General features: G+C 42.4%; 1 protein-coding gene across 1 annotated transcript; it reads left to right on the forward strand.

Annotated features, from left to right (window-relative positions):
- The first annotated feature begins 13,788 nt into the window (after nucleotides 1-13,788).
- On the forward strand, nucleotides 13,789-49,544 carry ASPM (assembly factor for spindle microtubules). The gene is made up of 30 exons (XM_075287404.1): nucleotides 13,789-14,034; nucleotides 16,240-16,383; nucleotides 17,322-19,074; nucleotides 21,295-21,372; nucleotides 21,502-21,609; nucleotides 21,831-21,977; nucleotides 23,352-23,597; nucleotides 23,737-23,804; nucleotides 24,220-24,361; nucleotides 24,589-24,719; nucleotides 26,364-26,539; nucleotides 27,023-27,168; nucleotides 30,124-30,209; nucleotides 30,935-31,153; nucleotides 31,253-31,457; nucleotides 33,269-33,414; nucleotides 33,531-33,659; nucleotides 33,769-33,963; nucleotides 35,863-40,356; nucleotides 40,778-40,927; nucleotides 41,485-41,651; nucleotides 41,806-41,965; nucleotides 43,899-44,108; nucleotides 44,205-44,354; nucleotides 44,502-44,693; nucleotides 44,882-45,074; nucleotides 45,177-45,331; nucleotides 46,893-47,069; nucleotides 47,304-47,479; nucleotides 49,361-49,544. Exons 1-30 carry the CDS (start codon nucleotides 13,792-13,794, stop codon nucleotides 49,461-49,463), a joined length of 10,689 nt encoding a protein of 3,562 aa, XP_075143505.1. The 5' UTR covers nucleotides 13,789-13,791; the 3' UTR covers nucleotides 49,464-49,544.
- Nucleotides 49,545-72,089: the final 22,545 nt, after the last annotated feature.

Here is a 72,089-nt window from a genome sequence, read left to right on the forward strand (position 1 = left end):
AACACTCCCTCCTCCGGACTAGGTCCATTCATTGGGCCTAATCCAGAGCAGAGTGTGCGGCTGGATGTCGGTGCAGTGCACCAGCTTTCAGTCACGGCTACCCGGATTTTGGATCGGAATCTTAGGCAGCCTCCGATCCAAAAAAACCCCGTGTGAACTTACCCCAATACTTTTGGTGTATGTTTTTTAACCCATTCTGAAACCTTCATCCCCAGCCCTAACAAGCTTTTATGATAAGAACTTTAAATAAAACTATGCATAGGGTATCAGCCAGTGGGTACTTGGATCAGGCAGGAACATTGCTTTGATGAAAAATCAACCATAATGTAGTAAATAAATCCAGCATAAAAAATGCAGGATTCTCCTAACCATTTCATTTTCCTGCATGCACTAGACCACTTTTGGTCAGCTCTTTTCATATGGGGTTCTCATGTCTCACTACAGGACAAAGCGTCATAAAGATCTATAGTTAGACAATGGAAACGTTAGTCCAGAATAGAGACTACTCTCAGGTTTAGCTAATAGGATAGAGTGACATGGGCTTTAGACACTAAACATTACCATTACATTATACTGGAAGTGTGTGATAGACTTGTATTAGACAATCATAGGACCATAGAGTCAGATCTCCCTGCTGTCAGGCCATATGCAGCTTTGTACAAGGTTGGTCCATTGAATCCAGTATATTTACGTCCATGCACTTGCCTATATTTGATACTATCCAATTAAATGTATACAGCCCATAGCATACCATGTACCACCTATATCCATGCAGATATATCTTTTCTAAACCATCCTCTATGCTTTCATATCCAACCCATTATCAATACAACTACAAATATCCATTAACCCTCTATGGCAGGGGTAGGGAACGTACGGCTCTCCAGCTGTTGCAAAACTACAATTCCCAGCATGCATATTTACTCTGCTGTTCTTGGAACTCCCATGGAAGTGAATGGAGCATGATGGGAGTTGTAGTTTCACAGCAGCTGGAGAGCCGAAGGTTCCCTATCCCTGCTCTATGGCATGGTTATCCATTATAATAAAAGAATGTACAGTCAAAAAAAAATACTCCTATCCTCATCTAAGATCAAAGGACCAAGAACAGGTCTTCCGGGAACTCTGCTATATGTTGTACATGACACTACGTAGCCGCCCTGTTAACACCGTGTCCGCTAGGTGTTCATATTGTATATCAGTGCTGACCACTCCACTCGCTAATGTTTACACTATGATATTAGGCAGGGGTTTTCTGTTTGAGGGACTTTATGGTAAAGAATATCACAAAGTTTCTTATATGTTGTATTTGTTATGTGTATAGTGACTATATATAGACTTCTTATGGAAAGAATTAAGAAGCGTTATCTACAATATACAGGGAAATTACCTATTTTGATGAAAAACGCAACATTTCATTTATGGTGCAATTTTGGATTTGGTTTGTAAAATAGTATTTTTATATATAGAGGTTGTTGTTGCTATTATATCTGTTTTATTTTATGACCCTTTCTAGATTGTGGGACTGACGTGCGAGTATGCATGATGGGCACCAGTGTGTCTGCAGTAAATATGTCCAAAATAAATCAGTTTTTGGGGTTTATGCCTATTTGTAGGGTCTTTACTGTAGCAGACCAAAGTTATGGTATAAATGGGAGGGAGTTTCTGGGACTTTGGTTACAGTTCCCTTTTTCAATGCACTTCATACTCTAATAGGTTTGTCGGGAAAGTTGTTTGGGGCCCTTTTACATTGACTGAGAATCGGCCCAATTATTAGGAATGGTCCTTAAGATAACTGGCCGTGTAAAGGTGTTAGCTGTCACCGACAAATAGGCAAACGCTTGTGATCACACAGGGTTTCATGGTCTGGAACCAGAGGCGGAGGCAGCCTCAGGTTCCGGACCGAAAAATGGGACCTATTCGCGAGGCGGGAGTGTCTTAAGGCCGAGCATCTCGCTTATTTTTCCGGGAGCCGGAACAAACCAGCTCCCGGAAAAAAGAACTGACCGGCTCCCATTGATTTCAGAAGCGGGTGATTGAACAGTTGCAGAGACTAGCCATATGTAAGATGCTGATCCACCGTGTGTTGAAAAGTGGCATTGCATGCATGTTGCAGAAGTTGACATGTTAGTTGCAGCTTTTTCACCACCACATTTTGTCCACATGAAGCCACAGTTAAAGTGACACTGTCATAATAAAAGTTGCAGTTGTCGGAGGGAGATGTAGTATCGGCGTTGGTCGTTGTATGGTTATATCAATAACCAAACTGCCCTGTCTCAGCGATGTGGTGACAAATTAACATAAAAGAGGGCCATTCACCACCTTCAACAGCCCCAGCTATTATTTAATAGGCACCGCTTCACTGATTTTGGCACAGCTAGCAATAGACACCACCATTCCCAAGCAACTAGTGCTGTTAGTTCTGGTGCCTGATATGCTATTTAGGCTCTGTACTGTCATGTGGGCGGTGTCAGGCAGGAGAAAGCGAGTGGGTGTGATCCAGTGATCCTGCCTGCTTCTGATTGGAGCTCTGAATCTTGCTTGAGACTTCCCACCTGACAGTACATAGCCTATTTATTAAAAACTAACTCCACCAATTGCTTAAAGGGGTACTCCCACGTCGCATACTTACCCGTCTTCGTTCCTCTAAAATCTTCTGTCTTCCGGCTTTGTCTCGTCATTGGTGGGCGGGGTCACATATGCAAAGCCAAGCGGCGAGATGCCGCCGGCCCTGCGTGCGCGCTCATACACCAGTCTAGCCTTCACAGTGCAAAGCGGGTCTGTATTAGCATTGTGAAGGGTAGACTGGTGAATGAGCTTGCACGCAGGGCCGGCGGCATCTCGCCGCTTGGCTTTGCATATGTGACCCCGGAGCGGAATAACAGCATCGCTTCTGCCGCTGCTGTCTTCATGCAGGGCAGAAGCATAGCAATGTGCCTGTGCCGGCGTCCAACAGTCCCCAGCATCCACCTATTACAGCGGATGCCGGGGAGTTAGATGCCAGCACAGGTGAAGCCAGCAACATCGCTATGTGAGCGATGCTGTTATTCCGCTCCTCCGCCCCCCCCGCACCCCGGAATAGCAGCATCGCTTCTGCCGCTGCTGTCTTCATGCAGGGCAGAAGCATAGCGATGTTGCTGGCTTCACCTGTCCCCCAAAGGGTAAACTACCCCCCCCCCCCTCCCACCAGGCTCGCTCCAGTGCACTTAGCCCCTCCTCCCTCCCCCCTGAGAGCAGGCAGACACATCACTTGACTCAGGTCAGGGCTGTGGCCACAAAAAAATGAATAAAGTGAGATAGGGGCCAAACAAAGCAGTTTTGCTGAAGCAGTGTATTTAGGAAAAGTCTTACATTCACATTTACAAGCATTATAGATAGGATCCTTGTGACGGGACAACCCCTTTAAGAATGGTGGGAGCTATGGAATAAATTCAAACTTTGCCGGAATCAATGGAGTGGCACCTAATAAAAGATGAAAACCGCTGGATTATGTGGAGGTGGTGAAACGTCATCTCTAAGTACATGCAAGCTAAAGCAATTAGTTGTTTTGGGAGCAAGCATACATCTTCACTGACACATGCATGTGGTTTAGAAAGGCTTTTGCCTACAGTATTGTATATGGGAAACGGGCATCACCATAGCCATGTATAACAACACAATAAGGTTCTGTAAATGCTGTAGGGGTGCGTACCTTATATATACAGCTGAAGTCATAATTAACTACATCCATTAAAACTAAGTTTTTCACAATTCTTTACATTTAATCCTAGTCTACACTCGCATACACATGGTTAGTATTTGGTAGCTTTGCCTTTAAATTGTCAAACATTTTGGGCAGATTTCCACAAACTTCTCATAGGTGGCTGAAAATTTGTCCCGTTCTACCTGGCAGAAATTGAGTAAGGCTTATAGGCCTACTCGCACACGCAGTGCCCATAAATTTTCTAGGGGGCTTTGTGAGAGCTACTCCATTGTCTACACTTGGCCATCCTTAAGCCATTTTGGCAAAACTTTGGAAGCATGCTTGGGATCATTGTCTATTTGGAAGACCTATATGTGTCCAAGCTTTAAGGGCTAGTTCACACGTGGGCAAAGGGGAGGTTTTTGACAGCGGAATTCGCTTCAAAAACCTCTCCTTTAACATGGTGGTCTATGTAGACCACTAGCTTTTTTTTTCCTCCTAGCGTTTTCCGCCTGAAGAAGCGACATGACCTTTCTTCAGGCGGAAAACGCCTGAAGAATTGCATAGAAGTGAATGGGAGGCGAAAACCGCGCGGTAAAAAACCGCGCAGTTTTTTGTACACAAAACCGCGCGGTTTTTTGCAAAAAACCGCGCGGTTTTCGCCTGCAGTTTCTATAGCACATATAGGAAAAAAAAAACCCTAGCGAAAACCGCTAGCGAAAACCGCGTCAAAAACCTCGTCAAAAACTCCTCGAGGTTTTTTACCTCGCACAAATAAGCTAGGCGGTTTTCACGTGTGAACTGACCCTTACTCCCCTGGTGAGGTCTTCAGATGTTGCCTCTATAACTCCACATTTTCCTTCCTCATCATGCCATCTATTCCTGTGACTTGCACCAACCTGGTGTATGGAAGTTGCTCCCAATGATCCTCCAAATTTTTTTCTGTCTTGACCAATTTCAAGTGGGCCTTAAACTGCCACAGGTACACCTCCAACGAACTGAAGTGACGTCAGTTAGCCTATCGGACGTTTGTAAAGCCATGACCTCATTTTTTTGGACATAGTATTTAAAGGCAAAGTCAACTTGATGTATGTAAAGTTATAAAAGTGACCCAGATTTCCTAAAGTACAAACTGAGGCAGGCAGTATGAAAATACGACAGATCTATCACGGTGGCCGATTCTGGATAATAATCTGGTTTATCTGTCTAGTCTGTTTATACCATCATTTAGTTAGCTGATTTTGAGCCAGAATTTGACTATACTGGTTTGGCACATTCAGCTATGACCACGTTTTATGAGGAGCCATAACCACAATTCTAGCAAGTTAAACTTTGGCCCAAACTGGGTGTGCCAAGATGCTCCGCATTATAGTAGCATCTAATCTTAACCACAACGACGTAGTCTCTGGTATTCTTGAAATATACTTTGTCATTGGAATCGCGTAACCTAAGAGACAGATGGGCACTGGGACGAAACGTCAGGAATGGTGAAATATTGTGTTCTCGTGAATGTAACTTATGACTTCAGTTGTTTACAACCACAATGGAGCATGCCATGCTTTTCATGTCAAGCAGACAGAAAAAAACCCGCCATATGTCAGATTGAAAGGATATGGAAGTGTAGTGCGGGCTATAAATGTCTGTAAGTTGCTTATTATGGCTCCATATATGTCCAAGCTTGTACAGAGCTATAATAGGCCACATAAACATTAGAGGGGTGAATGTGTCTGTCCGTCATGGGGCACCAATTTGTAACTCGTGTTTTGTGACTACGGTATCTGCAAATATGACCGTACCCATACCTTATAGAGTATATGACCTTATTACTATTCACAACATCCTCGACACCTCACAAGTGACCAGATTTATAGAAACCATGTCAATTTTGCTGGAACCTAAACCTCAGTTTCATGAAAACTGGTGCAATGGAAAATGAGTTGACGGTGAAAACTCCTTCTAGTTTTTTAGTTTTCTAAGCTGCCTTAGAAAAATATCAATCGTAATCTGACTAGTTGCCATGGGCAACACCTTTTTTTGCATTCGTTTTTATATATCTCCTCCACATACAGCCAGATTCACAATTGCCTTAAACAATTTTTAAATTTTAACCTGAGCAGAATTAGAATTTCTTTGGCTCCGTTCACATCAGTATTTGAAGATCTGTTCTGATTTCTAGTCTGATTCCATTAAAAATGGAAAAAATATAGTGCAGCGTGACAAAACCCAATACAAGTAAGTGGTGTGTCCATCAATAGATCTGGCACATCATCAATTTAGCCATTCTAGGCTTATGACGTAGTTGGAAAACTAAATTGACTACTGCAGATGTGAACAGAGCCTTAGCAGAGATTTCAAAATGTATGTGCAGACAATGCCACCCTTCACCATGAAGAAAACAGGAACGAGGATTGGGCTTGTGACCACCGGTACCAGAGATAGAAGAGGTGCCGGTGTCTTTACCTTTAGCTGTACCAGTCTTAAGTTTAAGAGGTCACTTTTATACAAAGTTTTTGTATTCTTATTGTTGTAAAGTATTTGTAAATGTGAGGTCTTCCTTCTGAATGCAAATAAAGTCTTATCAATGCACTTTGTTCCTGTTCTTACTTTTCGTTTCTGATGTCTGAAATATCCTTACAAGCAGCACTCGGCCACTTCTCCATTGAATTCACTGGGGCGGTGGCTGCTGTATAATGACTTGTCACTAATGTGAACTCCTTTTTCTGTTTGGTAACTAGATGGCCCAAAAAATGGCTGGCCCAGTTCACATTATGGTCACATCATAATGCAATATCTTGTTCATTTTGAGAAAGGTATTTATATGTTTAAGCAATGTAAATGTATTGGTGATAACGTGACATATAAGCCGGTACCACACATTATGATTATGCAGCGTTTTGGCCGCAGCGGAAACTTTGTGGCAAAAAACACTGTGTATTACAGTACCTGCAAAATGCATGGGCTAATCCCATCCACACCTTATAGAAAAATATTTGCAATGGAAATTCTGCGATTTATAAATCACTGGAATTGTCCATATAGGTACAATCAGGACAAAAAGTCGCAGAGCAAAACTCTATGAAATTGTGGGGAAAAAAACGCAATGAATTTCTGCCATGGTCTTATCCACAGCGTATTTTGGCTCGCTACATGGGGCCTTAGCCTCAAGGCTAATTCCACACCGACATAGGGTTGCACCTCCAAGACTCAATGATAGGAGTGACTCCCAGCATTATATTTATCCATGCTGCTACACACAATGGGACAGTATGGAGCAGAGGCAGGTACTCCTAGCAATATAGATAACCATAATCCTGGGAGTCCGTCTCCTATCTCCTAGCATACCATACAGGCCAGTAAACCCAGCTCATGTCAGAGATCCTATATGAAACCAGCCTTAAAAACCAACACACTTGATCAAGATCTAGCAGTCAACAGTAAATCATTGCCCAATAGATTATAATGTCTTTCCACAGGATGATAGTGCTGGGTAACATTCTCACAGTGATGGATGCATCAATAGTACACAGCTACCCTGTTTCCCCGAAAATAAGACAGTGTCTTATATTAAATTCTCTTCCGAAATATATGACCTGTCTTATTTTCAGGGGGTGTCTTATGGAGCAGGAGACAATTGGCAGTCATGCCGGCGCTTCCTTAACGGAGTGCCGGCATGACTGCCGGTTGTAGGTGGTGCAAGAGGTGGTGCAAGAGGTGGTGGTGGTGGGGGAGGTATGCTAGTTACCTTCCCCATCTTCATAGCAGCGCTGGTGCTGCTGTTGGTCACGGTGGTGGAAGTGGTTGGCGGGGCTCAGCAGAGATTAGCGAGGCTTCCGGCAGTTGTGCCGGAGAGCCTCACTTAGTGGGCATTGCAGCCGGCTGAACGCTGTGCTCCGTGTGCACAGGAAAGCTGGCTGCCTCCTCTGCTGTGATTCCGGCTGCTGTGGGATGAGCTGGGAGAGTGGACTCCCCGCAGCATACGATGCTTTCCCAGCTCATCTTACAGCAGCAGGAACAGTGGAATCACAGCAGAGGCAGCAGCCGGCATACCTGTGCACACGGAACATCGTGCACAGTGTTCTGCCGGCTGCAGTGTTTTTGGGGATGTCTTATTTTCGGGGGGTGCCTTATATTAGGCAATTTAACAAAACCTCCCCCCATGCCTTACTTTTGGGGGATGTCTTATTTTCGGGGAAACAGGGTATTTCTCAGGCATGAGGGAGAACTCGGGTACAGGCGATGCTTAAAGGGCTTCTACCATTAAAACCTCTTTTTTTTTTGTGTGGATAAGATGTTGGAATAGCCTTTAGAAAGGCTATTCATCTCATCCTTTAGATGTGAGCTCTGCCCCGCTGTTCCTTAGAAATACTGATTTTTACCGGTATGCAAATTAGTTCTCTCACAGCGATGGGGGCGGGCCCCAGCGCTGCAAATGCGATGGGGGCGTCCCCACTGCTGCTCGAGAACAGGCTCCAGCGACGCCTCTATCTTCGGCTGGATCCTCCCCTTCTTTCGGTGTCACCTCCGACGCCTGCACGGTTGGTTCTGCCAGTGAGACACTAGTAGAGCCGACTGTGCATACGTGCAATTGCGGCCTTGGAACTATGGCCGGCATGCGCAGTCAGCTACACTAGTGTCTCCTCCCCACTCATACAGCACAGCGCAATAGGTGCTGCTGTGGAGAAGGACGGTCCTGACTGTCAGAAACGCCCTTCTGACTGTAAAGCGCTACGGTACCGGGACCGATAGCGCTTTACCCGGGGCACAGATCGGGAAAGCCGATAGTGCACTGAATTCAGCGCACTGTCAGCTTTCCAGCAGTATATGGAACCGCCTGTGCCCAATCTGATGAAAGGTCCTCTTTAAGTAGGTCCTTGACAGCTTTACTAGTGCCACATTACTCCAGAATGGCTTCCTGCTACTTTTACGTAATTTATAAAGATTGGTATTGGGCCAATACAGTAACAGGATAGGATGTGTGAAGTCTCCAAATTAAAACTGTCAGAACAGAATAAGGAGTGCAGTGTATAAACTAGTGAAGTAGTACAGGAACAGGAGCACCAGTGTATAGAATAGCAATTTCCACCATCACAATGCCTCTGCTGCTCTCTATAGGCCAAACACAAGAACAACCGTTCATTTGTAATCTAGCAGGGATTATAAACTTGAAAACTCACAGAAAGTAAACTACTATTGCATTGCATTTTGAATTAAGTGGTGGGATATTATAGACCTTCACTGAACAAGGCTTGCAAAAGTGCAGTAGCTAGGGAAACAGGGCTCAGGTCAGAGTCTGTCCAATTCAAGCACGCAGCAGTAGGGAACCAAAACCTTATCAGAGGAAGAACAGTAAAGTATCCGAGCTGGCCACAACATAGCATTGAAGTGTTGTATTGGTACTCCATCTCGGTGTGCTCAGTTGAGGGCAGTGATGAGTATAACCCTCATAACAATAACAATCATGGTGAAGACATGATTAGCATTTTTAGACCCAGCTATCTGTCAGGAAAATCCAGCATGAGCATTTGATGGCAGATGGCCCCTTTGCTGTGCAGTAAATATGGAATACTAGCCTCTGCCCGCGACTTCGTCTGCGTGTTGCTGGCATCAATGATCCGCCTATATTCAGCAAATTGCGGCCATCAATGGTTTGCCTGTTCTGGCAGCACCGAAGCTGTCCTGCTGCTCAATTTGTTCCTCGCACTGTGCCTGTGATTGTTCTGGCATCTCAGCAGCTCGCTGGGATGCCATATAATGAGCATGTTGATGATCCGCCTGCATCAACGTTTTGGCAGCTGTCAAGCTAGCCTGACACTGAAACTGTTCTCCGTGCTGTGCCCCTGATTGTTCCGGCATCTCGTCGGGAAGCCATATTATGAGCGTGTTGTTGGCGTCGATGATCCGCATGCTCCGGCATTTCGGCAGCTCTCAGACTGGCCTGCCGCTGAACTTGTTCATCACGCTGTGCCAGTGATTGTTCCGGTATCTCAGCAGTTCGCTGGGACACCATATAATGAATGTGTTGTTGGCATCGATGATCCTCAATTCCACTTGAGGAGAAGTCTGTTGACTTCTGGCTACCTTCATAGCTCTTGATGTTTTAGAATTTTAAGAAAAAATTAGATTCTCTTTTTCCAGGCATGTTTACAATTAGCAAACTGCCAATTTGGATTAAAGGTGTTTGCCCATGTCAGTGTGTCACCACTGCCTGGAGCAGATCAGATACTATGGAAATGTGTGTACAGAATCCACTGAGGGTTAGCTGAGTGTTTACATAGAGAGATAACAGACCTGGCTTTATCAGCCTGCTGCCAAGAGCAGTGTAATATAGTATATGAACATAAATTCATAACAGTCGTGAAGCCATGTCAAATACTGGGATAAAAAGTAGCTAAGTAGGTTATGAATCATCTGTGTGCCAAATTTCATTCAAATCCGTTTAGCTGTTTTTGCGTGATTGAGTAACAAACAAAATATTAGTAGGATGTTTTTGTGCTTTTGGCAGACACGCAGACCCCAGAGTATAATAATTGGAGACCCAGGGCCAGGGGAGGAAACAAAAAAAAAAAAAAGCCTATTACTTCTCCCTGGCTCCGGAGCACTTGCTGCAGATCATGTCAGCCATCTAGCCATCTTCAATGTAGTACGGCGGGACTCCAGACGTCATGTGAGCAGGGGGCTTGTGTCGGGAAACATAAGGACGCAAGCCCTATGCCCATGTGACGTCATCCAAGTCGGCCTGAACCCTTTGGGAGCTGGGAGCGGTAAGTAACAGTGTTTATGTTTTGCATTCTGGGTCAATTTCTTAGTTTATACCATATAAATTAAACAGAAATTAAACTAAGAAATTATGCAGGAACTGAGTTGCGGCCCAATTAAACCACTGCCTAGAAGACATATAAAAGTACTTAAATATTCTACATAAATACATTACTGTACATTAAATACATTAGGTATCCCTGTATCCAAAAACGCCCGGGACTCCAAACTTTCAAAAATATTTTTCCAATATTTTGAAAATTATTTTTTGAATATTTATTTATATTTATATTTTGAAGAAAAAAAAATGAAAAGAGCTGAACCGCTGTTTTTCGATGTTTCATCTCATAAAAATTTGAATAAAAGTAATCAAAGCAATAGACATTCCCTAAAATGGTAGAACCAAAAGGTACATCTGGCCCTGCTAAAAAATTTTTCTCCATCTTTCAGTATATCGTATAGAATAATAGAGGGCATCACTATAAAGTGCCGTTTGTCCCATAACATACCTCCCAACCGTCCCAATTTCCGCGGGACATTCACGATTTCGGTGACGTGTCCCGCGGTCCCGGTTGGAGGGAGGTATGTCCCGATTTCAACTCAGATCTGCGTCTGGAGTTGAATACATACACGACTATAGCAAGGAGCTGTCTCAGCTGGTTGTGTAGACACGATGTGATGACGTCACATCGCACCTACAATTCTGTTAACGAGACTGCGGAGAGAGCGGTGGAGGAGCGAGGAAAAGGTGAGTTTAAGTGGTTTTTGTGTGTAGACATTGAGGTAGAACATGAAACTGGTGGCAGATGGAGGGGACGGCATGAAACTGGGGGCAGAGATGTGGGAACATGATTCTGTGGACAGAGATGTGGGGACATGAATCTGGGGGCAGAGATGGGGGGACATGAATCTGGGGGCAGAGATGGGGGGACATGAATCTGGGGGCAGAGATGGGGGGACATGATTCTGGGGGCAGAGATGGGGGGACATGATTCTGGGGGCAGAGATGGGGGGACATGATTCTGGGGGCAGAGATGGGGGGGCATGAATCTGGGGGCAGAGATGGGGGGGCTTGAATCTGGGGGGGCATGAATCTGGGGCCAGAGATGGGGGGGCTTGAATCTGGGGGGACATGAATCTGGGGGCAGAGATGGGGGGACATGAATCTGGGGGCAGAGATGGGGGACATGAAACTGGGGCAGAGATGGGGGGGCATGAATCTGGGGGCAGAGATGGAGGGGACATGAATCTGGGGGCAGAGATGGGGGACATGAAAATGTGGGCAGAGATGGGGGGACATGAATCTGGGACAGAGATGGAGGGGACACGAAACTGGGGGCAGATGAAGGGTGTATATGAAACTGGGGGAGAGTTGGGTGGCATGAATCTGGGGGCACAGATGGAGGGGACATGAATCTGGGGGCAGAGATGGAGGGGGACATGAATCTGGGGGCAGAGATGGGGGGACATGAATCTGGGGGCAGAGATGGGGGACATGAATCTGGGGGCAGAGATGGGGACATGAATCTGGGGGTAGAGATGGGGGGACATGAATCTGAGGGCAGAGATGGGGGAGCATTAATCTGGGGGCAGAGATGGGGGGCATTAATCTGGGGGCAGAGATGGGGGGCATGAATCTGGGGGCAGAGATGGAAGGGACATGAATCTGGGGGCAGAGATGGGGGGACATGAATCTGGGGGCAGAGATGGGGGGACATGAATCTGGTGGCAGAGATGGAGGGCACATGAATCTGGGGGTAGAGATGGGGGACATGAAACTGTGGGCAGAGATCGGGGACATGAATCTGGGACAGAGATGGAGGGGATATGAAACTGGGGGCAGAGATGAAGGGGGGGACACGAAACCGGGGCAGATGAAGGGTGTATATGAAACTGGGGGAGAGGTAGAGAGGGACATATAATTTATGGGTGACTGTAGGAGGATTATACTGTGTGGGGGCACATGAAAAATGAATGAGAATGGGTGGAGTCAACATAAAAGTGGGTGGAGCTAAATTTGCCACGGTGCCCTACGCGTGCTGCACACTTTGTCCCTCTTTCAGTTCTTCAAAAGTTGGGAGGTATGCCCATAATCATGTTATGGAGTTTGAAAAATGAAAATCCAAAAATACCTGCAGCTGTAAGGGGTTAAAGGGGTATTCCCACGTCGGATACTCACCACTCTTTGCTGCTGTAAATTCTCCTTTCTTCCGGCTTTGTTGCGTCATTGGTGGGTGGGGTTACATATGCAAAGCCAGCGGTGAGAAGTCGTCGCTTCTATGCTGCTGGCTCTGCGTGTGCGCTCCTCCTGATGCAGTTAGGCATCGGATGTACAGACTTCACAATGCAATACAGACCCGACATCCGCCTCTCTATTACAGCACAGGTGCCTGCAACATCGCTACGCTCCTGCCCTGCATGAAGCCAGCAATGGCAGGAGCGATGTTGCTATTCCGCTCCTCCGCTCTGGAATAGCAGGCACCTGTGCCGGCATCCGCCTCTATTACAGCGGATGCCGGGTCTGTATTGGCAGCCCCTTCCCCCAAAGGGTAACACCCCCCCACACACACTTCCAGGCTCGCTCCTGTGCACTTAGCCCCTCCCCCCTGAGAGCAGCAGATACATCACTTGACTTTTGAGCAGATAAGTCAGGGCTGTGTCAACAGAGAAATGAATAAAGTAAGATAGTGGACAAACAAAGCAGTTTTGCTGAAGCAGTGTATTTAGGAAAAGTCTTACATCCACATTAACAAGCAGTATAGATAGGATCCTTGTGATGGGACAACCCCTTTAAATTCTTTCAGAGCTTTTGTGTTTGCAGCACATGTACAGATTAATACAAACCCTATTCAAGTGAATGAGAGCTACAGCAATTTCTGCTAGAAATCTGCCCTTACAGAGATGACTATTAGGTCGGCTGCCGGAATAGAAGCTTTTCTATGCCGGGCTACATCATGGCCTGCAGCGCCGCCCATAGACAGCGGAATGTCCCACAGCAGCAGCCCGTCCTTCCGCCCACTTTGATGCTGTTGTTATGGTTTTGTTTTCCCTGTTGCCATCACGTGACCTCAGCCCATGGCGGATGCTGCGTTTTAAATAAATCTTTGCGCTCTTATTGGTCTTTTCCTTCGGCCCCGCCTTATCTACAATGGTAAGCGCGCTGAATGGCTGGACTATGCCGTCACTCCGGGTTACCATTGGACAAATAACGAAAGTAGGCGGAGATAATGTTACTGTTGGACCTATCAGCGGTCTCCGCAGTTTGAAATCAGCGTGGACAGAGTTGTAGTCAGAAAAGTATATGGCAGGTGTGATAGCGGAAAGCAGCGGAGGAGAGCGGCAGTGACGGGGCAGACATGCTGAGTATATCGCCCCCGGCGGCGGCGGGACAGAAGCCTCCCCAGGAGGAGGTGCCGGTGCTCACCCTGACACACTTCTGTCGCCCGCCGTTCGTCAGCTTTGGTTGTGTTCGGCCCGGTTCCGCCCGCAGTGCGGTCCTATTACTGCAGAATCCCTCCGCGGACACCGCTCAAGTGACCGTCCTGAAGCTGCCCCGGGACCGAGGATTCAGCGTGACGGAGACTGAGCTGCTGGTGCCGGTATGTGGGGAGGCTGTGTAGGAAACCCTGCAGCAGGTCCTGTGGAACTACAACTCCCAGCATGGTATAAGAGGAAGCGATAATCTCCTGGCGATGGCCTGGACTTCCCCTGGCTGCTGTATACTGGCTGTAGCACTATGGCGGCTCTGTGCACATCTAATATGAGTTGGGGTCTTGCTTTCTGTTCTGGTGGGCTCACTGCAGCTCTGTGGACCTGCTGATGTCACTAACAACAAGTGTGCTGATAAGCCTCTGTTCACACCACCGCTTGTGGTTTCTGTGTATAACCTACATGCACAGGACAGATGCGCTGTATATACTCGTGCGCTGTATATACTCGTGCGCTGTATATACTCGTGTAGTCTCTGGGATGCCCCGATGTGTAAATGAGGTTCACACCCCTATCCAGTAGTCTTGTTCTATACCCTGGTAGTGGAAGATTCACATCATCCAGCCTGATATCAGTGTGTCCTGTAGAAGTCCAGCGCATGCGCAGTACTCTTCTGTAGTCCAGGATGTGTCTGTGTACCGCACATGCACCATCTGCAAGTTTCACCCTAAACTGAAGCTACTTCTCTTATGGGTGTAGGGCACATGCACAGTATGCCTGGCTGCGCCCTGGGCTACAGAAGTATATTGCATATTGCGTATGCGTGGCATTTCTGCAGTTCACACTGACATCAGGCTGGATGATGCAAATCTTCCACTGTCATGGTGCTGAACAAGACGACTAGATGGGTGTGCTCAGTGATGATGTGCTTGTAGATTGGAGACAACGCCCCTTGTACGCCATGAACCTCATTTACGTGTTGGTTTAAACAGCTTTTTACCTACATCCCATTTCTAAGGTACAGTTGAACTTGTATCCATAGCCCGTACAGTACTATGGCAGTGGTTCACTGTGGGTTCCTCCGTTTTCTAGATCTCCGCTTGCTGTCATTCTTTTTGCTTACTCCCAGTGAATAAAAAAAATCAAACCATAGTCATGAGATGGACAGTCCATGGGTGAAAATACAGTATTCAGAGCTTTGTTTTGATCAAGCCGTGTGTGTCCACCATCACATGACCATGGACTGTATATCACAGGATTGTGGGAAAAAAAAAAAAAAAATTATCCACTGGAAGTAAACCATGAATGACAGCAAGCAGAAATCTATTAAACCATGATGAACTGATACAGAAAGTATATTGGAAAATTGTAGAACTTTTCATTGCCACGACTGGGCAACCCCTTTAAAGAGGACCATTCGTGTTCCCTACATTTTTTTTTTTTGGACATTCACTCCTGTCCCTGGTGCTCTGGTGTCTCCCAGCACAGTCTGGTCCTGATGCTCTGCTGTCTTGTTTTGCCTCAAGTCCTCGCCTCGCTGTGACATCGTGTCCTTTTCCTTAGGCCGCTGATTGGCCTCATTGATATAAGGAAATGACACAAGATGTCACAAGTAGTGACGCTCCATGTTCTTCACGGAGACCACTGATTGTCCTCGGCAGTCATGTGCGGTGAAGACTTCCACCAGAAGAAAATAGCGCAGCAACAATACTGGACCGAGTTGGGAGACACCAGTCAGGTGAGTATGGGTTTTGTTTTTTTCACCTCCCCCTGCCTAATATTACAAAAAATAAATAATAATTCTTGGCCTAAGAGCTGGCATCCATCCACTCCACAGTGACAGGTCTGTGCTGGTGATGCTGGGTTCAAACCAGCATTCGGTCTCCATACTTAGGTTTCCGTTTTCTGCGCACGTGTCCTGCTGTGAGCGCCGGTGAGCATTTTATGCTCTCTGTGGCGAAGCCGTTTTTTTAAAACTGGACTCAAAGTCCTGCATGTCCGACTTTGTGTTCGGTTAAAAAAAAAACTGTTTTGCTGAGGAGAGGCAGAAGGCGCTGACGCCCGGACACTTTCCAAACCCCTTCAAATGAATGGGTTTGAAAAATACCTCCAGGTTTCCGTCTCCTGCCCAGTTTTGGGCAGGAAACGGAAACTTGTATAAACGGAGATCGGGCGCAGATGTGAACGAGCCCTAACCAAATTGTAGGGTGTGAGTGTACTCTGTTACCTCTGCCATAGTTATGTGTTCTCTCAGATTTTCTATAATGCTGCCATGTTGGTGTAGTGAGCCAGTCCCCTCCAGCCCCCTTGAAGGCCATTTATAGGTGTAAATTAAAAATTTTTTTTTTAGACTTCTTGCTTTCTTTCCTTTGCAGCCTCATGAAACTCTTCCACTGACCATCACATGGACCCCCTTAGAGGAAGGAGGGATCAGAGAACTGGTCACGTTTCTTCTGAACGATGTAGTAAAGCACCAGGCTGTATTGTTGGGACGTGCAGAGCTTCCAGTGAAGAAAAAGGTAGATGTCTAAGTAAATGTCAGAGCTGCTGTATCTGTTTGTCCAAAATGGTGCAGAATAAAGAAAAAGGCCGTTTCTATGATACTGTGTTGTCTGAACTGGGGCTGTTTGACAGTAACTTGTATGATGTTCTTGGATCACTATCACTTACTGATATGCTGATCGCTTAAGAGACACTGTGGCAAAATCCTTATTTATCAGTCTAATATTGCATTATGAGTACTGGATGGCAATAGTGGCACCCTTTGCTTGCAGTCCTCCTCTAGTCAAAAGAGACCAAACCCCTGTGGAGGTTTCTGTGCATTCTGTCTGACCCCTATAAATGACATGAAAGCTCCTGGCTTATACATGAAAATGGTTTTCTTGGCTAAAATTTCCAACCTATCCTAAAGCATAAGCAGGCAGCTCTAATGCCTGTATGGTGGCTAATCAGAGTCCCTTCAGCGTAACCTCCATCCAAGTCATTACACAGAGAATAGAGCGGTGCTCCTGCTCCATTCGCTTTGTTTCCTAGTGTCCCAATGAATAAGTTAAGTCATAAGTATTTTAGCCGTAAAAGCCTCTTTAGGGTGCTTTCACATGGAGGAAGTTGGAGCTGATTCTGGCGCAGACCCTGCGTCAGAATCGGCACTGAAAACAGTCTTCCGTTTTCCATGCAGAACACATGAAGTCAATGGGAAAAAAGCCTCCCATTGAAGTCAATGGGGGACTTCGTTTTCAGCACTGATTCTCATGCGGGACCCGCACCAGAATCGGCGCCAACTTCCTCCGTCTGAAAGCATCCTAAAGCATATTCCTAGGTCTCTGGTCATCTAGTGGAGGCTACAAGTGTACTGCAGGTAAGGGAAGACATTTTTATACTGAAGTTTTACTTCCAGTTGCATTATTAAAAATGAACATGCTGGAAACCTAATTATTTTTTGTTCTTTGCCTTCCAGAGAAATAGATGGAATACCATAAAAAAGAAATTTGGGTCTCCTGTGCGACCCAAAGCTTCAGATATGAAGACCAAAGTTCATTACTTAAAAAGCGGGAAAACCAAAAACTTCAGTGTTCTACACAAGGGTGGGCATGGTGTATTACAGAGGGCAAGAAGCCCCCTACAGTCTTGTGAAAATCTGTCCAAACCGACCACCAGCCCTTCTCCGGTGAGAGAGTCCAGACGAAGTTTAGAAAATCGACTTCCGGCTGGCTATGTCAGCCCTCTTGCAGACCAGCTCCAGACTTTTACTCCGGGATCCCTAAGGAGGTCCAAAACCTATTCTGTTCTGTGTACTACAGAGTACAGTGAAACCATTGAAGAAGTGACCACCACCTCTACTACCGGTATACAGAGAGATGTGCTTATTGAAGAAGAGTGGACTCTAAGCGAGCGCAGGGTAAATACGGTCTCCATGTCCCCTATCAACAGTGTAAATAGCCAACAGGGTAACTTTATTTGTACCCCCGGTGTAATTCATGAGTATACAGCTTACCATGCATTGTCTCCTTCCGAGTTCTGTAAAACTGAGGTTACAGTGAATCATTCACAGACTTCTTGCTCCTTTCGAGAATCTTCACATGAGACCCTGAGAAGTGTCCTCTCCAGGAGCCAGACGCCTCCGTCAGTCCTACAGACTCCACAAAGAAACATCTTAAGTCCAGACTCCTTTGTAAATGACAGTTACGTGGTGGCGGAGGAGTATCTTACTGCTGCCCCACAAACTCCAATTCTGTCACCAGATCAGTTTGTGAAAGACAACTATCTGTCATGTAAAGCCGAAGACTTGGGGGCATTTTGCTTAAATACACCACCAGGTGTATCTTCTGTTATTCAAGATGAGGTGAAGATGACCCTAGATCAAATATTACCCGAGAAAACCATTGAGGATCTTGAGCCGGCTACCTCCAGGTTAACCTTCTGTGTGAAAAAGCAAAAAGGAGACATTGATCATTTGAGACATGACCGAACTGTTTCCAAGGGTCTTGCAAAGCCACCCATAGTAACTTCAACCGTTGTTAAAGTAAAGGGCGGGGGTGGCGGTGCAAAGCACCTTAGACCTCGGTCTCCACAGGCCGATGATGCAGCTGGGACCATAAATAATGTAAAACCACCCATAATACCAGCCACTGTTACAAAGGTCCTAAAAAGCAGTGGAACGGAACATAGACGTCAGTCTCCACTAAATGCTGATGAAAGTGACACGAAGGACCTCACAAAACTGCCCGTAATATCAGACACCGTTACAAAACCCAAGGATATAATTGTAAACCAATTACTGACCAATGCTGAAACCGACACCAGGGACCCTGCAAAGCCACCCATAGCATCGGCAACTGTTGTAAAAGTCAAGGCAATGGATCGCATTAAAATCCAAGACAAACCCCAGCTGAAGTCTCGCAGAAGACTGAGGAACATTGAATCGGATGGGACTGTTGACTCTCAGGTTGTACTACTTCCAGGTTTGCCTGTGATAAGCGTTTCGGACTCTTTGAGTCTGAGTGCACCAAGTTCCACTAGCAGTTCTGAGTCATCACTGAATGTATCTAAAGCCAAGTCCATCTGTGGTCACAAGAGAAGAAGCGAGGAACTGTCTCGAGATTCTCCTGTGATTTCCAGTGACTCTTTACAGAATGTTGCTACCCAGGCCAAGAAAATGCATGTCTCAAAGCCAGCTCCCGTGAGCAAGCAAGTGCAGTCATCCCGCTCAGGTAAGTCTATACATAACGTATCAGAATACAGTGAAATCTATAGTCATTATGTTTAATGACTAAGAACGTATTAAAAGGTCGCCTGTTTCACCAAGGTGAATTTGTGAGAATCTGCAGACATAGAATGCAAGCAATGATCATAACACAAAAACTCGCTCTAAAACTAGTCCAGCTCTTTACATCATTTAATAGGTGCCCTTGACGGATTCTGGTACGGATTTAATTTTTTTTCTCTAGTTCCCTCCATTCCCAAGCAATCAATGCTGTTCGTTTTGGTGCCTGATATGCTATTTAGTCTCTACGATCAGGAGGGTGGTATCAGGCAGGAGCAGGCAAGGGATGTGATTCTGGGATTCCGACGTAGATTATAATGCCCCTTAGTGGCCATCACACAGTATGATTCCCCTGCAGTGGCATCACATATTAACCTTTTCCCTGCAGTGGCCCCTGCAGACATTGTTATAATGTTGCCCTCACACTATAATGTTCCTCTCCAGGTTGCCTCGTGCAGTATAATGTCACATAGCAGCCTTCCACACAGTATAGTATCCTATAGTGACTGAAATTTTGGGGGTCCATCACTCACATGCTATTACTATACTGTGGGGTCTCTTCAGACCCTAGAGTACAATAAGCAGAGGCCCAGTGGAGGTGAGTAAACATAACAAACAGTGCTATTCACCCCACCCTGGGCTCCTACGCCAGTATTTAGGCCTCTTCATGTGTCATAGATGTCAATAATGATGTCCAAGTGGATTACATCAATGTCATGATGCTGGTGTGACCCCCGTGACTGCTGAGGTCCAATCACAGGCGTTAGCGATCTCTGAAGTCTCTGAGACCAGAAGAGGTTCGAAGACTGATGCCCAGGGGAGGTGACTAACATTGTTTGTTTGCTCCCTTACCCTAGGCCCCCGCTCATTATACTTTAGGATCTGAATAATAAAAGCAGTTCTGTTTCTAATGTGTTAGGGCTAAAGAAAAAAAACAAACTGCTGGGTAAATATCGCAAGACGAATCTTGCAAGGATCGCCCAACAAATACTGTCAGTGCTACCACCTCAGAGACTCTGCAATCTTCCTCATGGAATATGTGGCCCTAGGACTGATCCCAAGAGCCCTCTGCAAGGGAACGGTTTGCCCTATGTTGAAAGCAGCCCTGCCCTCAACCATCACTTATAGGGAGTTAAAAGGGCTCTATCATTGGGAAAAGTCATTTTTAGCTAAGCACATCCTTGCATAGCCTTTAGAAAGGCTATTTCACACATACCTTTTGTATGTAAATCCCCTCAGTAGTTTTTAAATGAGCCCATTTTTATTCATATGCTAATTAGCCTCCAGAAAGTGCTCACAGTCTGGAGTACACAGAAAAGGCCAATTAGCATATGAATAAAAACTGTCTCATTCAAAATCTACTGAGGCAATTTACATACAAAAGGTATGTGTGGAATAGCCTTTGTAAAGGCTATGCAAGGATGTGCTTAGCTAAAAATGACTTCTCCCAATGATAGAGCCCCTTTAATTATGATATTCAAAATGCAACCCAAACCAATTGCCGCAAACAGATAGATATGCCAATCGGCCTATAATTGCAGTGGGGATGGATCTGATTTGGTTACAGACAGCGAGGCTGACAGTGTCATTCACATCTACAGAACTGTCATGTGATGCGATTCCAGAGGGGGACTGGTGCACTTGCAGTCCAAATTACATAAATTAGTTGGAAAAAAAATATTTTTTAAAAATTGCTTTGTTCCATTCAGTGGGCCTGGGATAAAATACGGGGAGCTTTTGGCATGGGTGCCTCCTACTCCTTATTTTTAACACTTGATAAGAATCCTCAATTCCAGGATGAACGGCAATGAGGGGACATTCTTCACTCTTTTGAAAAGCATGTTATTAACAATCTCAGAACTTAAAGGGGTTGTCTTATTATGGACACTAATCCACTGTCCTGTGGTTAGAGGATTAGTGTCCAATTGCTGGTGGCCTGATCACTAGGCTCCTCCCCCTTCCAGCGATCAGGACGACGGGAGTCCAAAAACCATCTCTGATGCTGCTGGGACTGTAATATGTAGTAACACACAATGTGTTTGTCTGTTATCTGTTGTGAAACATTTAGTAAAAGCAATTTGCAAAAAATAAAAAGATCTATCTATGCAAGTATCCATTATATTTTACATTGACACCCAATATTTTTGCTATTTTCCTTTCAATTTAGCGTTGAAAAACACCGGAAAATTCTGCAAGGTCAAACCTGAAACTTCAAAATCCACCTCGGCAAAATCTCATCCGAAAGGTATTCAGCATCGTCATCGATCCATCGCCTTTACTGTGTAGCTCATTTATACTTATTGCGGTTATAATATGTGTAGAACTGTAAAACATTCAAGTCTAATTGGATCTTCCTTGTACGTTTCCGTTGTAGATAACCCGGGGCTGCCGCCATTGCATTCAGCTGTCACTTTTAAGAATACAAAGAGAGTTGTTGCGATTGCTCAGTCAAAACTGACTTTTGTAAAACCACCCAAAACAGGTGAGTGATGTTTCCTCCTGGTGTTTTAGGGTAGCGCACATTCGCTGTGGAGTTGGATAAAAATCCATGAGAGGGAGCGGCTTTTTTCCTATTGGCTTAAAAAATTTTTAAAAAATCAAGCTACAAGAAAAATGTAACCTCCTGTCTGATCTTTGGGGACGGAGACCACCCTTGCTGTGTAAGAGGATGTATATGTACATAAATCTGTTCTTCTTTTACAGTGATTCCTCGACACCCTATGCCATTTGCTGCCAAAAACATGTTTTATGACGAACGATGGATGGCAAAGCAGGAACGTGGCTTTACCTGGTGGCTAAACTTCATTCTCACGCCAGATGACTTTGCTGTGAAAACAGATTCTATGAAAGGTTAGTCACAAAGGAAAATCTTGACATGTAGAGCCCGGGTCACACAGTGTGTTGTGATCACAGCGGGTTAGCTGCCATTAGCTCACTGGTGGGCAACCTGCTGCGATCTACAGAAGCCACATTGTGAGCTACATCTACTCGCACCTTATCCACATTATGGAAATACAAACCTAAGTGCAAAAGTGACTGCGTATTTCAACTTTTTGCAATGCAAAGGTTCAAGGCCTTGGGGTGCCTGAAGAGAAACCTGCAAGTGAAATCTAGAACATACCATTTGATTCGGGGGTCTTTTTTCAACAGTCACTTGGGCCTTGTTGTATCCATTTACAATGTGCTTTCTTTGGGCAGCAGGTTACAGTGCAGAAAGAGCCAAGTAGGTATTTTGTCAAAAAAAAAAAAAAGTCCAGTATAACATTTTATGCATTTTGCTCATTTAATCCCTGCACTTTCTGGATTTGGGAGTTCAGTGGGTGGTCCTACACATGGATTGACAGCTTAAAGGGGTTGTCTGGGATATTTTGAAATCCCTACACTAATCTAAACACCCTTCCCTCTCCTACTTTCTAAATAACATTATTAATAAAAAAAATAAATAAATCTATATTTAACCATATTGCATCATTTTCTGATAATCTATGACGATCCGTTTCCCCATTTCCGGAAACAGTACTACTCCCCTCCCCCATCCACTTCACTCATACTTACCCATCCACGGATTCTTCCAGCGAGACCAGTCCTCCTCCTGTACTGGCAGGGTGCACTCTCTTCTCTTACAAGTGTGCGCACACTGCCCACGATAAAGCACCTCTACTGTGTGTCTACGCATGCGCGGTAGAGGTGATTCGCTGGTGGAAAAGGAGCACGCACAGTACAAGGAGGGACCATCTCTGAGGAAGAAGCTTGGAGAGCAAGTATGTAATATGGGGGTTGGGTTGAATAGGTATGGTAGGACATATAGGATAGGAAGGATAGCTAGACATGGAGGGGGTGTATGGGAGGGGGGTAGTGAGGAAGGAGCGAGGTGAAAGGGGTTAGGAAGTTACATAGCAGGAAGCAGAAGGATGTAAACAAAAGTAGGAGAAACTAGGGGCCCCCAGAAATCACTCAAAACACACTAAAAAGTATATAGGTACATTTATTAACCCATTAATAGCACCAATAGACATTTTTTACCCGGAAAACCCCTTTAAACCCAGAATGAGCAGACATTTAGATTGGCAACAAAACTTTCTCATCAACCTACTCAAATTCTACAATGTAGTATGATGGCCGATGGTTCTGACTGCTCTTAGTGTAACAGGGTCCTCTTAAATTTTTGTTTGTTTTGAGGGGTTTTTTGTGTATAAAGATCTAACGTAGTTTATTTCTTATTAGTGAACGCAGCAGCTTTAATCCTTGGGGCTGAAAACAGTCATAAAGTGAGTGTGCCAAAGGCTCCAACCAAGGAAGAGGTCTCCCTTAAAGCCTACACAGCTCGGTGCAGGTTGAATAAGTTGAGGAGATCGGCCTGCCGCCTCTTTACCTCAGAACCTGTGGTGAGAGCTATACGGAGACTAGAAGTAGAGATCGAAGCTCGTCGTCTTCTTGTAAGGAAAGACAGACACCTGTGGAAAGATATTGGTACAGTGAACGTTTCCATATTTTATGTATTAGTATTTATCTTCAGTTTCTACAATTGAAATGAAATAAAATGGATTAAATTTAGAAATCCATATCAGAAAACCGCAGATGTTTTTTCAGTAGTGAATCTGTTTTCTAGGTGAACGTCAGAAAATCCTGAACTGGCTGCTTTCCTATAATCCATTGTGGCTTCGTATTGGGCTTGAGGTAACGTCTTCAGTATAAAACAGATTGTGTGGGCATGTAGATGGCTCCCTTTGGTAATAGATATTAATCGCACCCCTTGGAAATTTTCCTTGCCTATTTATTTATATATTTTCTCTTTCTGCTCCTCTGAACCCCCTCCCCATGAGTCTGCAGAACTACCTCTATTGATATGGCGTATTCCTAAGTTCCTTTGATCTGGAGAGTGTCCATGCATACATGACCTCCTGATCTGTCAGCTTTCTGATCATTGGGGTGTTCTACCTACTGTAAGCATGAATGTTTCCTTTGGGTAACCCCAATGTGACCATGAGTTTGAGTAATCGCATCCCATGTTTTCATTAAAGCAAATTTTGTAGACCTTTTTATTCATGTTTTTTAGTTTTAATGGTTGTCTGTTCTATTATTTACTTGCCAGACTATATATGGAGAGCTAATTGCATTGGAGAGTAATAGTGATGTCACTGGCCTTGCTTTGTTCATCTTGAATCGCTTACTGTGGAATCCAGATATTGCAGCAGAATACAGACACCCCTCAGTTCCACATCTTTATCGTGATGGTGAGTATCAGGCATAAAAAGACTAGCGTACCGCAGTGGTGGGCAAAATACACTTGATTTTACTGCTCCACAAGTGAACTTGACTGTTCAGTGGCCCAGCAATTAGAAATTTCATAGCAAATAAAATTCTAAGAATTTATTAGATTTGCTACCTAGCTTCTGGAGTTTGTCCCGTCCAGCTTCAATGCCTTACTAAGTTAATGCTTTACTCACGTTAATCTTTTCAGGTCATGAAGAGGCTCTATCAAAGTTTACCTTGAAGAAGTTGTTGCTCTTTGTTTTCTTTCTTGATTATGCCAAGCAGTCCAGACTCATTGATCATGATCCCTGCTTATTCTGTAAAGATTCTGAGTTCAAGGTATGTATATTATAGAATCCCAATATTTAACCCCTTCCTGACATCCGCCATAATAGTACAGCGCTGCCGGGAATGACTTCCCGCAAACCGGCGGCTGCATGTTGCGCACACAGAACCCTGAAGCATAAAATAAAAAATAATTGATTTATGGAACAGAAAATAAAAAATAGATTTTTTTTCCCCCTAAATTGAATTTTATTCTGCACAAATAGCAGCGCATTAAAAAATGTAAAACACCATGGTATTAATGGTGCTATATAAATAAACAATAATAATAACCTGTGTGCGCACCATGCCCTGCGGGTGTCAGCCGTATGTTACGGCTGACAATTGCCCTGTAAAACCCGCGGTCGGAACCGGGTCCGATCGCGGGTGTTAACCCCTGAGATGCCGGCGGTCAAACATGACGTCACATGAAGTATAATGTGTTACGAAAAACAATCTCAAAATCACTTTGGTAAGTTAAAGCATTCCAAAGTTATTGCTACATAAAGTGACACGTCAGTTTTGAAAAATCGAGCTTGGTCAGGAAGTCAAAAAGTGCCATCGGCGGGAAGGGGTTAATATAAAAAAAACCAGTGGGTACATAGTCAAAATGTGAGGCAGATTTTATTTTATTTTTTTTTAACCTTTCTAAATAACTTCTTTTTCCTAGATAGCCCTTAAAAAACAAAAAAAAAACCCAAAACTGGCTGCATAATTGAGGGAGTCTTTAATTTCTTTGGCCATTTAGCATTGATTTGACATATCTAAATATTAGTGGTTATTTCCATTCAATATAGGAAAGAGTGATGTAAATTCCCAACTCTAAACTTGCTGAATATAATAATAAAAATAAATAAAACATATTCCGCAGCGCTGTACAATTTTGTAGGGTTCAAATACAAACAAAAGAATACATTACAAAGAGAGTCATTTCACACAATGGGACTGAGGGCCCTGCTCGCAAGAGCTTACAATCTATGAGGTAGAGGGGGTGACACAAGAGGTAGCAGGGGCGGCATTGTTTATACAGAGGTCAGACAATGTTGTAATAGAGGTCACTGTCATTACACAAACAAAACTTTCTGAAACTACATGATGTGTCTTTAGTTTGTGCTTGAAACTGTAGAAATTGGGAGTTAATCTGATTGTCCGGGGTAGAGCATTCCAGAGAAGTGGTGCAGCTCGGGAGAAGTCTTATATACGAGCGTGGGAAGTTCTGATAATAGAGGATGTAAGTGTTAGGTCATTGAGTGAACGGAGAGCACGGGTTGGAAATGTTGGTACGTTAAGATTTCACTGCACTCACACCAACTTTAGAGGGAATCTACCACTAACACCAGTTGTAAACCACTTCTATGTGGTGATGGGTGGATTTAGTGGAATAGTAAACTTAAATATTTGTGGTGGTGATAGATTCCCCTTTATTTGGACTATTCCAGAGTAACTTAAATATATGTAAGTGATGTAAACATCAGGTCTTTATATAAATAGCGATACTTGCCTCTCACAGATTCCCCGATAATGCTGCCAATGTCCATTTTTATTGGGGGGAAAGAGAACCTTTAACTTCACTAAAAATAACATTACAATAACCTTGTTTTTGTGTAAGATAAGGTCATTTTGCCAAAGACCTACCTGATTGTCTTTTCTTCTTTGCAGACTAGTAAGGATCTCTTGTTGGCTTTCTCTCGTGATTTCTTGAGTGGAGAAGGAGATCTCTCACGCCACCTCAGCTATTTAGGTCTAGCAGTTGGCCATGTCCAGACTCCTCTAGATGAATTTGACTTTGCAGTGACAAACCTGGCTGTGGATCTGCAGTGTGGTGTCCGTCTTGTGTCAGTATAAATCTCTTTTCTGTTATTTATTGCTATGGTCTACTATGAAAACGAGCACAAAGGGTGTCAGTGGGGTCTACCAGACTCTGAGTGTTACTGCTATTTTAGCATTTTGCCTCTCCATCATGCGAGTCCTCTGACAAAGCCGAACAATGGAGAGGCAATACTTGTGTAGACCTAGCGTAGGTGTTATTTAAGCAGCTCAGCCGTTGTCCACATAATCATGTACAGAAAATTATCATTTAAGAATCTATAATCGGGAAATGGATTAGGAAAAATAACATTTCTGCCGCCTTAGTAAAATTAGTAAGTACAGGCATTTTCCATCTAAAGTTGCCGTGTCGCATGTTCCTTGTATGTACTGTGTCATCAGGGTCAGTGGTACATAAAGTAAGCTGACTATGTAGCACCTAATATAACTTCTATTGTGTATACAGTATTTGTGCAGTTTATTTTTTTTCTAATGTGACTTTCTGTGTACAGGAGAACAATGGAACTTCTAACTCAAAATTGGAACTTATCGAAAAAGCTGAGAGTTCCATCAATAAGTCGCTTACAGAAAATGTACAATGTGGAAGTAGCTTTTCAAGTTTTAACAGAGAGAGGGGTGCAGATCAAAGATGAACGTGGTAAGTAGTGAACTGTGTATATAATAGGGATGTAATATAAATGTATATAAGATATGGTGGGGAATATATATCTTTTGTCGGATTGCTAATTTACAGCGGTTTATATCAAAGAACAATAATCCAATTATCTCCCTGGAATTGACTTTGGGGGATTCTTTCTCCTATCAGCAACAAAAAACAGACTCCAACCTTTAGGGTAAGTTCATACGGGTTTTTTGGTCCGGGTCCTGAGGCGGAGGCCACCTCAGATTCCAGGCCAAAAAACGGGTAGCACTGCATCGGCCTCCAGTCGCGCACCACTCCAGATTAGGCCCAATGAATGGGCCTAGTTGGGAGGAGGGAGTGTCTTCAGGCGGACTTGTGAGGTGACTCCGCCTGAAGAATGAGTATCTTGCTTCTTTTCCGGGAGCCGGAAACAACTCCTGAGTGGCTCCCATTGATTTCAGTGGGAGCCGTCTTTTGGCAGATACCACCTCAAAATCCTGACCAAAAAACTGTGTGAGCTTACCCTTAGGGCCTGTCTATTATGTCCCAGAAGTATCAAATTGCAGCTACAGAGGAGGACTGGAATGAGAGAGAATCACCCAGATACAAAGAGGAACATTTGGTCACCCATCTAGAGTTTTCTGACATGGTTGGGTATAGATATGGTATGTTTGGTTGGTTGTTTTTTTTGCCCCAAATATGCTCAATATTGTTGGTTCTGCATCCTGCTTGCCACTTTTTATTATAATGGACAGGGACACCTCACAAATTTCCGATAGCTAACTTGTGTCTCAAAACTGGCATGCGTTTTATACCTGACATCTACAGCAGCCTAAGCATGTGCACTGCCGCTCTTTGTTCTTTATGATGTCCAAGCACATTTCCCCAGAGAATAAGTGGAGTAGCAGTATGCATCATCTGCCTTCCACTCCATCACAGCAAAAGAACTGGAGCCCTGTTCTTGGAATTGGGGTTTCTGATACCTGACCTCTTGTTATTGATAGGAAATAACTTGATATCTAATTACAATCTATTTAATACACCCCCCCTTCCTACTGTCATGTAGTGCTGGTTCTCTGTGCATAAATGAACGAGAGTTAAGAAGCAGAATCCCATCTTTTCAATGTTCTGTCTATGGCAGACTTCATAGCAGGTCTGCCCTATAGCTGTAGCACAACTGAGTGTTAGAGACTGGATCATGAAAAGGGGAGACTGCTAAGAAATGCAGAAGACATTAATGACCAGAAATAGTGTTGCTCATCATGTACACGTATAGCAGCACACTTTAAGGAGGACTTATCACTCCCTCCATAAACTCCAACTCTTTACACCCTGCAATATTTTCTACGCAGCTGATTCCAGTGCAGTTGTAATTTTTTTTTCTAGCCCCCCCCCCCCCCATTTCTGAGCTATCAGTACTGTCAGTTTCAGTTCTTGATATCCTAATTGGGCTCTAGGTGGGGCTAGAGAGAGAATTGCAACTGTAGAATGGAGAATATTTAAGAATGCAAAGAATTGGAGGTGGTGAAAGCTTCTCTTTAACCCCTTCCCGCCGATGGCATTTTTTGATTTTCGTTTTTCGTTTTTGACTCCCCTCCTTCTAAACCCCATAACTTTTTTATTTCTCCGCTCCCAGAGTCATATGAGGTCTTAATTTTTGCGGGACAATTTTTTCTTCATGATGCCACCATTAATTATTCTATATAATGTACTGGGAAGCAGGAAAAAAATTCAGAATGGGGTGGATTTGAAGAAAAAATGCATTTCTGCGACTTTCTTACGGGCTTTGGTTTTACGGCCTTCACTGTGCAGCCAAAATGACATGTCCCCTATATTCTGTGTTTCGGTACGGTCCCAGGGATACCAAATTTATATGGTTTTATTTACATTTTGACCCCTAAAAAAAATTCCAAAACGGTGTTAACATTTTTTTTTTCTAAAAGTCGCCATATTCCGACAGCCGTAACTTTTTTATACATAGGTGTACGGGGATGCATAGGGCGTCTTTTTTTGCGGGGCCGGGTGTACTTTTTAGTTCTACCATTTTCGGGAAATGTTATTGCTTTGATCACTTTTTATTCAAATTTTTATCAGAATTAAAACAGTGAAAAAACGGCGGTTTGGCACTTTTGACTATTTTTCCTGCTACGGCGTTTACCGAACAGGAAAAATATTTTTATAGATTTGTAGAGCGGGCGATTTCAGACGCGGGGATACCTAACATGTATATGTTTCACAGTTTTTAACTACTTTTATATGTGTTCTAGGGAAAGGGGGGTGATTTGAACTTTTAATACTTTTTATATTTTTTTATATTTTTTTTTTTTACTTTTTTTTTTTATATTTTATTTGCATTTATTAGACCCCCTAGGGGTGTTGAACCCCAGGGGGTCTGATCACTAATGCAATGCATTACAATGCTAATACATTGCAATGCATTGCAAAAAAGCATCATCTCTTTTGCAGGCTGCATACACCAGCCTGCAAAAGAGAGAATTTGCAGACCGGCTGGGAGCCTTTAACAAGGCTCCCGGCTGTCATGGCAACGGGGGGTCGGCCCTGGAGCATGCTCCAGGAGCCGGCGATCCCTGCCAAAATGGCGGCGCCCATGCGCCGCCGGGAAAATGGCGCCTCCGGCGCCTTTGACAGCAGCGCCGGAGGGGTTAATGCCTCCAATCGGTCCGGGGACCGATCGGAGGCATTAGAGCCGGTTGTCTACTGCTTAAAGCAGTAGACACCCGGCGGCTATGACGGCCGCCCGGCTCCCGGGCGGTCGCCATAGTTACAGACCCGACACGCGCCGTACTATTACGGCGCATGTCGGGAAGGGGTTAATGCTGTTTGAGCAAGCTAGCATTATGTTCACTATGTTAAGAACAACTCCTACAAAAGCACATAAGGGATTTTGGCGTTGGGTAAAAATCCACAGCTATATTTGTTCAACTTTATGATTTGTGTATTCTTTTGCAGGTGTCACAATCACAACCAAGGACATTGTAGACAGACATCGTGAGCGTACACTGGCATTGCTATGGCATATTGTGTTCACGTTTCAGGTACAAATGCTGTATTTTTGTTTTTTAATAGAATAAAAGGGCAGTGGGAGATCCTCATGGAAATACATCAATCCCTGCTTCCCAGAAAACGGCACGGGGGATATTTCTTGGAATGTCTACTAAAAAGTTGGATTAGGTTAAAAAACCCTTACAGAGGAGCGGTCTCCTCTTTTGAACCTTCTTTTCTAGTAAATAATTGTAATTGCTCAAAATAAGAATTCTGGAGCATCTATACTTTAAACTCTACCTTGTTCCTATATATTTATGAATAAATCGACAGCTAGGTGTTTCCGGTTAGAGATTTATCCCAGATAGATAGATACTGTAGATCGATCAATCTGTAAATGAAAAGTTTGTGTCCCTGCACAGGGCGATGGGAGTCTACATGCTCTTACTGTCATGTCTGTTGTAAAAGGAAGCCGGTTGGTCAGAGGGCAGGATTCCACCACTTGGCACCTTGTTGCATAGCCAGGGTAGGGGAAGCGCAAATAGTTTGTTTCTCACAGAACTTTTGTTGGCAGAGCATACACCGCCTTTGGTGCCAAGGCAAACGAAACTCTACTGGTTATATCCAAAAGCTTATGGCATTTTACCTGAGCTCTGCTCTGATGAATAAAATGTCCGCTAGTGTGGGCATCTGGGAAATCCTGAAGAGGACCACTAGTGTTTATTGCAGTTTATGCTTTAAATTTGATTTAACCTATTAAATCATATTCATTTTATAGGTTGATGTCTTGCTCAATATCGATCATTTGAAGGAGGAAATAAAGTTCCTAAAACACAGTTATAGTGTGCAGAAAAAGCTTGCCATCCTCCGTGCTTTCTCTACAATAACAACATCAAAGAAGCGCGAGAGCGATCCCTTTTCACCTGACAGCTACAGTGAGCAGGTCCTACTGCTTATGGAATGGGTTAATGCAGTATGTGCCTTCTATAACACAAAGGTAAGCCCTAGCCTGTTCTCAGAGATTTGTAGGAATATGTTCATATTAGTCGTTTTATATTCCTTTTGCAAGTTAACATTGTGATATCATTTGAGCTAGGTTGAAAACTTCACCGTGTCCTTTTCTGATGGCCGGGTATTCTGTTACCTAATAAATCATTACCACCCGAGTTATGTGCCATTGAATGCTATATGTCAGCGGACCACTCAGACCATAGAGTGTAGTAAAACTGGAACTATAGGACTCAATTCTTCCTCTGATTCGGACAGCTCTTTGGATACGTGGCCTGGAACGTATGAACAAGGTAAATCATATTTTCTTTGTTACTGTATTATTGTGTGTGTTAAAGTGCTATTCCCATGATGCTTGTTCACTAGAGATGAGCGAGTACTGTTCGGATCAGCCGATCCGAACAGCACGCACGCATTGAAATGAATGGACGTAGCCGGCACGCGGGGGGTTAAGCGGCCGGCCGGCGTCAAAGCGGAAGTACCAGGTGCATCCATTCATTTCAATGCGTGCGTGCTGTTCGGATCGGCTGATCCGAACAGTACTCGCTCATCTCTATTGTTCACTAACCTGCAGGCTGTTGTGCTCGCGTCACTTCCTGCTTTTCTCGGCACATAGGTGGGCGGGGTTTCACTTGCACGGGATTGGTTGTAAATGAATTACCACAGTGTGAAGCTGATGTAGCAGAGCTGGATTTGAGTCAGTTTGCATTACATACAGAGGTACCGGACTCCCTATCTCCGCCCTTATCAGCCAAATTCAATTCAAACCGATAAGAGCTCAGAAATCCCAGAACTCCGCTACTTAAGACACAGCTCAGAGCTGCTCCCAGACTCTCCCTCTCCCCTGAGAGCAGGCAGCTATATCACTTGACAAATGAGCAGATAATCCCAAGGGCAATAGAAACCGAGTGTAAACAAGGAAGTGAATAAATTAAGATAGCGGACAAACAAAGCAGTTTTGATAAAGCAATGTATTTAGGAAAAGTCTTATCCACATATACTAGCAGTATAGATAGGATCCTTGTGATGGGACAACCCCTTTATTGTGTACACAGGAGTTTCTTGGTTTCTTCACCTGCTCATTTTTCATTTCTGAACGCTACCTAGCACTGCCTTACGTCCCCTTTCTCGTAATACTCCACCCTGTACCACCCAAAGCCACTGTCACAGATTTGTATGGAATCATTTGTCCAGGTATTTCAGCGCAGCCTATTCACTTGAATATTACTGAGCTGCGATCAGACCTTGTGACCAATATATGTGATGTCGCATGGCCTATGAGGCGCAACTCCACTTCTGTTTCACTGTTGCTACAGTGATACAATTTCATAGAAAACCTATCTACCTTAAGTTTTTCTTTGTTGGAGAATGTGAGGCAACCTACGCAAACAAGGGGAGACCACACAAGCTCTATGAAGAGGTTGTCCTTGGTCAGGTGCAAACCCAGAACTCCATTTATGTTGAGCAACAGGGCAGCTTTCCAAAGGGGAGATCACAGGAGCAGTCCCATTGCTATGGCTGCTGGGTATATTCTGAAGGCTTCTAGTCAGGCAATAGTGATATTCCTATTCAACTTTCTCTGTGGTAGAACTCGGTAGTAATGTTGTGATTTTCATCATGGGTTGTAATACTGTAGTTTGGCAGAATATGGTATAAGCAATTTAATGATTGTAGCTTCAATCCTCATAGGTATTAAAAATGACCTTTTACAATCTACACCGACTCCAGCCCTTTGTACTTCTTAAAAGGTGCTCTATTGATTCCAGTGCAGTTGGAATTTTTACTCTAGGCTCCACTATTCCTGAGCAATAAGTTCTGTTTGTTTTGGTGTTCCTAGTGCTTCCTAGGCTTTCTACTGTCAGGTTGGTGGTGTCAGGCAGCATCAGGCAAGTGGTGTTATTCTGAGCTCTAACCCATACACTTGGTGTCACAGAGATCTATACACTTATATGAAACTGGCCTAAAGATGACCGATCTCTACCTCTTGCAGTCAGTTTGGCATTAGTTAACCTTGTCATTCATATGATCCTCCCACTGTAAGTGACTTTTGTAGCACATCATAAGTTTAGATAAGTTGATGGATAAGTTTTCTGACTCCGTGTAGGTTTTACATCTTCAGCTTTGTTTGAGGAGCTACTCGAGAACGAGAAGGCAAACTTCAGTCTTGTTCAGAATGCTACCTCGGACCTGGGAGGAATTCCCGCAATGATCCATCACTCTGACTTGTCTAATACGATACCAGATGAGAAGGTATGGAAAAGATTTAACTAGGACTGGTTTTCTGTATTTCTTTGTCTAATATCTTGTAAATCTGCGAACGGTTATTCAAGAGGTTGTTTAATTTTTAATTTATTTTTTTGTTAAAGGTTGTGATCATCTACCTTTCATTCCTTTGTGCCCGGCTTCTGGATATTCGTAAGGAAGCTCGTGCAGCTCGAGTTATACAGGCAGCTTGGAGAAGACACAGACTGGCAGCAGAAGAAAAGTTATTACAGGTGGGAGCTCTTAAAAGTAACCGATGGTGATATTGTATTTGGTGAGGTCATTGGGGTTTTGGCGCGGCTTTATCAGTCCGCTTTAATTTTCCTCTATTTGATTTTTCAGAAGAAGCATAAGTCGGCCTCTGTCATCCAGCTGGCTGTGCGCAAGTTCCTGTCCCGTCGTAGGGTTGAAAAGAGAATTTCTTCTGCAATTTTAATCCAAACACACTGGAGAAGATACGTGGCCTACAAAAAGGTGGTGAAATTAAGAAGTATAAGACGGAAAGAAATTGAAACTTCTGCAGCTGTCGTTATTCAGGTGTGCTGAACAGTGTTTTCTCTTATCTTTACTCTTGTATCTGTATGATGTCTTAATTTTGATTTGTATGATGTCTTGGTACAGAAGAGAAACTTGAAAGGGTTCTCCAGAAGGGAGTAATTGACAAAAGATTTGTAACAAGTTAGAAAAAAAATAAAAGCAGCAGTTACTGTGGCTGGTTGTGGAGTTATTAGGCCAAAACCAAATTTTCCCCAGCCCGACTTCTGCTCTGACTTTTTGATAAATGGCTGACAGTCTTGGTTAGTCAGGACCGGTAAAGATCCTCATTAGAGATGAGATGAGTACTATTCGAAACTGCCGTTTCAAATAGTGCGCTCCCATAGGAATGAATGGACGCGGCTGGCGCGTAGGGGGTTAAAGGGCCGAATGCCGCGTCCATTCATTCCTATGGGAGCGTGCTATTCGAAACGGCAGTTTTGAATAGTACTCATCTCATCTCTAATCCTCATTATTAAACAGCCAGTGACTGAATTGCTATGTCAGCACATGTACAACAAACTAATTATACAATATTAATAATTATATCATAATTAGAAATTGTATTATTTTGAAGTCAAAGTCTAACTTTTATCCAACCAAAACTTGCTCCCAACTTCGGACTCTGACCCTAATCAAATCACTTATTCCCTGCCAATTCTTTTCCAATACTGAAGTGTTCTTTTGATCTCTTCTTCCTGAACCCCCTTGACACACAGGAATTTACCAACTTGGCCAATAACTGGACACCGCAGTCTTCTATGGGATCAGAGAGCAGAAACTAGCTCTAGACTTATACAGTATTAGAATGGGTGAGGGGAGTATTACTTGCAGATATGTATTTTTATTTTTTAATTAAATTTTACCCCAGCTGGATTGCTCTCTTTAAAGTATGACTCCAGTTTTATTTATATTTTTTTGCTATTGTGTTGGACTTTACAGTGAACATTTTTTGTAGTATACTTAAAGGAGTATTTCCATCTCAAGGATCCTATCTATACTGGTAGCTAATGTAAATTGAAGCCTATTCCTAAATATATTGCTTTTGCAATGCTGCTTTGTTTTCCTGCTATGTGTACACAGCATTTCCATAACGCTGGACCTATGTGATAGAGCAGTGAGTGACCTCACTTGTTCTCACTGTTATCTACAGCTCTACTAGTCAGCTAATTGCAGTTTGCTAATAAAGACCTGTAGTGTTATCTCTATATCTAAACACACAGTTAACTCCGAGTCTTCTCTAGAAGCATGTGCATATTATCTGATCTGCATTTATATTAGATTTCTAGTAATCATAAGTATTGTGATATTGCATATTGTCGTGTTCAGAAAGCTGGGGGGGATGGGATAGAGGAAGTGAGAAGAAACAGCACACAAAGCTCCTGAAACATGGTGTTGTCCAGGCAAAATTGGATGAAAAGTGTGTGTGTGTGTGTGTGTGTGTGTGTGTATGTATGTATATAATGTGTGTGTGTGTGTGTATATGTATATACATATGTTACCAAGATTGCAGCACTAGCTATAAAATGCCTGTACAGCAATCTTGGTATTGTATGAAAGCTGAGAATTCTAGGTAATATAGCACAAGGACATTTGAACCCCCCCCCCCACCATCACCCTTGTTTTCAAATGCTACATATTCACAATACAAATGTGAATAGTAACAGCTCGCTTGGACGATTACAAGGGTTAATTTTAATCTGTTTTCTATGAAAAAGAAGTTGGATTGGTAACTAAAGTACATTACAAAAATGTTCACCAAACGCCCCCTTACACAGCAGCAAACCATAAGATAAAATGGGAGTTATACTTTGTCTGATTTGGTAGTTGATATAAACTGAAACCTATCGACTAGGAAAGTTTTGTTGGCATAACTGAGTCTGTTTTCCTTTTGCCTTACAGAAACATTGGAGAGGTTTTGCGGCTTTGAAATACTACCGATCCCTAAAAGTTTATGTTGTTCTCATGCAAGCAAGAGTCAGATCAAAGATTGCTGTTGCTTCATACAAAAGGACAGTGTGGGCTGTAAGAACCATTCAAGTCCACGTGTGCTCTTGGTTATTGACTACAAAGGAGCGGACTCGCTATCTCCAGCTAAAGTCAGCAGCTGCTGTCATCCAGTCTGCTTACAGACGATGGAAATATGAGAAGATTAAAAGAGAAAATGAAGCTGCATTAGTGCTTCAGAAAGCCTACAGGAGATGGCAAGAGCGCAAGCTGAGAGCCAAGACACATGCCGCCATAGTAATTCAGTCGCGGTATCGCATGCTTAAGGATAGACGCAAATACTTGACTCTGCGGGCAGCTGCTGTAAAGATACAGTCCCTGTTTAAAATGAGTCAGGAAAGAAAGCAATATGTTATTTTGAAGAGGACAGTGATCTTTATCCAAAGACTGATTCACGCTAACAACTCGATGCTTAAAGAGAGAGACTCTTTCTTAAGAAAAAGGGCAGCCTGTGTTAAAATGCAAGCTGTTGTGCGAGGATATCTGGTGAGAAAGCACATGAAAGAGCGGAATAATGCTGCAAGAACACTGCAAGCTTGCTACAGAATGCACAAGGCAAGAAAGTCGTATCTAACAATCCGCAGAGCCGCTGTGGAAATTCAGAGGAGATTTCGGGCACACAAGGATTTTACGCTTCATAGGAAAACGTTCCTGTTGACAAAACGGTCTGCTATTGTAATACAAGCAGCCTACCGTGGGCACATGCAGCGTAAAAGACTGAGAATTCAGCATGCCGCAGCTATCGTCATTCAATCCAATTATCAATATTACATTGCAAGGAAGCGCTATCTGAAAATGCGACAATCTGCACTGACTATTCAGAGTTGGTACAGAGGTCAAAAACTAAGGAAGAGAGAAACGGAAGATTTCATGAAAGCTAAGAAGGCGGTCGCTGTGCTACAAGCGGCGTATCGTGGCTTCAAAGTGAGGAGGCAACTTCGCATGCAGAATACTGCTGCCACTGTTCTTCAGTCTGCCGTCAGAAGGATGCTTGCTCAGAAAAGGTTTGCAGAAATAAAGAAGGCAACAATAACTATCCAGCAGCACTACCGGGCTGTACTGACTGGTAGAAAGGAAAGGCAAAAACATCTTCATATGTGCCTGATGGTTAGAAAAATGCAAGCTATATGGAGGGGCAGAAAAGTTAGGGGGGAACTCCTGAGGTTGCACCGATCAGCCAGTCTAATCCAGTCCTATTACAGAATGCATGTCTGCCGAAGAAAGTATAAGACCATAAAGCGGTCTACGGAGCTCCTCCAGAGTCGCTTCAGAGCTTACCTTTCCCAGAAGCGAGAACGATCCCACTATCTGAAACTGAAAGCAGCTGCTGTGGTCCTTCAAGCTGCCTATAGAGGGTGGAAGGCCAGGAAGAATATTTTGGATCTTCATAAAGCAGCCTGCACTATTCAGACCCATTACCGTTCCTACAAAGTCAGAAAACAGTACCTTAATTTAAGATTGAGTGCAACCACAATACAGAGGTGGTACCGTACCATTGTAGCTGCTCGGATGCAGAGAAAACAATATGTTCATCTCAGAAGGAGTGTAATCAAACTTCAGTCTATCTACAAAGGGGTGAAGACACGCCAAAGACTAATTCTGATGTCCAAGTCTGTAACTTTAATTCAGTCAGTCTTCAGAATGCACAGGCAGAGGGTAGAATATCAGAAACTGAGGCGGGCGACTGTTGTGATCCAGCAACAATACAGAGCCGTGCTTCTAGCTAGAGAAGTGCAGAGTTGGTATTGTAACCTTAAAAAATCTGCATGCACTATTCAGGCGGTATGGAGAGGAAGAAACGTCAGGAAGCAGATTGGTCGCATGCACATGGCCGCAACGGTGATACAGTCAGAATATCGAATGTACAAAGAACGGTGTTATTTTATTAAACTAAGAAAGGTCACTATAGCAGTTCAGCAGCGCTACCGTGCATCTCGAGAGAGAAATAAACAGATGGTGCTGTACCATGATCTGCGACGTGCCGCCTTATGCATCCAGTCATCTTTCCGTACAATGAAGCAGCGGCGTGAATTCAAGGCGAAGTGCAAAGCTGCCCGGGTGATTCAGAGAGCTATGAGGTCCTCTATAGAAAGACGCCAGTTTCTAACTCTAAGAAATACAACCATAATTGTTCAGAAAAGGTATAGATTGAAAAGAGTTGGTGACCATCATAGACAAGAGTTCGTAAAACTTAGAAAAGCTGCCCTTGTTTTACAAGCTGCATACAGGGTGTTTAGAGAGAGAAAGAAGCTACGATACATGCACTATGCCGCCTCCGTCATCCAAGCGACGTTCAAAATGCATAAAGCACGAGCCGAATATCAAAACCTGAAAACCGCATCAATCACCATACAGCGTTTTTACAGAGCACATCAGTCTGGTTTATATGAGAGAAAGGCATTCTTACAACTACGTGAATCTACCATAAAACTTCAGTCTGCTTACCGGGGTGCTAAGGTGAGGCAGGAAATAACTAAAATGCACCAAGCTGCGTCTAAAATCCAGGCAGCATATAGGATGTATATGTGCAAACGTCGCTATCAAAAAATCCAATGGGCAGTATCAGTAATGCAGCAAAGATACCAGGCTAAGAAGATGATGGACTGTGAAGTTTTGCGTTACTCTTATATAAGAGATGCCGCCATCTGTATCCAAGCCGGTTACAGAGGCTGGCAGGTCAGAAAAGACATAAGAAACCAGAAAAGATCGGCCATACTCATCCAGAGCCAATTTAGAAGATACATCAGACACAAGCAGTACCTTGCATTAAAAGAAGCAACCATTCGTGTTCAGAGACTATACAGAGCAAATGTTAGGGCAAGACTGGATTACCGGTACTATCAGTCACTGCGAAAAGCTGCATCTTGCATTCAGGCTTCATACAGAGGATACAAAGTAAGAAAAGACCTTGATCTGAAGCACAATATGGCCACCAGAATACAAGCTTGCTTCAGGATGCACAGAACCCTAGTTTTGTATAGGGCTCAGCATGAGGCAGTCTGTAAAATTCAGACGTGGTACCGCTCAGTTGTGAAATGTAGACAGATACGAGAACGATTTCTAAAATTATATCGCTCAACCATCATTATTCAGGCAGCGTTTAGGGGAATGAAGGTGCGCCAGAGTATAAAGGCCATGAATAAAGCTGCCACTATAATCCAGTCCAGTTATCGCATGTATGTCCATCGCAGCTACTATAAAAGCCTGCTGGAAGCCACCAGAGTTATACAGCAGCGATACAGAGAAAAGAGGGCAAAGGACAAAGATTTGCATTTGTATCAAACCACCCGAAAATCCACTGTATTGCTTCAAGCAGCCTTTAGGGGAGCAAAAGTAAGAAAACAACTTAAAATAAAGCATCATGCAGCCACGAGCATCCAAAAGTGTGTTAAAGCCTATCTGCAGAAAAAGAAGTACTTAAGACTAAGGTCTGCAACCGTTTGTCTCCAGAGGAGATATAGAGCGTTGATTCTAGCCAGATCTGAGCGGGCAAATTTTCTATCTGTTCGCAAAGCTGCAACTTGTATCCAATACACATGGAGGGCGTATAAAGCCAGAGAGAGACTCAAGCAGAAAAACCGAGCCACAACATTGATCCAAGCATCTTATCGTATGTACAAACAGAGGGAATCCTATATGGCCTTGCAACAAGCGGCAAGAACAATACAGTTGCGCTTTAGAGCAAACTTGTTAAGGAATGAAGCAGTCATGAAGTTCACAGCTATAAGGAAAGCTGCGGCATGTATACATTCAGCCTACCGTGCTATGAAAAAGAGAGAAGAATGGCGGAGGACAAAAGCAGCACTAGTCATCCAGGCGGCATGGAAGATGCATCGGGACAGAAAAGCCTTCTTACAGATCCGCTCTGCCGTGGTGCTTATCCAAGCTGCCTTCAGAAGCCATCTGGTTAGAAAACGACTTAAAGAAGCGGAAAGATCCGCTTTCCGTATACAAAACTGGCTCAGAAGATGTCGACAAACTCGCCTGCAGAGAGCCCAGTATCTATCCATGAGGGCATCTGCTGTAGTTATTCAGTCTGCTTTCAGAGGGATGCTAGCACGCAGGATTGTACACCAAGAAAAAGCGGCGAGAAACCTGCAGGCTTATCTCTGTATGGTGGCGAGTCGGAGAAGGTTTTTGCTGCTCCGAAAATCTGCTGTAAAGTTGCAGTCCTGCTACCGGATGCACAGAATGAAGAAACTGTATCATAAGCAGAGATCCGCTGCGATCGTTCTTCAGACGTGGTACAGATCTCTTATCATTATGAGGCAGCAAAGAATGGAATACCTAGAGGTTAGGAGGCGAGTGGTTTGTCTGCAGTCAGCGGTACGAAGATTTTCTGCACAAAGGAGGTTCGTGAAGGCTCGGTGTGCTGCAATACTTATTCAGGTGTGTATTCATAGCCGAACCTATTTGTCTTATAAAAACCCTATAACCGGTGATCTTCCAACAGTTCCCATCTTTAGTTCTGTAAAATGGTAACTAGCTTCTCTGACTACTCAATGTATACTGTACTTGGGTAGTCTGAGAACATCTCACTGGTCTATTCCTTGTCCCGAATTTGTGCTAAACAATAGCAAGATGTAACGGAGGATAAAGGGAATGGAGACCTACATGCAGTAAAGGGGCAAGGAAAGCAAAGTAACCCATACATCTAAATACAATTCTTATTGGAGTACCTACAGGATTTTATTTTGCGGTGTAATAGCCTAGAGGGCCGGTCCTATATTGCTATTGTTATATCAGCTTTAGGGCTGGAGCATGGATCCTGGATTTGGCTTTTTTAAACAAACCTTTGTTTCATCTACAGGCGCATTGGCGTAGACATGTGCAGAGAGAGATTTTCTTCCAGTATAAGCAGGCCGCAGTAATAATACAACAAAGATACCGAGCACACCGTCTCCAAATACTGCACCGTCACTATTTCATGAGGCTCCGAGCAGCCGCCATTGTTCTACAGGTATTACTTTACACTTCACATAGAAGAGAAGGGTTTCTTTTTATTTTAAGGAGAAAGGGAAATATTTCCCATAGGTAATCATTCCAAGAGGCTGATACACACCCTGAGGATACACAGATATGTTTGTGCGCACTACAGACACATACAAAGTTTATAGTGAGGGATGCCATGGAACAATTCGTAATACTGAAATGTATTGTATCCGTGCCATTTCTTATATGTTACCATAGTTGTCATATTGCATTATCTGCAGTAAGAGGGTCTCTCTGCGGGGGTCCCAGCTGTCGGGCCCCCTTTGAACTAATATTGATGGGTTATCCTGAACATAGACCATCAATCTTAATAAAACGGATTTCTGTAAATAAAACAAAAGGTTCCCTCCCACTTGGAGAAAAAGAACTAACCTACATCCAGCCTACCGGAGGACATCTCTTTAGCAGGTGGACAGAGTTAAAAGAAATACATTTTCTCGGGGCACAGGGCAATCCAATGATGTTTGTCATTTTGTACTTGGTGATAGGTCTTCTTTAAAAACAATAATTTTTTTCACAATCCAGGCGGCTTACAGGGGGTCCCAAACCAGGGTGTTATTAAGGAGAGAGAAAGCCGCATGTGTGATCCAGCGATTCTACGGATCCTGCACTATCCGCCGAAACTACCTGACCCTCATCAGGACTGTAGAGAATCTGCAGAGATGTCTAAGAGCCAAGCAGGAACGGGCAAGGTAAGTGGCGTCCATGTACGTGAATTAATTTGCACGCGGTGGGGTCTGTTTATGATAATACTGTATATAGGGGCACAATAAAGATATTTCTTAATTAGAGCAGATTAAGGGGCACGTTGATGGTAATACGCTATGTTTCTGTGTACGGTGTTAGGTTTATACAAACCCGAGAGGCTGCTTTGTACATTCAGAGGAGATGGCGTGCGACTCTTGTTTCAAGGAATATCCACAGAGAGTTTCTGCAGAAACGAGCGGCGGCAACCAAACTTCAATCTGTATACAGAGGATATGTTGTCAGGAAAGAGATTTACAAGGTATGTGTCCTCACATTTATATTTGAACTATAGACAGGACAACAGACCTTGACTTGTATGGAATACAAGAAAAATTGACTGCAAGGAGTATTGTACAAAGCAAAATACATGTTTGGGAATCTATGTTGAGGATGCAGCGTTGGTTAGCATATTACTAGAGCAGGAGGAGCTGATTAGATATATAGTCGGGTAGATAAAGATTCGGTGTAACTTGCATTTTATGCCTTTAGGAGTCCATTGGGCAGTCTGCTCATCGATTGACAGATGTCTGTGTAACACACTTATACAGTAAAGGCTGACAATTAGTGTACCGTATTTTCCGGGCTATAAGGCGCACATAAAAACCTACGATTTCCTCAGAAATCGTAAGTGCGGCTTATAGTCCGGTGCGCCTTATATATGGATGGAAGCGGCGGCAAAGTCTGCGTGCCGCTTCCATACATACATAAAAGGCACCGTAAGGGTGCATTCACACTACGGAACGCCGGCGTGTATCACAGCCGTACACGCCGGCGTTACAGCAGGGCTGCCGGACACTTCCTATTCACTTCAAAAAGCAGTCCATTCATTTCTATAGGGAGCGCTCGCATGCCGGCTCCCATAGAAATGAATGGGAAGTGTCCGGCAGCCCTGCTGTCATGCCGGCCTGAAACAGAACGTGAAACTTACCGAGCGGTGCAGGGCGGGCGGGCGGGCATTCAGGCCTCCTCTTCCTCCGATGTTCCGTCCTTCTCCTCCGGCGCTCGCTGATAATGGCCTGGGCGCATGCGCAATATCATAATGCTTCTACGGCTACTGCGCATGCGCCCAGGCCATTATCAGTTAGCGAGCGCCGGAGGAGGAGGACGGAACATTGGAGGAAGAGGAGGCCTGAATGCCCGCCCACCCTGCACCGCTCGGTAAGTTTCACATTCTGTTTCAGGCTTTTATTTTAAAACGGGGGGGGGGTAGTTTAATCTAACTTTTACGGTTGGGCTCTATCAGCATGATTTTGCTGATAGAGCCCCTCCTCGCCTGCCGAGCGCTTCCAATAGAAGCGGCTGGCACGCGGGGGGTTAAGCGGTCGCTGGCAAAGTCTGCCTGCCGCCGCTTTCAATAACATATAATGCGCCCCGGACTGCGGCTTATAGTCCGGTGCGCCTTATATATGAACCGAGACGGACTATAAGGCGCTCATGGGCAATGCGGCTTATAGTCCAGTGCGCCTTATAGTCCGTAAAATACGGTATGTGTGCTCGCAGAGAGAACTGTGAACCACTAAGTAGATAACCCACTGGACTCCTAAGCACAGAATGAGAAGACATAGAAGATTCAATTACACTCAATTTTTATTCTACAAAACTTTATATCTGTTCCTCCTGCTCTATGCCATGCCTGCAGCATTTTCAAAGTGGCAGATTTAAAGAGGACCTTTCATCAGATTGGGCACATGCAGTTCTATATACTGCTGGAAAGCCGACAGTGCGCTGAATTCAGCGCACTGTCTGCTTTCCCGATCTGTGCCCCAGGTAAAGAGCTAGCGGTCCCGGTACAGCGTGATAGGCCCTGCTGTGAAGAAGGACGTACCTGGCTGACTGTCAGAAACGCCCTTCTGACTTTAAAGAGCTACGGTACTGGGACTGATAGCTCTTTACCCGGGGCACAGATGGGAAAGCCGATAGTGCACGGAATTCAGCGCATTGTCGGCTTTCCAGCAGTATATAGAACTGCCTGTGCCCAATCTGATGAAAGGTCCTCTTTAAAGTAGGCAGGGAGACAGAGATCGCAACAAGACACAGAAAAAAATAAGCATCCTGCTTGATCTTGCCGCAGACTCCCGACTCCCATCAGCATCATGTTACAGCTAGACCATCGGCGAATGTATGGCGTTTGAAAATGAAGAGGAATTCAATGTTTCTATCCGTAACTGGCATACTGGTTTTATTGTCCTCAGATGCAGCATGCAGCTTGTGTCATACAAGCAACATTCAGAGGATTCTGGCATCGGCAGCAGTTCCACAGGTTGAAAGGTGCAGCAGTGACACTACAGCAGCACTTTAGGGCCTTGCAACAAGGAAGAGATGAGCGCCTTCATTACCTGCAACTGAAGAGCTCTGTCATCAGACTGCAGGCCTGTGCTAGAGGCTGGCTGGTCAGAAAGCAGGTGACTATAGCAAATCCAGAATGTAGAGCATTATCTACCACTGGCTGTCTTTTCAGCTGTCAGTTCATATTTTGTTGTAACACCTTGATCTTGCAGATTGCGCGTCTACATCGAGAGAGGCAACTTTTGAGGTTCAGTTCTGCTGTTTATCTCCATCTAAGTGCTGTGAGGATTCAGAGATTTTTCCGAAATCACTTGGTTCTCAAAAAAGCACGGACACAAATTACCTATGTGATTTACATTCAGGTATGTACTGCATGTGGCCTCCTGAAGCTCCAGTACACTGGAGGCAGCCAAAGTGTTATTTGTACAGGTTTAGTTCTGAGTTGGTGCCTTCATGAAGTTTGTGAGACACAAGTAATCTGATCTTCTGGGTCCTGGTTGCTTTTGCAGAGGTGGTATCGTACAAAAATACAGCAAAGGGAATATCACAACACTCGGAATAAAATTGTCACTCTGCAGCGTGCAATGCGAGTTTGGTTTCAGCGCCGTCATGAAGCTGCCATTAAAATTCAGAGAAACTTCCGGATTTTCCTTCAGCGCAGGAAACGTACTAAAGTCATGAGTGGGATCATAAAGTTCCAGGTACTTAGCGCATGGATAAAGATGCATGACTCTCTCTATTCACTTACTACATATTCATGTACAGTATATATACTTATAGGCAGACCGTGTGGGGGATATTTATCAAAACCTATTCATATTATATGAATCTCTTCCAAGGTATTGACCTCAAAAACGCACCAATAATCATGTTCTCATTTTACTGCTAGGCTCTCTGGAGAGGTCATCAATGGAGGAAAGCGCATGATACCAAAGCAGTGAAAAACTTACGGATGCGTCTGCAAAAAGTAAATGAACAAACAAAAGATGAAGATAAACTGTGTAACAGAACAATGGTTGCCCTGAATTACCTGCTGACCTACAAGCACCTCTCCTTCATTCTGGCAGCTCTGCAGCATCTCGGTGAGATTGTACTTTCCAGCTACAAGATGTATAGGCTTAAATATGTTATTAGCACACCCGTTAACCCTTACATGCTGTGTGTATCTCCTAACTCTCCTGTAGAGGTTGCCACCAGACTGTCCTCTGTATGCTGTGAAAGGATGGCAGAGAGTGGAGCTGTAAAGACCATATTTACCCTAATTCGTAGCTGCAACCGAAGTATTCCCTGCATGGAAGTGATCAAGCTGTCTATTCAGGTCCTGCTAAACCTATCAAAGGTAATTTTTTTTTATTTATTTTTTTAATTGTCTGAAGTAGATCAAAGGGTGGTGTTGATACTACTGATGCACTATATAAAGTTTGTACTATTCTCTACTCCTGTTCAGCATCCACCAGATTACTAAACAATGAGAAGCGGAAGTGTTGGAGAACTTGAATTGATGGCCAGCACCTCCCCCACTTCCTTCTGCAATATTAAAAAAAAAAAAAAAAAAAAAATCATTGGCAGTGTAAAGCTGCATAAAATCATAAGAGCCACCCTGTCTATCCCTGTGTTGTGACACAGTCATAGTACTGGGATAGTGAATAACATTGGTGACCAGTGGATTAAATAAAAAAAATCGTAGCGAAGTTGCCGGTGGTGGCCCCTCTATGAATAGTGTTCTCTGGCGGTAGCTTCACTATCATCGCTAAAAAAAACGAACTACTGCCACCAGTGTTATTACTATCCCTGTACTATGACATCATAGAGTCACAGCATAAGGATAGACCATAGCCAATGGCTCCGCTATGGTTTTATCCAGCTGCACACTAACACCAATGTTTGTATTGTAGAAGGAAGGAAGGAAAGTGATCCCTGGCTAATGGGATATGTCTGTCATATTAAACAGTGCTACATCTGTATATAGTAGCATTCTGTATTGACATGCTTTTATATATATGTCTTTGCAATTTGTTTTTATTTAAGATTCATTTGCACTTGAGAAACGGCTTACATAGTCCAAAACGCGTCGTACTAATAAACGTTATCTTCATTATCTGTTTGAGTGAGCGCTGTCATTCTGCCTGTCCTTCCTGTAGGCCGGTCCAATACTTCACACATCTGTATATGTGGATCAGAAGACTTATTTTTAATGTTTTTTTCTATTACAACACTATAACTGATATGTTGATAACCTGCCACACAATAGTGGGTTAATATTTGCTGTACTAGTGTCACTGTTACAACCTAGAAATTTCAGTCTCCCTAGTATCTTTATTGGATGCTGAGACCCCAATTGATCACTGAGATGAAGGGGAAGATGTGCTCATGGACACTGCCAACCTTATAGACTGTCTTGAAACGTCAGGGTGTGCTTTACATAGAACATGAGCGGCTGATCAGTGAGGTTCCTACCGCCCTCGTGTAACTCCAGTTATGTAGAGAAATGATCATGGTGCAGGAAACTTCTTTCTCTAAGTTTCTAGAATTGCCGATGGTCATTGTAAATGGCGCGGTCCGTGCTGCAGTCTACTTACATGTATGTACGAGGTGATAGAACATCCTATTCTGCCTCCTAAGTAAGGCAGCCAGTGCTGTAGGATGCTATAGTGCTTTCTATTGTACTGGATATTATAGCCTAGGACACAGAGCAGGACAATGTTTCCAATCACAGATGAGCAGGCCGCAGTATAAGCTATTATTGTGCACACTCCTTCACTATAATCGTTCTTCTATATAATTGGAGGTATACTTTATGCCCATTTCTACATTGTTTTTTTCCCCTTATTGGACTGTGTGTTTCATAGAATTTTCTGTACAATCACGTTTACAAACCTCTAACTTCACTTTATCTGCAGTATGAAAGAACAGTATGTGCGGTCTACGAGGTAGAGAATTCTGTGGATATTCTTCTTGATTTGATGCAGATCTACAGAGAGAAAGCTGGAGACAAAGTGTCTGATAAAGGTGGCAGTATTTTCACGAAGACTTGCTGTCTCCTAGCCATCTTTGCACTGAACTCTCAGAGAGCTCGGGTAAGTGTTTGATGCAAAGTGATTTCTATCGTGTTCACATGATGCAGTTGGTTTGTCGAGGCAGACGGTATGGTTTGCTCTAGCGTGATGCCTTCTGCAACATATCACGATACCCCTGTATATCTGAATGTAGATTCCTTTTGTAGGTTTTAAGGCGACTGCCATTTTACATCTGCGATAAAATTATGACTAACTTTTTGTATTGAGAATTTACTGGATTGTGTTTCTTCCCAGGAAATCCGGGCCATACCTAAAGCAGTAGATCGCATCTGTAGCATTTACAAATTAACCGCAAGAAAACACAAAATGGACACTGCAAGGAGTATAAGACAACAACTGATGAACAGTTCTCAGAATCTCGGGAACATCTCATTACAAGCAACACCGGTGCGCACAAGGATAGTTTCAAGGTATGGCCCATCTGTTTATATTGGTTTAATACGGAAGGGAATCTGCTACCACCAAAACTGCTTCTAAACCAGGTATATGATGTAGGGGCTGTTAGCGGCCTAATAAACGTAGCACTTTAACACACAGCCTACTGACATTTAGTTCTCAGTATCCCTGTCTCCACTGCCTTCAAGAGAGGATGCGTTCCCATTACATACCTGATCAGATTATGCGTAGCCAAATTGGGAGTATCTGTGGCCCATCTTCTAAGGTGCTGTACCTGCACGGGTAAATATATCCAGGGTTTTGGGACCAGAAGGCCCCATGCTCGTCAGGCAATTCAAGAGTCTCTAGACTAATATACAGGGTACCAAATCATATCCTGAAATATCTGTATCAACCACAGACTGAAAGGGATGCCGTAGTAAATGTGGCCGCATCCTGGGTGCACCAGAAAGTTCTTCTGCATTTAAAGTTGAGTTTTTCTCAGAAGCAAGAATACACTGACACACAGAATGTATATTTATTATCTCACTAACGGCCCCTAAAACAGCACATGGATATAGAATCAATTAGGAGTCAATTTGGAGTTGGTAGGTTACCTTTTAAGGCTGGTCTTACATGACCGTAGTTTAAGTCCGCAAATGGTCCGCAATTGAGGGTTTTCAATTGCAGACACGTTATACTCAATGCGGCCTCTTACAACACCGGATATTTTATCCATGGTGTGGCCGGGCCGCAACCGAGGTCCGCACTTTTTAGAACATGTCCATAATGGCCGCAATTCACGGCACTGCACGGACTCGCCCATAGAACTCTATGGGCGAGTGCGGCAGTTTACGGGCATTTGCGGAGTCTATGTTGCTGATCAGCAACATGCGGACCATAAAAGCATTACGGTCGTGTAAGATCAGCCTAAATCCACCCCGCAGACTACTGTTCACACATACCAAGGAAACTTGTCTTCTAGTGTACTGTAGTAGAAACCCTATAACTGGACTGTTTGATAGAGGGTTTGATTTCACCATAGGGTTAGTCTTAAGGACATAGACAAAACTGATACTAAGGTAGGTACAGTGCAAGGATTAATGGGAACCTGTCACCATGAAAATGCTGTGTACTCTGCAGGGGCCATGCTAGGGAGCAGAAGGAGCTCAGCAGATTGATATATAGTTTTGTTAAAAAACATTCAGTATAACCGGTCATGTATCCATTTATTTCTTTGTTCTTTCTATGCTTGGAAGGAGTAGTAGAGTCCAGTGGGCGGTGCTATCATTGTTATCTTTGTAGGCCCAATCATAGTTGACACCACCCACTGGACTCACTTACTCCTTCCAAGCATAGAAAGAACTAAATATCAATCTTAGCCCCCTCCTCTACAATATATCTTCAGATTACTGCATTTTCATGGTGACTGGTTGCCTTTAAGGGGGTGCTGACAACTGGGATTGTCTTGATGCAGTGTCCTCAGGCCATACACTACCGTATGTTTTACTGTGTTTCTTTTAAAGGTGCGTTCAAACCAGATACATTTAGGCATTTTTTTGTCGTAGAACGTCCACAATTGAGTGCTTGACGTCTGCAGCAACAAAAACCACACCAAAATTTGTGGGTTTATTTATTTATTTATTTATTTATTTATTTTTTAGATATTGTGCTTAGTTGTTGCAGATTTTTACCCTAGGACTTAAATTGTTAAACTTGTGAAAATTTTCCTTGTGGATAGAAAATCTAGGTCTTCATTTACTTCCCTTTGACACCCATGAAAGGCTTGATCAGTCAGTCAGCAGGGCGAGTATAACTGTCAGTAATGGCAGTGCGTGCATTATTGTTATCATTTTGTTTAAAAAAAAAAAAAAAAATCAGTGTTTTATAGCAACTTTAAAATGTTCTCTTAACAGAATAAAACCTGACTGGGTGCTGAGAAAAGACAACATGCGGGAAGTGGTGGACCCCTTGAAAGCCATTCAGATGGTGATGCTGACCCTCGGAATGTCCATTTGACTACAATAGCTAAATGGATCCTGGAAATGAAATCTTAAAGATTGTAAAATAAGGATATTTGTACTTTTTAATGTAAAAAAATTTTGAGAATTACATATTGGAAGGAAGCCCTTTTTATCATCTCAAAAGTATTATGCTGCTTAAAAAAAAAGTTTCTCGGAGCGCCTCTGTATTATACACGTTTCTGTTGTAAATAGCCCTTTGTACAGCTTTAAAAAATGTACAATAAATCGTACAGTGCTTAACTTCTCAGACTTTTCCTCTTCTGTCAATAGATTGCATAGAGAATTTGACATGAATGTTTTCAAGACTTAAAAAGTATTAATAATATCTCAAATATCTTAAATCTTAGACCTGGAGTTTAACAGCTAGTTCACCTGGAGTAAAATGGTCTGGATTTTGACGCGGGAAGCCGCGTCAGAATCCAGACCAAAATGTGCCTTCCACGGCTAGCCTCAACTGTTGCGGCTTCAGACAGTCGCGGCTTTCCGATCCGGATTAGGCCCAAATGAATGGGCCTAGTCAGGAGGGTGGTGTCGCGAGGCGGACATGTCCACCTGAAGAAAGGGCAGCTCGCTTCTTCGCTCGCCCATTTGACTCCATGTGAACTAGCCCTTAAAAGGATTCTATCATTAGAATACCCTTTTCACAATAAATACACGTAGGTATAGCCTTAAGAAAAACTATTCTCTCCTCTTCTCTTTATTATTTTGATCCGCGCCGCTGTTCCTAAGGAATTTCTTCTTTCTTCCTTATGTAAATGAGTTTTCTCGCAGCACTGGGGGCGTTCCCTTGCTCTCAAACAGCACTGAGGGTGTCTCCAGTGCTGCTTGAAAACTCTCCAGCGACCGCCTCTGTCTTCTTCACCGCCTCTTCTCTCACGTTATTCTTCTCTTGGTCCAAAAGCACCTACTGCGCATGTCCATCAGCCATTTTCCTGTGGCCGAACATGAGGGGCACTTCTGCAAGTTATCAAAGCAGCAGCAGAGATTTTGCATTACCATCAGGATACACTGATTCTTTGTTAGAGATTAACTGGGCAGAGGTCGAAGCAGAAACAACACCAGAAAGTATATGCAAAAGACAAGAACCTCCTGGGTGACATTTCTAGCACAAATAATTTTTTTTTCTACATCCACTCAGTCAGTAAGACTGGGATCACTTCTGCGCTTGCTCACCATTCAGGGATTCCAACACCCATTTTGCTTGCAATGCAAAGATCATGCACAGATACAGAGCGGGAATCCGCGACAGTCATGGCAGGTGCATTTTGTCCCTATGCCATACCATTCCCTGCATGAACTAGCCCTTAGGACGATCATGGTGCTGACAGGTTCAAAATATTTTTGGAAATAGTTAGAAAACAGCCAGAGAAACCGGATGCCTATAGAGAAAGGGGTCAGCAACCCCGGCACTGGTTCAGGTAGCAATCTCTCTAATCGACTATATAAATACAGTTGGATGGGCGGATACACTGGGAGGTGATGGGAACATGAGGCACAATGTCTAAGTGTCCAGGCCAGTAGCCTAATCAAAAGACAGCAATTACCTGTGCAAAGTATAATATGGCAGCTAAATTTGCCTTCATTCATTTCAAGACTGTAAAAATGTGTATGGATTTCTTCTGTGTGATGGGAATCCTCTGCCCCCACAAAGCAGGTTTACTGCAGATTACTCTTAGCCCCATGTCCAGTCCGAATATCAATCATTTTGCTATAGGATTACATTGAAATGTAAGCTCAGTCGACTAACTGGTTGCAGTTATGGTTTGCATTATATGACTTTCATGTCGGACAGTGTTTCCCAACCTATTCAGATTCTGGGTCCCCTTGGGGAAAAAAAAAAATTGGGGGGCACAGCTACCAAATAATTTTTACCAGAAGACAAAAAAAAAAAGTACTAATGACGCAAATAACATCGCATAAAAGTGTTGAGGCCCCCTGTTGGGAATCACTGACGTAATAGGGCGACACCCGTACAGTTATTATATGGCACACTCAGTACTTTTTTTTTATTTTATTTTTATTTTTTTTATTTTTTTTTCCCCAAATGGGCACTTCAGACTAAAAATGTTGCTAACTCCTGCTATAGAGCGTCAAAAAGTCACATCCATCTGATATTATCAAAAGCATTCAGTGCAATGGCAAGCCCCAATACCTTTCCCTTATAAAGTACTTGAACCCCTTCCCAACATCCACCGTACTATTACGGCAGTTGCCGGGTGTTTAAACATGGTGGCTGCTCTGGAGCCGGGCGGCTTCTATAGACGTTGGGTGTCTACTGTTTTATACAGTAGAAACCTAACGCTAATGCCCACGGTCTGTGCCCGCACCGATCGCGGGCATTAACCCCTCTGGTGCCTCAGTCAAAGCCGACCGAGGCGACATTTTCCTGCTGATTACAGGCACCCAGAGCAAGCTCCGGGGCTGGGATCCCGTTGTCATTACAGCCCGGCCTGTCATTCAATGGATTATATTGCAGGCTACTCTGTGGGGAGTCAAAAACGAAAATCCAAAAAATGCCATGGGGGCGGGAAAGGGTTAATAAAAGCTATGTTCCTGTTGTAATATAGGTTATCCTGGAGATCAACTAGATGAATAAACCAAAAAGATCGGCGACTAATTTTTATTTTAAGATTTTGTTCAACTCATTAGAGTTACCCATCTGGACCTGAGTATTTGCCAAGCGGAGGTTTGTTTATGACGGCTGCCATTACGGGGTAGTAATTGGGGAGTTCAGTACTGCACAACTAAGGTTACAGATGGGAGCTTGCGTTTCCGAGAATGAATAGATAAGCAATGATAACTCCAGCACACGGGGATACAGTATGATGAATCTTATATAAGAACTGTCATGGAAATGAAAAACCACAGCTCTAAGTGTCCATGTAAGAGGCAGAATAGTAGGTGGTTCTACTGTCACTACTTACCTGATGCTTCCTGGTATAGGCTGTACTAGACACTATGGGGTCTGTTCTAGTATCAGTTTCCCTGTGTGCACCAAGCCGAAGGGAAACTGATCCCTGCAATGTGTATATGTGAACCTGCCCTTACTGAGTTCAGACAGGATTTGAGGCGGATTCCTCCTCAAAATACTGACCAAAAAAAGTCTCCCATTGAAATCAAGGCGGTTGGTCCAGCCTGAAGACACTCTCCATTCATTTGGGCCTAAACCGGAGCGGAATGCCGCGACTGGATGCCGGCTCACTTACACCGGCATCCAGTCATAGCTACCGGTTTTTTTTTTTTTTTGGTCCAAAATCTGAGACCTAAATCCGGACCTAAAAACCCAGTCTGGCCTTAGTTGCACCTGTCTAAATCTCTCGCCAGTGTGTAAACCGGCCTTGGGGCATGAATGGATCAAATCCCATGATTATTTTAGCTCTGAGTAACCTTCATTGCACTGTGAACATCAAATACATCCAGTCATAATGTAAGTGCAATATCAATAGATGATTAATAAGTTGATTTCATTTTATTCACAATATTGCATAAAAAATAGTACTTATTATATAAAATTTCCGGTGGCCGCACTCAGGATTTCACTGTATTGATGTGCATTGACAAGTGCTGTTTTGTTAATACAGCATTGAGAGGGGCTGTACACGGCTGAATGGTTTGTGGATGAAACAACCTTAGACAGACATACATGGTAATTTTTCTGAATCCCATAGCAGGTAAATCAATCAAGGTTCTGGAGGAAGTGTTTTTAATTAAAAAAACAAAACGATAACTAAACCCAAGAACAAGGGAGACAGGCTTTTTCTTTTCACGTCTGCCAGTGCTTGCGCAATCGGTTCTATTGGCAGACATTGTGATGGAATCTCCAATGGAGACTCCATTGCAGATATGACCTAAACCTGACCTGTGAATAAGGCCGAAGAAGATGCTAAAGCGAGCCAGACGGAGCAAGGATGCCCAGGAGAGGTGTGAGGTAAGGCGAGTATAAGCATACTTTGTGGAGAGTATAATACTGTGTGGGTACAAATGCAGTGCATAATATACTGTATTCGAGTCATTGTGGAGCATAGTATACTGTGTGGTGCCACTGTGGGAAGCATATAATACTGTGTGGAGGATATAATGCTGTGTGGGACCACTGTGGAGCATATTATGATGATGTATGAGTGTCCTTAACCACTTCTAAGTTTGCTACATGTTGTTATACTTTGCTTGTGCAGTGGTCTATGTGAGATCTACTTATCACGGCACTTGCCTATCTGCTGCACACTTTTCTATCATGATCTATGCATTCTTGGTCATATAAGATGCAGATGCTGATACATACCCTTATATGTAAATATATACTGCCTATGTGAATTTCACGCGCATATCACATTGAAAGCAGTAGGTAAAAAAAAGCCTCCCGTTGATTTCAATGGGTAGCGCACATATGCCGGCACCTATAGAAATCAATGGGATCTGTTTTTACACTGCTCACTCTGAACGAGTTTTACGTTCAAAATGAGCAGAGTGTAAACTCCGCCTACAAACTCAACCATGACTCCCTATCTATGGGAGCCTTCACACAGTTTTTCGCTGACCTTATGGTTATTTTGCACCGCTGTGTCTGTCCTTGGACAGATACGATCGTGTATGTGATATTTTTGTGATTGAAATAAGATTTTGTACTTTTAATATGTTGAGTGTTTTGTCTTACCTTTTTTTTGGTTTCCGGTCAGGTTGTCGAATACAGATTATCTATTGATGTACATCAATCATCAAAGATGTACTTTTTGGTATCCCTTTCGTGTGAATAAACCTTTAGAAGCAGTATAATATTTGCCAGATTTGATAGATTTAGTTTGGATTCTGCACTGGGAATCAACATACATCGCAAATGAGTAAAATTTCACAAAACCTAATTCACGTACTATGTGTAGATTTTGTGGGCATGTTGTGGTTTTCACTCTTAGGGCCCGTTCACATGGAGTAAACGTGCGTGTATTTTGGCAAAATACACATGTAAAAATAAGACTCCCATTGACTTCATTGACATTTTACACATGTATAAAAATGTAAAATGTGTTAAAAAAAAAAAAAAATTGTCATTGGAGTTAATGGGAGTCTTATTTTTACACGTGTATTTTGCCAAAATACACGCGTGTTTACTCCGTGTGAACGGGCCCTTAGAATTTTGAAAAGGTGACATGAACTTAGATTTTAAGTCATGGTGCAATGTGGCATTGTTGGATGGGATGAGACATGATGTCCTCAATTGGATTCAGGTCCAGGGAGCGGGCGGGCCAGTCCATAGTATCTATGCATTCATCATGCAGAAACTGCTGAGACACTTCAGCCACAGGAGACCTAGCATTGTCAAGGACCAGAAGAAACCCAGGGTCCACTACACCTGTATATGGTCTGACAATGGGTCTGAGGATCTCATCCTAGTACCTAATGGCAGTCAGGCTACCACATGGAGGGCTGTGTGGCCCTCCCCAGGAAATGCTTCCCCCCCACCATGACAGAACCAGTCATGCTGGAGGATATTGCAGGCAGCAGAATGTTCTCCATGGCGTCTCCAGACTTTTTTTTTTTTAATGTAGATTGTGAGCTTCACATAGAGCTCACAATGTACATTTTTTTCCTATCAGTATGTCTTTTTTAGAATATGGGATGGAAATCCATGCAAACACGGGGAGAACATACAAACTCCTTGCAGATGATTTTTTGCCCTTGGCGGGATTTAAACACCAGGACTCCAGTGCTAACCTCTGAGCCACCGTGTGGTCCCTTGCGTCTCCAGACACTGTCATGTCTGTCACGTGCTCATTATGAACCTGCTCTTATCCATGAAGAACACAGGGCATCAATGTCGAATCTGCCAATCTTGGTGTTCTCTGGCAAATTCCAATCGCCAGATGTTGGTGTCCTGTTGGAGGTCATTTTGCAGGGCTCTGGCAGTGCTCCTCCTGTTCCTCCTTGCACATAGGTGGAGGTAACCATCCTGCTGCTGGTTTGTTGCCCTCCTATCCCTCCACATCTCCTGGTGTACTGACCTGTCTCCTGGTATCTTCTCCATGCTCTGGACACTGCTACAGACACAGCCACCCTTCTTGCCACATTGATGTGCCATCCTGGATGAGCTGCACTATCTGAGCAACTTCTGAGGGTTGTAGACACCGCCTCATGCTTCTTCTAGGGGTGACAACGATGACGAAATGTAAAAGTGACCAAAACATGAGCCAAAAAGGAAGAGAACAGAGAACTGGTCTGTGGTCACTACCTACAGAACCCTCCTTTATAGGGGTGGTTTTGCTTATTGCCCATCATTTCTACCTGTTGTCTGTTCCATTTGCACAACAGCAGGAGGAATTGATTCACATTCATTGTTGCTTCATAAATGGAGGATTTCACAGAAATGTCATTGACTTGGAGTTACATTGTATTGTTTAAGGGTTCCCTTTATTTTTTGGAGCAGTATAGAAAAGAATACGTAAATTCAGTCTCATTACATTTTATGGAGCTTTCTTACTTCCAACTCTTAAGCTACAGTAGATCAACCTGGAGCTATGGAGTAACCATTAGATATAATAATGATGAGCTAGCGCCATCTTGTGATTATTTGCCAATACTTCAGTTTAAATAAATCCCATTTCCTACCAAATAATAATATATAATTAATCAGAATAAAGTGTAACTCTGCTCACCTTGCATTAGTTTCAAAGAGAGGTTACCTGACAAATCTGCTTTAAATTTGCCAAAACCTAATGCTCAAAGCTTAAATCAGGTGACACAACATGCCCTATAAATATATATAAATAACTTAGCCAACTTCTGGATATTAATTCAGATCTACATGTTTTATTGTAATGCAAAGATATCATAATTTATTATTCCAAGTGTCAGCGTCCATTTCCAGATCTGCAAGAGATTCCGCAGCTATAGGATGGAGTCCAATGTTGTCAATGGGGTCCATCAGGATCTGTTTGTATCTGTCATGTTGGAATTTCCATTCTATAACAGAATATGGAAGTACCGTATTTTTCGGACTATAAGACGCACTTTTTTCCCCCAAAATTTTTGGGGAAAAGAAGGGTGCGTCTTATAGTCTGAAGGTGGCGCCTGGCATCCGCTATAATAGAGAGGCGGAAGCCGGCAAGTGATAGACGCCATTACAGGTGCCGGGGCCTGAGACATCGCTGTGCTCCTCTGCCCTTCATGAAGCCAGCAGCAGCAGGGGCTCCTCCGTGCCCCCGCCGCTGGCTTCATGCAGGGCAGAGGATCGTAGCGATGTCTCAGGCCCCGGCGTCTATCCCTCCCCGGCATCCGCCTCTCTAGTACAGCGGATGCCGGGTCAGTATCCGTGGCCCCTTCTCCCCCGGGGCCGGTCCCCACCGGCCCCGTACCTGTAAAGTTGCAGGCCGGCTCCTTCGCGGCGATATCGCAGGAGCCGACCTGTTCGGGTGACAGCCGGGAGCCTAATGAGGCTCCCCGGCCTGTCACTGCTATATATTAGTATTGCGGCTGGGTCTATGACCAGCCGTAATACTAATAGACAGAATGTCCCATAGACGGCAATACAGTTGTATTGCCGTCTATGGGACTTGCGATCAAGTGACCGCAGGTTCAAGCCCCCGGGGGGGGAATAAAATAGTAAAAAAAAAAAAAAAAAGCTTTAAAAATATGAAATAAATAAAAGTTCTAAATCACCTCTTTTTTTTTTTTCAATACAAGGTGATCTAAGCAATAGATATCCCCCAAAATGGTATAACTAAAAAGTACAGCTGGCCCCGCAAAAAAACCGCTCTATGCATCCCCGTACAGCTGCAGGGTCACCTGTCAATGTGGCCTTGCAGCTGTTGCAAAACTACAACTCCCATATATTAAATATTTTACCAGTTTTTGCTTCAAAATTTTTTTTCCCTATTTTCCTCCTCTAAAACCTCCAGTGCGTCTTATAGTCCGAAAAATACGGTATATCACATGTCCAGGAATCAGGAATTTTATGTTTTCTAACTAAAATTTAAAAAAAAAAAAAAAAAAATTCATTAAAATTTTGTAAATCCGCTTCTATACAGAATATTGCTTTCTTTAATATGACTTAGAACATCGATGTAGGAAATGGCAAGTTCAACAGTTAAAAGGCAGACGATAGATGTCAGTTCAACTTCTGAGACATGTTCATAGCTAATGAAATGAGAGCACGCAGATTGTAACGTAAAAGAACAAATGGTGGCATTCATGGCTGGTACTCGGTATATGGGCACTGGGTACTAAAAGGTCATTACCGTATATACTCGAGTATAAGCCAACCCCCCCCCCCCCCATATTACTTTTACTTGAGTATAAGCCTAGGGGGGAGAATGCAGCAGCTACTGGAAAATTTCAAAAATTAAAATGGTTTTTGGGTGCAGTAGGTGCTGGGGAAGGGGAGGGGGTGTTTTGGTTGTCTGTCTGCCCCTTCCCTGAGCTTGAAGACTGGGTTCCACCCCACCCCACTCCCCCTGGCTGTTCCAGCTCCCTTGGTGTCGTGAGTACTTGGAACAGCTGCTCTGTACCTGAGAATTTTATTTATTTTTTCCCTTTCTCCTTTTAATGGGGCAGAGTGTAATTTGGGCTTCCAGTCTCCAACTGTAATTGGAGATGGAAGGTTCCCATAGGAGCAAGGGTGTATTAAAAACTCCCAGGGAATGACCACTTTGTGGGAAGGAGTTGGCATTCCTGTTCTAGAAGCCCTATGCGCAGGAAGTACGGCGAAGGCCCTTAAGGGGGTAAGCCGACTTGGGAGGACTTAGGCCTTTCAGTATAAAGAAGTCCAGTCCTCCAGTTCTAGCCTCGTGCCCGGTCTAGATGACAGAAGGAAAAGTATGATTATTTCTCTTAAAGCCTTAGAATGAGTAGGACCTTGTGGCTTATAGGAGGCTTCTCCTGAGCTAAAGACTAAGCTTAGCCAGGGAAAGCATAGAGGGTAAAGTTCTATTGAGAGGCAAATTCCCAGGATGCCTAGTGTATAACAGAGTAAACCTTGGTAGCAGTTTGCTGATTATCCTGCTGGGGGGAAACGCCCAAGGTGAGAGGCTTATCTCAGGTGAAGCCTTGCTAGCTGGGATTCTGACAAAACGGTTTGCACAGGTGCAACATTGTCTGGCGTGGCCTCAGTTGAAATTTGGCCTGGTTCAATCACCACCTGCCACATCCTAAAAGGGCGCGGTGAGTAAGGTCAGGGCTGAGGCCTGATCAAAACTGGCTATTCTGCTGTGTTAAAGACAGAGTGGTACATATGGATAGGTATACATGCATAACACCAGGGGTGAATGATATACAATGGATGCATTATGTCAGTGCTGGATGATATATACTAAGTGATATATAGCAGGCATAACACTATTGTTAATGGTAGATACTGATGATACCATTGCCTTATGGATAATGCCAATGCTCATTGATGCATGGGTGTATGTGTACAGTGGCGTAACTAGGAATGGCGGGGCCCCGTGGCGAACTTTTGACATGGCGCCCCCCCGACACCGAAGATCTCGACCGAGTCCCTCTTACGCATTCCTGCGCGTTCTATTATGACCAATAGTGGACCCTGCACACAGTATTATGTCCCTTATAGGCCCCTGCACATATTATGTCCCTTATAGGCTCCTGCACACAGTATTATACCCAATAGTGTCCCCTGCACACGGTATTATGTCCCTTAGTGGCCCCTGTACACAGTATTATGTCCCTTACTGGCCCCTGCACACAGTATTATATCCCTTAGTGGCCCCTGCACACAGTATTATGTCCCTTACTGGCCCCTGCACACAGTATTATGCCCCATAGTGGCCCCTGCACACAGTATTATGCCCCAAAGTGGCCCCTGCACACAGTATTATATCCCTTAGTGGCCCCTGCACACAGTATTATCCCCCATAGTGGCCCCTGCACACAGTATTATATCCCTTAGTGGCCCCTGCACACAGTATTATGCCCCATAGTGGCCCCTGCACACAGTATTATGTCCCTTACTGGCCCCTACACACAGTATTATGCCCCATAGTGGCCCCTGCACACAGTATTATGCCCCAAAGTGGCCCCTGCACACAGTATTATGCCCCATAGTGGCCCCTGCACACAGTATTATGCCCCATAGTGGCCCCTGCACACAGTATTATGTCCCTTACTGGCCCCTGCACACAGTATTATATCCCTTAGTGGCCCCTGCACACAGTATTATCCCCCATAGTGGCCCCTGCACACAGTATTATATCCCTTAGTGGCCCCTGCACACGGTATTATGTCCCTTAGTGGCCCCTGCACACAGTATTATGCCCCAAAGTGGCCCCTGCACACAGTATTATCCCCCATAGTGGCCCCTGCACACAGTATTATATCCCTTAGTGGCCCCTGCACACGGTATTACGTCCCTTAGTGGCCCCTGCACACAGTATTATGCCCCAAAGTGGCCCCTGCACACAGTATTATGTCCCTTAGTGGCCCCTGCACACAGTATTATGCCCCATAGTGGCCCCTGCACACAGTATTATGTCCCATAGTGGCCCCTGCATACAGTATTATACCCAATAGTGGCCACTGCACACAGTATTATGTCCCTTACTGGCCCCTGCACACAGTATTATGTCCCTTAGTCCCTTATTATTAGTCCCTACAGGACTAAATACTGTCACGTCACCGCTGACCGCTATACCAGGACAATTGTGGATAAAAAATCTGGTCATGTGCCTTACAATTTAGTAACTCCATGTGCCTCATATTAATAGCAGTTAACCCCATCATGTCCCTCACATTAACCCCTATATGCCTCACCATAAGAGTTACTGATATGTGAGAGACATGGAGGTAATAATAAAGTATCTTCATTATTATTACCCCCATATGTCTCACATATCAGTAACTCTTATGGTGAGGCACACAGGGGTTAATGTGAGGGACAAGATAGGGTTAACTGCTATTAATATGAGGCACATGGAGTTACTAAAACAAAAGTAATCACCCCAAATGCCTGATATTAATAAGTATAGTAACCCCAGTATGTACCTGTGTACCTGATATTAATAAGTATAGTAACCCCAGTATGTCCTGTGTACCTGATATTAATAAGTATAGTAACCCCAGTATGTCCTGTATACCTGATATTAATAAGTATAGTAACCCCAGTATGTCCTGTATACCTGATATTAATAAGTATAGTAACCCCAGTATGTACCTGTGTACCTGATATTAATAAGTATAGTAACCCCAGTATGAACCCGTGTACCTGATATTACTAAGTATAGTAACCCCAGTATGTACCTGTGTACCTGATATTAATAAGTATAGTAACCCCAGTATGTATCTGTGTACCTGATATTAATAAGTATAGTAACCCCAGTATGTATCTGTGTACCTGATATTAATAAGTATAGTAACCCCAGTATGTACCCGTGTACCTGATATTACTAAGTATAGTAACCCCAGTATGTACCCGTGTACCTGATATTACTAAGTATAGTAACCCCAGTATGTACCTGTGTACCTGATATTAATAAGTATAGTAACCCCAGTATGTCCTGTGTACCTGATATTAATAAGTATAGTAACCCCAGTATGGACCTGTGTACCTGATATTAATAAGTATAGTAACCCCAGTATGTACCTGTGTACCTGATATTAATAAGTATAGTAACCCCAGTATGGACCTGTGTACCTGATATTAATAAGTATAGTAACCCCAGTATGGACCTGTGTACCTGATATTAATAAGTATAGTAACCCCAGTATGTACCCGTGTACCTGATATTAATAAGTATAGTAACCCCAGTATGTACCTGTGTACCTGATAGTAATAAGTATAGTAACCCCAGTATGTACCTGTGTACCTGATATTAATAAGTATAGTAACCCCAGTATGTCCTGTGTACCTGATATTAATAAGTATAGTAACCCCAGTATGTACCTGTGTACCTGATATTAATAAGTATAGTAACCCCAGTATGTACCTGTGTACCTGATATTAATAAGTATAGTAACCCCAGTATGTACCTGTGTACCTGATATTAATAAGTATAGTAACCCCAGTATGTACCTGTGTACCTGATATTAATAAGCATAGTAACCCCAGTATGTCCTGTGTACCTGATATTAATAAGTATAGTAACCCCAGTATGTCCTGTGTACCTGATATTAATAAGTATAGTAACCCCAGTATGTACCCGTGTACCTGATATTAATAAGTATAGTAACCCCAGTATGTACCCGTGTACCTGATATTAATAAGTATAGTAACCCCAGTATGTACCTGTGTACCTGATATTAATAAGTATAGTAACCCCAGTATGTACCTGTGTACCTGATATTAATAAGTATAGTAACCCCAGTATGTACCTGTGTACCTGATATTAATAAGTATAGTAACCCCAGTATGTACCCGTGTACCTGATATTAATAAGTATAGTAACCCCAGTATGTACCCGTGTACCTGATAGTAATAAGTATAGTAACCCCAGTATGTACCTGTGTACCTGATATTAATAAGTATAGTAACCCCAGTATGTACCTGTGTACCTGATATTAATAAGTATAGTAACCCCAGTATGTCCTGTGTACCTGATATTAATAAGTATAGTAACCCCAGTATGTACCTGTGTACCTGATATTAATAAGTATATTAACCCCAGTATGTACCTGTGTACCTGATATTAATAAGTATAGTAACCCCAGTATATACCTGTGTACCTGATATTAATAAGTATAGTAACCCCAGTATGTACCTGTGTACCTGATATTAATAAGTATAGTAACCCCAGTATGTACCTGTGTACCTGATATTAATAAGTATAGTAACCCCAGTATGTACCTGTGTACCTGATATTACTAAGTATAGTAACCCCAGTATTTACATGTTTACCTGATATTAATAAGTATAGTAACCCCAGTATGTACCTGTGTACCTGATATTAATAAGTATAGTAACCCCAGTATGTACCCGTGTACCTGATATTAATAAGTATAGTAACCCCAGTATTTACATGTTTACCTGATATTAATAAGTATAGTAACCCCAGTATGTACCTGTGTACCTGATAGTAATAAGTATCGTAACCCCAGTATGTACCTGTGTACCTGATATTAATAAGTATAGTAACCCCAGTATGTACCTGTGTACCTGATAGTAATAAGTATAGTAACCCCAGTATGTACCTGTGTACCTGATATTAATAAGTATAGTAACCCCAGTATGTCCTGTGTACCAGATATTAATAAGTATAGTAACCCCAGTATGTACCTGTGTACCTGATAGTAATAAGTATAGTAACCCCAGTATGTACCTGTGTACCTGATATTAATAAGAATAGTAACCCCAGTATGTACTGTGTACCAGATATTAATAAGTATAGTAACCCCAGTATGTACCTGTGTACCTGATATTAATAAGTATAGTAACCCCAGTATGTACCTGTGTACCTGATATTAATAAGTATAGTAACTCCAGTATGTACCTGTGTACCTGATATTAATAAGTATAGTAACCCCAGTATTTACATTTTACCTGATATTAATAAGTATAGTAACCCCAGTATGTACATGTGTACCTGATAGTAATAAGTATAGTAACCCCAGTATGGACCTGTGTACCTGATATTAATAAGTATAGAAACCCCAGTATGTACCCGTGTACCTGATATTAATAAGAATAGTAACCCCAGTATGTACTGTGTACCAGATATTAATAAGTATAGTAACCCCAGTATGAACCTGTGTACCTGATATTAATAAGTATAGTAACCCCAGTATGTACCTGTGTACCTGATATTAATAAGTATAGTAACTCCAGTATGTACCTGTGTACCTGATATTAATAAGTATAGTAACCCCAGTATTTACATTTTACCTGATATTAATAAGTATAGTAACCCCAGTATGTACCCGTGTACCTGATATTAATAAGTATAGTAACCCCAGTATGTACCTGTGTACCTGATATTAATAAGTATAGTAACCCCAGTATGTACCCGTGTACCTGATATTACTAAGTATAGTAACCCCAGTATGTCCTGTGTACCTGATATTAATAAGTATAGTAACCCCAGCGTGTACCCGTGTACCTGATATTAATAAGTATAGTAACCCCAGTATGTACCCGTGTACCTGATATTAATAAGTATAGTAACCCCAGTATGTCCTGTGTACCTGATATTAATAAGTATATTAACCCCAGTATGTACCTGTGTACCTGATATTAATAAGTACAGTAACCCCAGTATGTACCTGATATTAATAAGTATAGTAACCCCAGTATGTACCTGTGTACCTGATATTAATAAGTATAGTAACCCCAGTATTTACATGTTTACCTGATATTAATAAGTATAGTAACCCCAGTATGTACCTGTGTACCTGATATTAATAAGTATAGTAACCCCAGTATGTACCTGTGTACCTGATATTAATAAGTATAGTAACCCCAGTATGTACCTGTGTACCTGATATTAATAAGTATAGTAACCCCAGTATGTACCCGTGTACCTGATATTACTAAGTATAGTAACCCCAGTATGTACCTGTGTACCTGATATTAATAAGTATAGTAACGCCAGTATGTACCTGTGTACTTGATATTAATAAGTATAGTAACCCCAGTATGTACTGTGTACCAGATATTAATAAGTATAGTAACCCCAGTATGTACCTGTGTACCTGATATTAATAAGTATAGTAACCCCAGTATGTACCCGTGTACCTGATATTAATAAGCATAGTAACCCCAGTATGTACTGTGTACCAGATATTAATAAGTATAGTAACCCCAGTATGTACCTGTGTACCTGATATTAATAAGTATAGTAACCCCAGTATGTACCTGTGTACCTGATATTAATAAGTATAGTAACTCCAGTATGTACCTGTGTACCTGATATTAATAAGTATAGTAACCCCAGTATTTACATTTTACCTGATATTAATAAGTATAGTAACCCCAGTATGTACCTGTGTACCTGATATTAATAAGTATAGTAACCCCAGTATGTACCTGTGTACCTGATATTAATAAGTATAGTAACCCCAGTATGTACCCGTGTACCTGATATTACTAAGTATAGTAACCCCAGTATGTCCTGTGTACCTGATATTAATAAGTATAGTAACCCCAGCGTGTACCCGTGTACCTGATATTAATAAGTATAGTAACCCCAGTATGTACCCGTGTACCTGATATTAATAAGTATAGTAACCCCAGTATGTCCTGTGTACCTGATATTAATAAGTATATTAACCCCAGTATGTACCTGTGTACCTGATATTAATAAGTACAGTAACCCCAGTATGTACCTGATATTAATAAGTATAGTAACCCCAGTATGTACCTGTGTACCTGATATTAATAAGTATAGTAACTCCAGTATGTACCTGTGTACCTGATATTAATAAGTATAGTAACCCCAGTATTTACATGTTTACCTGATATTAATAAATATAGTAACCCCAGTATGTACCTGTGTACCTGATATTAATAAGTATAGTAACCCCAGTATGTACCTGTGTACCTGATATTAATAAGTATAGTAACCCCAGTATGTACCTGTGTACCTGATATTAATAAGTATAGTAATCCCAGTATGTACCTGTGTACCTGATATTAATAAGTATAGTAACCTCAGTATGTACCCGTGTACCTGATATTACTAAGTATAGTAACCCCAGTATGTACCCGTGTACCTGATATTACTAAGTATAGTAACCCCAGTATGTACCTGTCTACCTGATATTAATAAGTATAGTAACGCCAGTATGTACCTGTGTACTTGATATTAATAAGTATAGTAACCCCAGTATGTACTGTGTACCAGATATTAATAAGTATAGTAACCCCAGTATGTACCTGTGTACCTGATATTAATAAGTATAGTAACCCCAGTATGTACCTGTGTACCTGATATTAATAAGTATAGTAACCCCAGTATGTACCCGTGTACCTGATATTAATAAGTATAGTAACCCCAGTATGTACCCGTGTACCTGATAGTAATAAGTATAGTAACCCCAGTATGTACCTGTGTACCTGATATTAATAAGTATAGTAACCCCAGTATGTACCTGTGTACCTGATATTAATAAGTATAGTAACCCCAGTATGTCCTGTGTACCTGATATTAATAAGTATAGTAACCCCAGTATGTACCTGTGTACCTGATATTAATAAGTATATTAACCCCAGTATGTACCTGTGTACCTGATATTAATAAGTATAGTAACCCCAGTATATACCTGTGTACCTGATATTAATAAGTATAGTAACCCCAGTATGTACCTGTGTACCTGATATTAATAAGTATAGTAACCCCAGTATGTACCTGTGTACCTGATATTAATAAGTATAGTAACCCCAGTATGTACCTGTGTACCTGATATTACTAAGTATAGTAACCCCAGTATTTACATGTTTACCTGATATTAATAAGTATAGTAACCCCAGTATGTACCTGTGTACCTGATATTAATAAGTATAGTAACCCCAGTATGTACCTGTGTACCTGATATTAATAAGTATAGTAACCCCAGTATGTACCTGTGTACCTGATATTAATAAGTATATTAACCCCAGTATGTACCTGTGTACCTGATATTAATAAGTATAGTAACCCCAGTATGTACCTGTGTACCTGATATTACTAAGTATAGTAACCCCAGTATTTACATGTTTACCTGATATTAATAAGTATAGTAACCCCAGTATGTACCTGTGTACCTGATATTAATAAGTATAGTAACCCCAGTATGTACCCGTGTACCTGATATTAATAAGTATAGTAACCCCAGTATTTACATGTTTACCTGATATTAATAAGTATAGTAACCTCAGTATGTACCTGTGTACCTGATAGTAATAAGTATCGTAACCCCAGTATGTACCTGTGTACCAGATATTAATAAGTATAGTAACCCCAGTATGTACCTGTGTACCTGATATTAATAAGTATAGTAACCCCAGTATGTACCTGTGTACCTGATATTAATAAGAATAGTAACCCCAGTATGTACTGTGTACCAGATATTAATAAGTATAGTAACCCCAGTATGTACCTGTGTACCTGATATTAATAAGTATAGTAACCCCAGTATGTACCTGTGTACCTGATATTAATAAGTATAGTAACTCCAGTATGTACCTGTGTACCTGATATTAATAAGTATAGTAACCCCAGTATTTAAATTTTACCTGATATTAATAAGTATAGTAACCCCAGTATGTACCTGTGTACCTGATATTACTAAGTATAGTAACCCCAGTATGTACCTGTGTACCTGATATTAATAAGTATAGTAACTCCAGTATGTACCTGTGTACCTGATATTAATAAGTATAGTAACCCCAGTATTTACATTTTACCTGATATTAATAAGTATAGTAACCCCAGTATGTACATGTGTACCTGATATTAATAAGTATAGTAACCCCAGTATGTACCTGTGTACCTGATAGTAATAAGTATAGTAACCCCAGTATGGACCTGTGTACCTGATATTAATAAGTATAGTAACCCCAGTATGTACCCGTGTACCTGATATTAATAAGAATAGTAACCCCAGTATGTACTGTGTACCAGATATTAATAAGTATAGTAACCCCAGTATGAACCTGTGTACCTGATATTAATAAGTATAGTAACCCCAGTATGTACCTGTGTACCTGATATTAATAAGTATAGTAACCCCAGTATGTACCTGTGTACCTGATATTAATAAGTATAGTAACCCCAGTATGTACCTGTGTACCTGATATTAATAAGTATAGTAACCCCAGTATGTACCCGTGTACCTGATATTAATAAGTATAGTAACCCCAGTATGTCCTGTGTACCTGATATTAATAAGTATATTAACCCCAGTATGTACCTGTGTACCTGATATTAATAAGTACAGTAACCCCAGTATGTACCTGATATTAATAAGTATAGTAACCCCAGTATGTACCTGTGTACCTGATATTAATAAGTATAGTAACCCCAGTATTTACATGTTTACCTGATATTAATAAGTATAGTAACCCCAGTATGTACCTGTGTACCTGATATTAATAAGTATAGTAACCCCAGTATGTACCTGTGTACCTGATATTAATAAGTATAGTAACCCCAGTATGTACCTGTGTACCTGATATTAATAAGTATAGTAACCCCAGTATGTACCCGTGTACCTGATATTACTAAGTATAGTAACCCCAGTATGTACCTGTGTACCTGATATTAATAAGTATAGTAACGCCAGTATGTACCTGTGTACCTGATATTAATAAGTATAGTAACCCCAGTATGTACCTGTGTACCTGATATTAATAAGTATAGTAACCCCAGTATGTACCTGTGTACCTGATATTAATAAGTATAGTAACCCCAGTATGTACCTGTGTACCTGATATTAATAAGAATAGTAACCCCAGTATGTACTGTGTACCAGATATTAATAAGTATAGTAACCCCAGTATGTACCTGTGTACCTGATATTAATAAGTATAGTAACCCCAGTATGTACCTGTGTACCTGATATTAATAAGTATAGTAACTCCAGTATGTACCTGTGTACCTGATATTAATAAGTATAGTAACCCCAGTATTTACATTTTACCTGATATTAATAAGTATAGTAACCCCAGTATGTACCCGTGTACCTGATATTAATAAGTATAGTAACCCCAGTATGTACCTGTGTACCTGATATTAATAAGTATAGTAACCCCAGTATGTACCCGTGTACCTGATATTACTAAGTATAGTAACCCCAGTATGTCCTGTGTACCTGATATTAATAAGTATAGTAACCCCAGCGTGTACCCGTGTACCTGATATTAATAAGTATAGTAACCCCAGTATGTACCCGTGTACCTGATATTAATAAGTATAGTAACCCCAGTATGTCCTGTGTACCTGATATTAATAAGTATATTAACCCCAGTATGTACCTGTGTACCTGATATTAATAAGTACAGTAACCCCAGTATGTACCTGATATTAATAAGTATAGTAACCCCAGTATGTACCTGTGTACCTGATATTAATAAGTATAGTAACCCCAGTATTTACATGTTTACCTGATATTAATAAGTATAGTAACCCCAGTATGTACCTGTGTACCTGATATTAATAAGTATAGTAACCCCAGTATGTACCTGTGTACCTGATATTAATAAGTATAGTAACCCCAGTATGTACCTGTGTACCTGATATTAATAAGTATAGTAACCCCAGTATGTACCCGTGTACCTGATATTACTAAGTATAGTAACCCCAGTATGTACCTGTGTACCTGATATTAATAAGTATAGTAACGCCAGTATGTACCTGTGTACTTGATATTAATAAGTATAGTAACCCCAGTATGTACTGTGTACCAGATATTAATAAGTATAGTAACCCCAGTATGTACCTGTGTACCTGATATTAATAAGTATAGTAACCCCAGTATGTACCCGTGTACCTGATATTAATAAGCATAGTAACCCCAGTATGTACTGTGTACCAGATATTAATAAGTATAGTAACCCCAGTATGTACCTGTGTACCTGATATTAATAAGTATAGTAACCCCAGTATGTCCTGTGTACCTGATATTAATAAGTATAGTAATCCCAGTATGTACCTGTGTACCTGATATTAATAAGTATAGTAACTCCAGTATGTACCTGTGTACCTGATATTAATAAGTATAGTGACCCCAGTATTTACATTTTACCTGATATTAATAAGTATAGTAACCCCAGTATGTACCTGTGTACCTGATATTAATAAGTATAGTAACCCCAGTATGTACCTGTGTACCTGATATTAATAAGTATAGTAACCCCAGTATGTACCCGTGTACCTGATATTACTAAGTATAGTAACCCCAGTATGTCCTGTGTACCTGATATTAATAAGTATAGTAACCCCAGCGTGTACCCGTGTACCTGATATTAATAAGTATAGTAACCCCAGTATGTACCCGTGTACCTGATATTAATAAGTATAGTAACCCCAGTATGTCCTGTGTACCTGATATTAATAAGTATATTAACCCCAGTATGTACCTGTGTACCTGATATTAATAAGTATAGTAACCCCAGTATGTACCTGTGTACCTGATATTAATAAGTATAGTAACTCCAGTATGTACCTGTGTACCTGATATTAATAAGTATAGTAACCCCAGTATTTACATGTTTACCTGATATTAATAAATATAGTAACCCCAGTATGTACCTGTGTACCTGATATTAATAAGTATAGTAACCCCAGTATGTACCTGTGTACCTGATATTAATAAGTATAGTAACCCCAGTATGTACCTGTGTACCTGATATTAATAAGTATAGTAATCCCAGTATGTACCTGTGTACCTGATATTAATAAGTATAGTAACCTCAGTATGTACCCGTGTACCTGATATTACTAAGTATAGTAACCTCAGTATGTACCCGTGTACCTGATATTACTAAGTATAGTAACCCCAGTATGTACCTGTCTACCTGATATTAATAAGTATAGTAACGCCAGTATGTACCTGTGTACTTGATATTAATAAGTATAGTAACCCCAGTATGTACTGTGTACCAGATATTAATAAGTATAGTAACCCCAGTATGTACCTGTGTACCTGATATTAATAAGTATAGTAACCCCAGTATGTACCTGTGTACCTGATATTACTAAGTATAGTAACCCCAGTATGTACCTGTGTACCTGATATTACTAAGTATAGTAACCCCAGTATGTACCTGTGTACCTGATATTAATAAGTATAGTAACCCCAGTATGTACCTGTGTACCTGATATTAATAAGTATAGTAACCCCAGTATGTACCTGTGTACCTGATATTAATAAGTATAGTAACCCCAGTATGTACCCGTGTACCTGATATTACTAAGTATAGTAACCCCAGTATATACTGTGTACCAGATATTAATAAGTATAGTAACCCCAGTATGTACCTGTGTACCTGATATTACTAAGTATAGTAACCCCAGTATGTACCCGTGTACCTGATATTACTAAGTATAGTAACCCCAGTATGTACCTGTGTACCTGATATTACTAAGTATAGTAACCCCAGTATGTACCTGTGTACCTGATATTAATAAGTATAGTAACCCCAGTATGTACCCGTGTACCTGATATTACTAAGTATAGTAACCCCAGTATATACTGTGTACCAGATATTATTAAGTATAGTAACCCCAGTATGTACCCGTGTACCTGATATTACTAAGTATAGTAACCCCAGTATATACTGTGTACCAGATATTAATAAGTATAGTAACCCCAGTATGTACCTGTGTACCTGATATTAATAAGTATAGTAACCCCAGTATGTCCTGTGTACCAGATATTAATAAGTATAGTAACCCCAGTATGTACCTGTGTACCTGATATTAATAAGTATAGTAACCCCAGTATGTACCCGTGTACCTGATATTACTAAGTATAGTAACCCCAGTATATACTGTGTACCAGATATTAATAAGTATAGTAACCCCAGTATGTACCTGTGTACCTGATATTAATAAGTATAGTAACCCCAGTATGTAACTGTGTACCTGATATTAATAAGCATAGTAACCCCAGTATGTACCTGTGTACCTGATATTAATAAGTATAGTAACCCCAGTATGTACCTGTGTACCTGATATTACTAAGTATAGTAACCCCAGTATGTACCTGTGTACCTGATATTGATAAGTACAGTAACCCCAGTATGTACCTGTGTACCTGATATTAATAAGTATAGTAACCCCAGTATGTACCTGTGTACCTGATATTGATAAGTACAGTAACCCCAGTATGTACCTGTGTACCTGATATTAATAAGTATATTAACCCCAGTATGTACCTGTGTACCTGATATTGATAAGTACAGTAACCCCAGTATGTACCTGTGTACCTGATATTAATAAGTATAGTAACCCCAGTATGTACCTGTGTACCTGATATTAATAAGTATAGTAACTCCAGTATGTACCTGTGTACCTGATATTAATAAGTATAGTAACCCCAGTATTTACATGTTTACCTGATATTAATAAGTATAGTAACCCCAGTATGTACCTGTGTACCTGATATTAATAAGTATAGTAACCCCAGTATGTACCTGTATACCTGATATTAATAAGTATAGTAACCCCAGTATGTACCCGTGTACCTGATATTACTAAGTATAGTAACCCCAGTATGTCATGTGTACCTGATATTAATAAGTATAGTAACCCCAGTATGTACCTGTGTACCTGATATTAATAAGTATAGTAACCCCAGTATGTACCTGTGTACCTGATATTAATAAGTATAGTAACCCCAGTATGTACCTGTGTACCTGATATTAATAAGTATAGTAACCCCAGTATTTACATGTTTACCTTATATTAATAAATATAGTAACCCCAGTATGTACCTGTGTACCTGATATTAATAAGTATAGTAACCCCAGTATGTACCTGTGTACCTGATATTAATAAGTATAGTAACCCCAGTATGTACCTGTGTACCTGATATTACTAAGTATAGTAACCCCAGTATATACTGTGTACCAGATATTAATAAGTATAGTAACCCCAGTATGTACCTGTGTACCTGATATTAATAAGTATAGTAACCCCAGTATGTACCTGTGTACCTGATATTAATAAGTATAGTAACCCCAGTATGTACCTGTATACCTGATATT

This window comes from Leptodactylus fuscus, chromosome 9, assembly GCF_031893055.1.
Source record: "Leptodactylus fuscus isolate aLepFus1 chromosome 9, aLepFus1.hap2, whole genome shotgun sequence".
NCBI lineage: Eukaryota > Metazoa > Chordata > Amphibia > Anura > Leptodactylidae > Leptodactylus > Leptodactylus fuscus.

Excerpts from the sequence above, each read along its gene's own strand:
- ASPM (XM_075287404.1), top strand. The coding sequence starts at position 13,792 with ATGCTGAGTATATCGCCCCCGGCGGCGGCGGGACAGAAGCCTCCCCAG. Across the intron at positions 23,805-24,219 it reads GGCTTCGTATTGGGCTTGAG|ACTATATATGGAGAGCTAAT; the intron begins GTAACGTCTTCA and ends TTTACTTGCCAG. Across the intron at positions 40,357-40,777 it reads GTGCTGCAATACTTATTCAG|GCGCATTGGCGTAGACATGT; the intron begins GTGTGTATTCAT and ends TTTCATCTACAG.